General features: G+C 45.3%; 2 protein-coding genes across 4 annotated transcripts; both read left to right on the top strand.

Moving 5' to 3' along the window:
- Positions 1-2,707: 2,707 nt before the first annotated feature.
- On the top strand, positions 2,708-37,577 carry LOC141094896 (uncharacterized). Of its 2 annotated transcripts, XM_073580927.1 has the most exons (8): positions 2,708-2,829; positions 25,652-25,784; positions 27,494-27,574; positions 27,796-27,859; positions 28,471-28,549; positions 30,636-30,702; positions 34,483-34,631; positions 35,653-37,577. In XM_073580927.1, exons 2-8 carry the CDS (start codon positions 25,686-25,688, stop codon positions 37,247-37,249), a joined length of 2,136 nt encoding a protein of 711 aa, XP_073437028.1. In that variant the 5' UTR covers positions 2,708-2,829; positions 25,652-25,685; the 3' UTR covers positions 37,250-37,577. The 2 variants fall into 2 exon arrangements, with proteins under 2 accessions (XP_073437028.1, XP_073437029.1); XM_073580928.1 differs by lacking the exons at positions 2,708-2,829; positions 25,652-25,784; positions 27,494-27,574; positions 27,796-27,859; positions 28,471-28,549 and adding an exon at positions 29,892-29,960.
- Positions 37,578-48,355: 10,778 nt separating this feature from the next.
- Positions 48,356-56,373, top strand: OGFR (opioid growth factor receptor). Of its 2 annotated transcripts, none has more exons than XM_073580925.1 (7): positions 48,356-48,556; positions 49,717-49,809; positions 50,087-50,153; positions 51,735-51,813; positions 53,288-53,354; positions 53,447-53,595; positions 54,563-56,373. In XM_073580925.1, exons 1-7 carry the CDS (start codon positions 48,371-48,373, stop codon positions 55,662-55,664), a joined length of 1,743 nt encoding a protein of 580 aa, XP_073437026.1. In that variant the 5' UTR covers positions 48,356-48,370; the 3' UTR covers positions 55,665-56,373. The 2 variants fall into 2 exon arrangements, with proteins under 2 accessions (XP_073437026.1, XP_073437027.1); XM_073580926.1 differs by having other exon boundaries at positions 48,407-48,660.
- Positions 56,374-57,644: the final 1,271 nt, after the last annotated feature.

The raw sequence follows: 57,644 nt of genomic DNA, 5'->3' as shown, positions 1-57,644 counted from the left end.
AAAAGGAGGAAACCACTCTCAAGTCTATCGGAGAGTGCCTTGAGGCTACTCTGAAAGACCGAGCTCAATTCAATGAACTCGGGCATGAGAGGCCTGTCCAAGGTCCTCTGCCGCTGCTGGCGGGAAGTGCCCGCAAAACCAGTGGCAGAGACCTGGGACAGGGGAACACCTGAGCGACCAGCTTCCTGGTCTCCAGATGACTGTGGTGCAGACCTGCAAGGTGCTTCCTCGCTGATGGATGGCTGGGAGGGGTCCGGGGCAGCTTGATGAAGGACCGCTTCGGGACCAGGTTGCAGGGTGCTGCTCCAGGTGCTGTGAAAAGAAAAGAAAGAAATTACTACCATAAATTAACAATCGCCAACTCCTGTGGAATAGAAAAGCACAGAATAAAACACAATACAACTAGAAAATACTTACGTTCGGGAGGCAAGGACCGGTCTTAAAAATGCCAAGGCACGATGGTATCGGTACTTCGTGCCGGTCCTTGCCGCAGCACCACTGCGAACCTTATTCTCCTGACGGATATCCCTGTTGAAGCGGTCCTTCATCGAGCGCCAACGGGTTCTGACTTTGTTCACTGTGATGGAAAAAAAAAAAAAGAAAAAAAGTAAGACTATGCACTGGAGGCTGTGATCATCCAACTGTGTGTGATGATAGAAACTCCATGGAGTTAATAGCATCACACACAGTTGGGTGATCCCGGCCAAGATCACTGCTGCATCACACTGCATTTAAATACTTACGAAAATCCTTGCGGACCCGGGGAGAGGCGTTGTCCCAGCCATCCATCAGCGATGCGGCCACCTCGTTCCAGAGCCGCCGGATCACCACGTTGTCCGAGTGCAGTTGGTGACGGGTGTCCCACAACGGGACTCGCTCCTGGACTAGACGGATGAGCTCGTCGTTGTCCAGGGCGAGGTCCTCCTCCCGCTGTGGAGCCTAGAAAAGAAAGACAAACATTAATCTTTGAAAGATTTTAAAATAAAAAATATCGAAAACTAGCTGAAGAGCCCGGCGCTGCCCGGGCATAGTAACTACTGTGGTTAGTTATAGAAATTTAAAATTATCCTCCATCCCATAGTCCCGTGCCCATATTCCATCATACATATCCTCCATCCCATAGTCCTGTGCCCATATACCCATCATACATATTCGCCATCCCATATGCCTGTGCCCATATACCCATCATACATATTCGCCATCCCATAGTCCCGTGCCCATATACCATCATACATATCCTCCATCCCATGCCCATATACCCATCATATATATCCTCCATCCCATAGTCCCGTGCCCATATTCCATCATACATATCCTCCATCCCATAGTCCTGTGCCCATATACCCATCATACATATTCGCCATCTCATATGCCTGTGCCCATATACACATCATACATATTCGCCATCCCATAGTCCCGTGCCCATATACCATCATACATATCCTCTATCCCATGCCCATATACCCATCATATATATCCTCCATCCCATAGTCCCGTGCCCATATACCCAAACAAACAAACATACACACACACACACACAAACACACACACACACATACACACTTTGAGCTTTAGATATTGATAAACAAGCCATGAAAAAATTATTTGTTTTAAATGAAAATAAATGCAAAAAAAGCAACAAACATCGAAAAAAACAACCATGAAAATTTAAAAAAAAAAAAAAAAACCAAAAAAAAAATAAATAAATAAACCAGACTAGAAAATAAGTAAAAAAAAAAAAAAAAAAACAGTCCGTCTGTACTTACATCACGTCTACCCGCCCGCACTTGGCCTTGCTGCTCCTGCCGTTCCTCCGGTGGTGGTGGCGTGATGGAGGATGAGGTCTGAAAATTAAACAGAAAAAATTAATCACATGTGTTTATTTTTTCAAATCCATACGGAAGCATAGTACTCACTTCTTCTGCCTCTTGCCCTGTCCCGGGGACATATTCTTCACCAGATGAAGACATGCTGCAATAAAAAAAAAAAGAGACATAAGTACATAGAAATGTATTGAAATTTCAGCCAGACATTAGGTTTTTCATACTTACATTGGTGCAGCTTGTGCTGTGTGTCCACTAGTGAGCAATCCTTAAAGTATTGTGGAATCCCAGTGCCCACACCATTTTATCACCTTGGTTTTTTTTTTTTTTTTTACTGTCTAGACCAAATTTCAGTCATGTTTATTTAAAAAACGCATGCGCATAAAAACGCAAGCGTGCGCAAGACCATGCGCAAGTATTGCGCTCCCATAGGCTCCAATGTGGTGTTTTTGCGCATTCCGTGCGCATTCCGTGTGCATGCGTTGTTTTAACGAGACAGGGCGGAACCAAAAATGCAACATGTTGCGTCTGACGCGCCTGGCGCGAAAGACAAAAAAACGCATGCGCACGAAAGCGCAAATATGCGCAAGACCATGCGCACATCATGTAAAATATAGGTGCGCAGTGCGCATGCGCACTGGTGCGCCCGATGCGCTGCGCACAAAAGCGCTAATGTGAAACCAGCCTAAGTGTGACAGTACCTTTATTTCTATGTCTAATCTCTACATGACAGATGCACTAATGGACATTGCTGCAGGCATCAAATACAGTAAAGGGACTGGCGTTCCCCTGAACACTACACGTCCACCCTATATCATTTGTCTAGGCAGCACTGTGCCTTTAAAAGGTCGGGACTGAGGATTTCTTAGAAATAGAAAGTGAAACTCAAGGCTGAAGTTTTCACTTGTCAGTTGTCAGCAATCAGGATAAAAGTTTCATTTCACTTTGCGCCTTCATATCTTCAGTAAGACGCTCACCTGTGAGCCCCGATTGTCCTATAAGAGGGGTAAGTGTGTTTGTTTGGTGTCGATGTAGCTGAGCTGAGTTCTTAATTAGTAGGAGGACTCTATGCTACTATAGTAGATTTACCTGCAGTCCTATGTAAGACCACAGATCACACTGTAGGATATAACGTAAGCTATGACAAAGCATAAAAAAGATACAAAAGTAGAAAAATACTTGATTTAGGCTGAAGTATAGCGGAAACGCGGCATCTTGGCTCTAAGTACAATTGATTGCAACATTCTTTGAATTGCTGCTTCCGCAATTTCTCTGATTTCGGATGTTTTGATGGCTGCTTGGGACGAAGTTCACCTGGTGGCGTGCAGCCAACTATCACTGGTGTGCAGACCATACGGTTCCTATGGGGCATGAGTGTTGGAAGGGGCCAGGTGCCAAATGGCACTGCCACCTACCCTCGCCCAGTGTATGGATTTTCTTCCTCTAGGTGCAGATACAGAACAGCTGAATACAATGGTGGATGAAGGAACCATCGGCTGCCTGCTCCACTCTTCAGCCTGAGTCTCGAGCATCCAGTCCAAGTCTCGATGCAGCAAGTGCAATGATATTACAGATGGTGGCTGCACAGAATAGGGCGTTAGGGACTGGGGCTAGATAAAGGGGCTTCTGGTCAGATGCTGCTCCATCAGCAGTCATTTTATATCTAATAAGAGAGGACTATGTAATAAAAGGGCGCTGTGAATAACAAAAATAACAAGAATACACTATGTAAGGGACAGCACTGTATAAAACAGCAGAGAAAGCTATATAATAAGGGACGGTATCATATATACCTAGAGAGGATGGTACGTACCGTAATAAGGGTCGGTGTTATACACAATAAAAGAAGAAACTGTGTAACTAAGGTCGGCGCTTTACACAAAAAGTGAGCACACTATATACTAAGGGACTGTGCTATACACAGTAAGGCTACATTCCTGTATCCGTGTGCAGTGTCGGTGTGCTGTCTACTTTTAGAGAGGCATTGAGCATGTCCTATTCTGAGCCTCAAAATCGAATCAGAACAGAACATGCTCTGACCCTCATGGATCTCATTCTTAGAGCTGTGATTTTCAAGGATATGTGAGTGTGCCTATAAAACTCTACAAGTCCGTGTGCCTATAAAACTCTACAAGTCCGTGTGCCATCAGATACAAAAATCTGGCAGCACACGTGCATTTCACACAAATGTGAGAATGTAGCCTAAGGGATTTTACAAATAGCATTATCAGTCCAAGTCACACAGAGCAGATACAGAATAATATTTTCATCCAGGAACTTACCGCTAACGCCTCACCTGATTAGAGTCGTTTTCTGCTGTTTCTTCTCCATCTGGTCAGACCTTCATGTCAACATCTCCCAGCCACGACTCGTCTTGTCACAATGATCGTCGTAGCCCTAAAAATAACAAGGTCACATTCATTGTAAACATACATGTGTCTTCCCTGCACTGTGCCCTTGAATACAGGTATGTACCCCACCATTAATATGCTATTGGCCACGCACCAATCAAAATAAAGTGATAAGCAGCACTGTGCCCCCCATTAACTTTAATCGCCGCCACCCAATAATATATGCTATTCAGTCTGTGACTCTCCCCAATTAACCGTAAGGTTATTTGCACACGGAAAATATGCAAGGTTTTACAGTACAGGAAAAGTGAATGAGATCCCTGAAGTCTCATGCACAAGTTGCAGATTTTTTCCTTGCAGATTTGCAGCAGATTTAGGCCGGTTTCACATTAGCGCATTTTATGCGCACGCACGGCCGGGGGTAGCTCCGCCCCTGAGCCGGCTCTCTGCCCGGCGTGCCCGCCCCTTGCCTGTAGCGCCGCCTCCTAGCGGACGGCGGCGCCTGCGATCGGCGCACCGTATCTTTAGCATAGGGTGCGCCGATCGTGCGCAGGTCGTGCGCTAGTTGCGCTTTGACCTGCCCTGCGCACTTATGACGGTGCGCCGTGCGCGCCAAAATCCGAAAATCCGAAAAGTTCGGGCAGAGAGCCGGCTCGGGGGCGGAGCTACCCCCGGCCGTGCGCGCGCTGAAAATGCGCTAGTGTGAAACCGGCCTAACATCTGTATAATGTCAATTCTGGCAGCGTATTTCACCCGTACTAATGAGTGGGGGAAAATGAGCAATAAAAGCATGTGAAAAATGTCCCAAAAAATAAATGTATTTTACGCAGCGTTCTTCCTGCCAACACATTAGGATATGCAGCAGAATTTTTTCCTGCAAATCCTGAACTTGTCCACAAAGCCTTAGTCCGTGTCCCCCCCCATTCATTATAATTCCTTGATAGCATCATAATGAATTTGGGGATGGGAGAAGACATTATCAGGTACTGAGCGTCCTCCATCACCTCCTAATTCATTACAAACCAAGGACAGCGTCTTCTCCCGCCTTTCTATTCATTATAAAGTGTGTTATGCACCTTACCCCCTCCTCTCTCCAATAAATTTTAAATCCCTGATAGTGTCATAATGAATTGTGAGTTGGGGGAGAACAGTATCAGGGACTCAGCACCCTCTCCACCACACAATTCACTTCATACGGTATATCTAACGCCCTCCTCCCCCTCACCCTGTTCTTAAGTCCATTATACTGTAAGTCCCCCTTACTCCCATACCAATCCCCCACACCCTCCCATTGTCCTCTCCTCCACCCTCCTCATTGTCCGCTTCCCCACATCCCTCATTGTTCTCTCCCCACTCCCATCTTTGTCCTATATCCCGCATCCCATCATTGTCCTCTCCCCCACATCCCATCTTTATCCTCTCCCCCACCTCCAATCATTGTCCTCTTCCACACATCCATCATTGTTCTCTCCACCACATCATTATTTTGCTCTCCCAACTGCCATCATTGTCTTCTTCCCCATTATTGCTCTCCCCTACCTTCATCATTATCTTCTCCCCCACCCTATCATTGTTCTCCCCACCTCCATCATTGTCCTTTCCATCACCCAATCATTGTTCTCCTCCACCACACCTTGTGCACTGATGTAAAAAAAAAAAAAAAAACACCACCACTCAATTCTCAGTCCGTTCCCCAGCAGCATCGTCATCACCGGTAACTTTCTCTCTGACACAGGTTTGTGCTGCATACTTGCATCAAGCTGCGCTGCTGTGTCAGACACAAAGCGTCGGGCAGGATTCAGAGGACGGATTACATTTCCTGCAGCTCCGCTGCCATTCTCTCCTGTAGGCAGTGGAGCTGCATGTGAGGCGCCCCTGAAGGTTCAGTCGCCACAGAGGTACTGCACCTCCTACTGAGGTGTAGTATCCCACTCCTTAGGTAAGATGCTAGCAAGGAAAGAGAGAAAGGAAAGATCAGTTCTTCAGACGGAAGAAAGGAAAGGACAGAACATGAGGAGGAGAGAGCTGGGGACTAGGGCTAGAGCAGAGCCCTTCCCTAAGTTGAATGCGCCAAAGGCCGGGCATCGGTATCCGAGGCTGTGTGTGATACTAATGATCCTACAGCAGAAACCGGAGGAATAGAAGTTGTGACCACTTTATTCCCACCTAAGACTCGACGACACAGCAGCAAGGTGTGTGAGCCGGGACATGATTGTAAGGAGTCCCCGAAGTAGGCTACAGCTGCCTGCCATGCGAGTGGAGTTCTAAGGAACAGCAAGAAAGAGGAACTTGAGTGTAATTCATAACTATAAGTACTTCAGATTAGCGTTAGAAAGGAGACGTTCAGAAAAGGCACATTTGGAAGGGAGTGCTGGAAGGGTGTATTCCATCTGCCTGGGAGTTGGCTGAGCCCCTGACCTGGAGGACACAGCACAGAAGCGGGCACCTGTCTATGCCAGAAATGTGAGTAATGATTTATACTGTAGGAACAAGAGGAGCGCAAATAGGGTCTTATCCGATAATAAAATACATATAAATATATAGTATACACTCACCCCTTGCAGGAAAGATTGATCAGCTGCTGCACGTCCAAGGGCCAGACCAGTGACAACCGATATATAAAACCATATGGAACTTTTTTATGGACTTTGTGCGCTGCTGACACAATTCCAGTTATAATGAAGGATTATTGTTTTATTCCCAACGCGTTTCGAAGTAATAGTTACTTCTTCCTCAGGGAATGTCATCCGCTCAATGCCGACTTTTATTTCCCATTGACTTGCATTGGGGTCAGGTTTCGGACGAAACTCCGACTTTTTTTTGCCCTAGTCGGACCAGTTTCATCCGAATCAAATTTTGTTTCATTCGGGTTTCACGAAACCCGATCCGACCAAAGTCGTTCAACTCTACTTGTTACACGGTTTTTCGGGACTACAACATTGCTGTTCATACTGGCATATGGGTGTTGATAAAGGATTCTTTTTATCCACCTAAGGCTTCATTCAGACATTTGTTTTTACATATACATGTTCTATCCTTGCTCTTCACAGATAGAATGTACCCATACTAATCTATGGGGCTGTTCAAATGTCCATGTTTTTTTCCGGTCCAGCTGTCTGCAAAAAAAAATAAAAATGAAGATGTTTTGCAGGACAGACTCGCCAATGTATAGGAATGGGTTTGTGAAAAAAAAATTACGTGTGTCATCCAAGTGCTGTCTGTTTTTCTACTGTTCAAATCAATGTTTTTGTTTTTTTGCATCTGAAAACTACAGATGTCACACTGATGGTAAAAATGGGCGAATATTATGTCTATCACACTGATGAAAAACAATAAAATCATGATGGACGACTTAATGACGAATAAGGTCTATATTACAAATGGAGTAATTTTGTGCTGGATCAGATCGTCATCATTGTTTGATCTGCAAATTTTACTCTCAGTGTGGCATGTGTTTCTTGAATGCAAAACCCTCGCCCCCACCAAAAAAAAAAAATTTAATTTTTCTCTCGCTTCATTGGGGGACACAGGAAACCATGGGTGTATGCTGCTGCCACTAGAAGGTTGACACTATGCAAAAAAAGAGATAGCTCCTCCCCAGCAGTATTTACCCACCAACTGGCAGAAAGCTACTCAGTTTTAGCTTAGTGTCAGTAGGAGGTGGACACGGGCTGCTCTCAGCCTCGTTTCTACCTTTAGGTTTTGTTGTTTTTTATTAATGATGTCTATTTTTCAGATTCAGCTTGTGATTTGGGAGACGCAGTGTAATTGGTCACTCCGCTCTCCCCCCAGAGACCGGGAGCACAGTGTGGGAATGCGTCACTACTGTACCCTCTCGTGTCTACCAGGCAGGACCCCATGCCTCCTAACATTTCAAGTGTGTTTGGGGCATCCGCAAAACCAAAGATGCGGGCTGTTCCTTCCCACTACCCCCCCCTGTGTCGCCCGCCCTCCAGAGCCAGTCGGTCAGGGGAGGAAGACGGAATCGTACCCGACGGCTACCGGAGACGTCTTGTGGCCCAGAGGTCTGCATGCAAGTCCGTCTTCCAGCACCACTTCTGCGAAGATTGATACGGGGTCTTCAGGACAGGTATCAGGCGACAGTGCAGAGGGATCCAGAAAAAAAAAACGTATGATTTCCCTTAGAGTCTCTAGACCAGGGGGTAAAATAGGGGACTAGTGGCTCCCAGTCTTATCCCGGCTCTCTCTGCGCCATCCCCCTCTCTCCTGCGGCTTCTCGGCCCAAATTTAGTCCCTGGCTTCTACTGTGGCCTACTACAGGACTAGGCAACGCCCCCCTCGGGCGTCCAATCACACGTGCTGTAGCTCCTCTTTAGCTCCGACCACTCCGGCCGACTAATCTGCATGACCCTTTCTCCTGGACCCGACTTCATCGTGCGCCCCCCTCCCTCAGCTTCCTTCCGTCCATGCCTCACAGATCAGGAAATTGGCGCGCATCACAGGCTCTACCCACGAACCGACGCCATCTTCATGCTGTCTGTAGCCTCACACCCGCAGCTCCTGATACCCTGCGGCTCGGCCTAACTGTTTTCCAGCCTGTATTCAGGTTGGTAAGTTAACTGTCACTGGGGGGGTCAGCTTTCATTTCCAGCAGCGCTCCCCTGGCTCAGTCTCTTCCTATATCTCATCTATGTCTGTGGGGCAGCATTGTAGCTCAGTGGTTATCACTGTTGCTTTGCAGCGCAGGGGTCTTGCGTTCAGATCGCACTAAGGAAAGGCATTTTTATATTATCCCTCTGTTTGGCGCTATATAAGCAATTAATAATTTAACCTAGAGAGTTTCCCCAACCTCCCATAACAAGAAGTTGCCCTCTGGTCAGACCTCATCTCCCACTTTGGTCTCGTTTTTGGAACGGCTTCCTAATCCTACCCCTGTCAGCAGGTCACCATTGCCCCCTTGGATGCGTCAGCTGTTAACCCCTCGCACACCCAGAGAGATTCCCCTCGCAGGAAGGTCAGAAGTTCCAAAAGGCGCGCCCTCATTAGTTAACCGGCATCATCTCCGTCAGACGCTCTTGAGGCGCTGGAGTCTTGCCCACGTTCTGAGTCAGTTTCAGATCTGAACTCAGCACAGGTCTCCAAACTGCCTGACAACGTGGTTAGTTTATCATCACCGTTAATGAGACTCTTAACATAAAGGATTCAGAGATCTCTAACTTAGCAGACCGTGTTTTTCAGGGAAGTGAAGCGCCCTTTCCGTGCATTTGCCAACCACGACGAGTTTAACAGGATTTTCGCAGTGGAATGGCAGCATCCAGACAAGCGTTCCCAGAGAACAAAACGCAGGAGCATCCTGTATCCTTTTGAGCCTGACCTGCTTAACAAGTGTCTCCCTCGGTGGATCTACTGTCTCCCGCCTGGCCACAAATACTATACCCCCTCTGACGGTTCCTCCTTAAAGGAACCCTCCGACAGACACGATGAATCTCTGGCCCAGTACGCCTTTGAGGCCACGGGTTATACCCTCTGCCCGTCCTTCGAGGCTATCTTTGTAGCCAAGGTAGTCTCCACCTGGGCTAAACATCTTCGCCAGGGTATCATCTCTGGTGCCCCTGCGGACGAGCTGGGAGATCTACCAGCCTAGATCGGCCACGAAGGAAGATACCTCTTGTCCACGATGCCTCGATGCAGCTGCCTATTCAGCCATAGCAGCCGGCAACATCAGCACTATCCACAGGGTCCTTTGGCTTGCGGCCTGAAACGCAGACTCCGCTTCAAGAGGTCCCTCACAGGTCTTCCTTTCCACAGTTCTCAACTCTACAGTTCTCGACTCCTTGGAGAGGAGCTGGACAAGATTATCTCCAACACCATGGGAGGAAGGAATATGTCTCTACCCCAACAGAGAGCCAAATGTACACCACCGCGTACTGTTACCCTTTCACTCCTTTCGGAGGTTCCCACCATAGAGTTACCCCCGACAGGACAAATCCTTGGTGCGTCAACAAAGGAAAAGGCCCTCTCTTACACCAGCCCTGACCTGGTGCTCAAGACCTGCTCAAACCAGGTCAGGCTCCAACAGATTCTCCTCAGCATGATGGGTTGCCCCCACCCAGAAGGTCTCTCGGGCTGGGTGGTCGTCTCCTTCAGATCCAGGACAAACGGCTGTCTGTAGTCGATGACACCCTGGGTCCAAGACGTCGGCTCCTATGGTTACAGGATAGCGTTTTCCAATCTCCCTCGATTTCATGTCCTTTTTCGAGTCTTGTCCACTAAAGGCTGCCTCTCTCATTCCGTGTTTCTTCTAGGCTGACGACTCCCTCCCCAAGGCGTTGTTATTGTCTCCGTTCTCACATGAGAGCATTTCTCAGGTTTTTATTCAAACCTGTTTGTGGTCCCCAAGATGGACGGTTCAGTTCATCCATTCGGGACCTCAAATTACTAAACAAATATGTGCACCTGCGTCACTTCAAGATGGAGTCCCTTCGATCCGTAATAGCTTCCATGGAGACGGAACACTTCTTCTGCTCAATGGACATTCAACAAGGACTTCACTTCTGATTCACAGCGCTGCTGTTTGGCCTAACCTCCAACCCCAGAGTGTTTAGGAAAATAATGGCAACAGCGATGGCCATTCTACGCAACAGGGGCATCCTCATCATTCCTTATCTAGACGACATACTCATCAAGGTCGCAACACCCTTGGCGTGCAGGATAGTCTATGGATCACCCTACACACTCTGTCCTGTCTAGGCTGGATCGTCTATACTGTGAGGTCGTCTCTGATCCCGGTACAATGTCTTGTTTTCCTGGGAATGTTTTCCGACACCGCCCAGAAAAAGATTTTCCTACCCAAAGAAAAGTGTCTAGCCCTTATGCGAGGGGTTCGGTCTCAGAGGTCACTCTCCCTGCTCCCTCCGCCTCTGCATGAGTGACCTAGGCAAGATGGTTGCTTCAATGGAAGCAGTCCTGTTTGCTCAATTCTTCATGTGTCCTCTTCAACTCTTCCTTCTAGCTAGATGGGACAGATCGACCTGTTCCCTGGATTGGTGTCTCAATCCCCTCGTGGGTAAAACTGTCCCTTCAATGGTGGGAGTGTTCCCAATCGGTCCATCTCGGGAAGTCCTTTCTGCCCTTTCGTCGGAAGGTAGTAACGACGGACGCCAGTCTTCTCGGCTGGGGAGCAGTGTTCCAAGATTGGACGGTCCAGGTTCGATGTTCAGCTCAGGAGTCTTCTCTCCATATCTAAATCCTGGAACTTTTCCACGGATGTCCGACTCGAGTCCAGTTCGATAATGCCACGGCTGTGGTGTATGTCAATCATCAAGGGGGAACTCTAAGTCGGGCAGTAATGTCAGAGGTTGTTTGGATTCTGTTTTCGGCCGAACAGAATGTTCTAGCAATTTCCATGGTACACATCCTAGGAGTCAAAAATTGGGCGTCAGACTTCTCAGCCGAGAGGGTCTAGCCGCAGGAGAATGGTCGCTGAATCCGTCTGTTAGGGACGGTGGAACGCACTAAATATTAAATAACAGAAAGTCCGTTCGCCACCCGGGGTCCACCGTGCAGTGGTGTTAAACTGCTGCTATATAATGGCAGACGCACAGTATGGCGGTATGGCACACACGGGTTGAACGTTACCCGGCGAGTGCTGGCGAGCTCTGTTATAATCACAGAGGCGCCTAAGGCATAAACATAAATGCCGAGCCTGTTGACCTCACAGGTCTCAGCGGTGTGCACGCACGGTATATGGTCACAGGACTAGGCCCTAGACTCTGGGTCAAAGTCCGTCTAGACCTACCGTGCGTGCAGCGTCGCTACCGCAGACGCCAACAAATGCTGCTGACTGCAGCGCGGCAACTGATCCAGCCGCAATACGACAATGCCCAGTAGCAGGCGCACTGTCGGACGCTAGCCCTGTGGAGGATGCGTACTGTGGCCTGTAGCTTGCCACTGACTGGCGCTGACTCTATTACTAGATCCCTATACACACTCGTAATATCAGAGGGAGGGGAATCTTATTGAATCATTTGCAGTCCATACATCCATCAACATACACACAATAGCAATTAGAGTCTATACTAGCGCATGGCCGAGCGGCCATGCGACCCTTTTATAGCCGGGACCTTCCAGAAGCTTCCAGACCTCTGAGATGGACCAATCAGATCTGGAGAAGGACCTGAGCACGTGACTCCCGATCTCCAAAGGGAGATCGTCTCGTGAGCATGCCCAGTGGTGCGACAGTAGGACTTAGCCTCTGGAGTGGCTTGCTGCAGAGCAGGCTGCGCTACTATTGCTGGCCCAGAGGTGGCAGCAACAACCAGACCCACAAAGCTAGTATGAGCAGAGTGTCTGGAACATCGGGATTGCTGTGCAGGCTCCTGAGTGGTCGGTGAAGAATGGGAGACCACTGAATGCAAGGCTCTGGATTCCTGCTGTGCAGTTGCAGGAACCCCACACCTAACACTGTCGGTTTTTCACAAGATCTGTCTCAGACGGGGACCCCGGATGTCGATCTCATGGTGTCCAGACTCAACCACAAGGTTCCTCCGCTGGTGTCCCAATCTCATGACCTTCTAGCGATTGGATCCAATGCACTAGCAGTACCCTGGACACAGGTCTCCCTTCCATACCTGTTTCCACCCCTACCGCTGATTCCCTGAGTAATAAAAAGGATAAAGGCGGAAGGAATATCCGTCATATTCACCATTACGGATTGACCATGAAGACCCTGGTGCGCAGAGTTGATCAACCTTCTAGTGGATACGCCGTGGAGACATCCGGATCTTCCGACCCCTCTGTTGCATTGGCTCCTCTTTCATCAGTTTCTCAGTCGATCAATTTAACGGCATGGCTGTTGAAGCCGCAGTTTTGAAGTCGGCTGGGTTCTGTACGACCTGATAGAAGCTAGGAAGCCTTCATCCTTTCACATGTACTATAGCATCATCGTACATAAATGGCATTTTTTTGGCTGGTGTGAGACTCATCGGGTTGGGCCAATGTTTTTTTTTCCTCTTCACATCCAATTTGTCCTTTCTGCAATCTGGTCTGAATTATGAACTGTCCCTTACTTCTATTAGCAGACAAGTTTCTGCGCTTTCTATTCTTTTTCAAGGGAATCTGGCTGTTCGCTGACAGCTTAAGACACTTATCAAGGAGTCGCTCACTCCTTTTTCCCCTACTGACCCTTCTGGGATATTAATCTACTGTTCGAGGCCCTACAAGAGTCTCCGTTTGAACCTTTCATGTTACTCTCCTGGAAGGTCGTCTTCCTGGTCTATTATCTCCTCAATTAGTCGGGTTCCAGAGCTAGCAGAGCTTTCCTGTCGCTCTCCTTACCTGTTTTTTCACAAGGACAAGGGGGTCCTACGTATGTTCCCGTCCTTTCTTCCTAAGGTGGTTTTCCATTTTCAGGGACATCGTACTTACATCCTTTTGTCCGTCTCACTTTCACCGAGAGCTGTCTGTAAACAAACTCGACCTTGTGAGAGCCCTACGTGTTTACCTGACCAGGACTGAGCCTTTCTGGCAGTCAGATTCTCTGATCATCCCAGAGTGTCTACGGAAAGGTCTCCCTGTGTCCAGGTCTACCATTGCTCATTGGGCAGCACGGTGGCTCAGTGGTTAGCACTGCAGCCTTGCAGCGCTGGGGTTCTGGGTTCGAATCCCACCAAGGACAACATCTGCAAGGAGTTTGTATGTTCTCCCCGTGTTTGCGTGGGTTTCCTCCGGGTTCTCCGGTTTCCTCCCACACTCCAAAGACATACTGATAGGGAATTCAGATTGTGAGCCCCATCGGGGACAGTGATGAAAAATGTGTGCAAATTGTAAAGCGCTGCGGAATATGTTAGCGCTATATAAAAATAAAGATTATTTATTTATTATTTATTGCTCGATGAGTCCTTTCCACCATTCTGGAAGCTTACCTCCTCAGATGTAAAGCACACCCACGGGGGATTACGGCACACTCCATGTGTTCGGTGAGCTCCTCCTGGGCCGTTCGCCATCAGGCGTAGGCCTCGCAACTCTGCAAAGCCGTAACATGGATTTCCATTCATACATTTACCAAGTTCTACAATGTTCACACTCATGCTTCATCAGACGCGATCCTTGGCAGAATGGTCCCGCAACCTGCAGTGACCTAAGCTTGGCCATGTGATATGATACTTTTTACCACCCTTGGGACTGCTTTGGGACGTCCCATGGTTTCTTGTGTCCCCCAATGAAGCGAGAGAGAAAACATGATTTTGGGTATTCACCGTAAAATCTTTTTCTCGCAGCCTTCATTCGGGGACACAGCACCCGTTCTTGTTTTCTGTTATCTGTTAAATTTGTGTTATGTTCTGTACTTCTCCTACTGCTTTCTCACTAACTGAGTAGCCTGCTGTCAGTTGGTGGGTGTATACTGCTGAGGAAGAGTTAACTCATTGTTTGCATAGTGTCAACTTTCTAGTGGCAGCAGCATACACCCATGCTTTCCTGTGTCCCCCAATGAAGGCTCCGAGAAAAAGATTTTACGGTGAGTACTCAAAATCTTGGTTTTTTTTCCTACTCGTTAAAAGATAGACAGCACAGACTCATGTCAGTGAATATGTTACTTTTTTTAGGCCATGTTCATACATTCAGTAGTTCGTTAGTATTTTACCTCAGTATTTGTAAGCCAAAACCAGGAGTGGGGGAAAAATGCAGAAGTGGTGATGTTCCCTCTGGTTATTCCACTCCAGGTTTTGACTTACAAATATTGAGGTGAAAAACTCACCATATACTCAATGTGTGGTGTGCACGTGGCCTTAAAGGGAACCAGTCACCAGAAAAAATGCTATTAACCTGCAGATATTGGGTTAATCTGCAGGATAATAGCGTTATTAACTTTCCCAGCGTCCGCACCTAACTGAACACTTAAAACAAGATACTCATAAACACAATCAGACCAGGAGGACATATTCCTGGCATAATAAATTACACCTAGATGCCTCCTCTGTTGTGTAAGACCTAAATATAGATCAGTCGCTAAAGACACATATGAAAAGGGGGGAGTGGAAAACCACTGATATACGACCACAGATCCGGTATAAAAAATATATATCTTTATTAAAACAAGTATACAGAATTTAGACAAAAACAGTGCTCAGTAGTGCATTAGAACAACCCACGCAACATGGGAAACATAGCAGACCTCCCTAAAGAACTCAAATAATATAGTCCAAATGGACACCACAATCTCCTCACATTAATAGATGCACGGTATTATCACTATATCATCACTTATATGACATATCTTCAATATTACTTCATTAACACACCAGCCCTGATGACATATTGCACAAATATACATGACCAATAGATATATGTGAGTAAATGTATATATATACCCACCAAGATGGTTACACAATTGCCTCATTAAAACTGTTATTTCTATATAGAGGACCTTATCTGGCCCAAAGAGGCAATAGAGTGACAACAAATCATGGGACTAACGTCTCACCACACACAAGGCAAAATTGGAAAAATCTCAAAACATCCATCATCTTATGGCCGCTGTTCCATTGTTGCTTCTCTCTAACCCAAAGACGCATGCGGTGATCATAGCGGTAATTTCTTACCAGCAAAGGGCGGTTGTGAAGGAGTCCCAGGGGGGTCTGCGCGTGTACCCCGACGCCCGTTTCAGATGCTCGTCCTTCGTCAGGGGGCGTGAACTACAGCGGAGCCAGGGAGCTAAAAAGGCCGTGACCGGAAATGAGGCGGCGTGGACCGGAAATGACGCATCCGTCGTCATGACGACCAGGGACGCGAAGCGGCGCCGGCGTCAACCAGTGTGCGCCCCGGCGTCATGGACGCCACGGCAACACACCGGCTGGAGACGCCAGAAACCGCGTCGCAGCCCCAGACCATGACACGCATGTGTACTGGTCAGAACATCCTCTTTAAAGGGCCACACAGTACTCTAATATGAGCAATACAGAACACAATAATCGCATCACATAATCCCCATTACTCGCATGGAACATAGAGACGATATTGTTGCATATTCAGTTATCAATATAGAACCTAAGAGCATAATTACTACATATGTCATATAAGATAATAAATGTGTAGATTTGGCCATATATATAGAGCACTATAGCAAAGGTATAAATTTCAACAATAATATGATGATAATACGTACCTATTTACCTTATAAAAATAATACTATGCTACATATAAGTCGTTACAGGTCTCTGAGTAATTAACCCCAAAAAGCATCTCAAGGCCCATTGACTCTAAATTCCACATTTATCAAAAAAAAATTTAATTTTTTTTTTTAAAGATTATATATATATAATATGCAATAAATAACTGTATCCAGCAGGTATATAACTTCCATGGTTCCAGATGTTCACCCAATGTGGCTCCATGGTATACAATCCTGATATAGTAGTATGCGGTATACTGTGACTATTATGCAAATGCCTGGATCTCGTGGTTCAGATAAAGATGTTCTTCAACTGTGGCTCAATGCTGTAATTCAGTATAATAAACACGTGGCCTAAAGTATAAAATATATGATAGAAAAATAATGAATAATAATCAATAAAAACAACTGATTAAAAACAACCACGCAAACGTGGATAACTAAATGCACTTCACAATACAGCCGGTGTGTGATCATAGAAATGATGCAAAATTTAAACATTCGTTTAGCCCATTAGGATGGACCGTATTTAAGGTCCATATCCATCTTGCCTCAATTTGAGCCAAGCGTTGTGATAATCTGCCTCCCCTGATACCAGGATCCAAAGCGTCAATCCCTTTAACTCTAAAAGTCCTGCTATCACACTGGTGATATAATTTAAAGTGCTTTGGTATGGTCTTAAGCACAGATATGTCATTTTCACTTGCCGCAGCTTGTATACCTAGAACGTGCTCCCTGGCCCTGACTTTCAGCTGACGTGTGGTCAATCCAACCTAGATCAAGGAAAAAGGACAGGTGGCATAGTATATCACACATTTTGATAAGCAGGTAATCCTCTTTTTGATTTTAAATACTTTAGAACCTGATGAATCCGTGAACGTCTCGCTTCGATCGATGTTAATACAGGCCACACATTGTCCACAAGAGAAGCACCCCTGTCGTGGGGTACTACCACTCAGGAATGTCAATGGTGAATTAGTCTCATAGTGGCTCTTAATTAGGTGTCCCCGTAGGTTCTTTGCTCTTCGATACGCAATCCTAGGCTTACTTGGTAATATCTTAGCCATTATTGGATCAGCCAACAAGATGGGCCAGGACTTTTCCAATATCTTACTAACTCTATCTAATTGGGAATGGAAAGTTGTTACAAATCTTAATTGATCCGGTTTAGATGTGGGGTCCTTATTCTTATACAATAAAGAATTACGCGTACTGTGTTTTGCACGATTGTATGCTTTTTTAATGGATCTATGACTATAGCCCCTTTCTCTAAACCGCTGTTTCAAATCATCAGCCTTTTGTTCATATTCAATATCTGTCGAGCAGATATGCCTTAGGCGTAAAAATTGTCCTATCGGTACTGATCCAATCATATGATTAGGATGAGAGGAGGTGGCATGCAACAACGAGTTCGTAGAAGTTGGTTTTCTAAAAATATTTGTCTGGATCATATCCTGGCCATCCCTCCTCAAAATAACGTCCAAAAATTCAATTTTGTTCTCATTATGGACAAAAGTCAGCCTGATATTCAATGTATTGTCATTTAGCTGCTGAAAAAACTGTTCCAACAAACACCTAGAACCCTGCCAGATCAAGAACATGTCATCTACGTACCGCGTCCACAAGAGGACGCGATCCATAGATGCGTGTAGATCTGACTGGAAGAGGTCCCTTTCCCACAGACCCAGGAACAGATTCGCATAAGAGGGCGCATAGGCCGCTCCCATGGCTGTCCCCTGGGTCTGTAGGAAAAAGGACCCCTTGAACACAAAAAAATTATGCGTAAGCGCAAATTCCAAAATCTCCAATATAAATCGTTTCAGACCAGTAGACAAACTGGAGGTGTTTAGAAAAAATTCCACCGCTCTCAGACCATCAGTATGCCGTATACTAGTATACAGCGACTCAACGTCAGCCGTCACTAGTATCGCATCCTTATCCAGAGAAAGCCCATCCACCCTTCGCAATAACTGATTAGTGTCTTTAAGAAAAGATGGTAGTTCTTCCACCAAAGGCTGTAATACTGAATCGATCCAACGGCCCACATGTTCCAGATAATTGCCCCGGCCTGAAACTATCGGCCTTCCTGGTGGACATTGTGTATCCTTATGAATTTTAGGGAGCAGGTAGAAAGTTGATATTGTTGGCTCATTAACCACCAAAGCAGATCCCAACTCCCTAGTGATAATTTCTGCCTCAATAGCTCTTGATATGATCCCATTGAGTTGGGCATCATAGGCGGACAAGGGGTTAAACGTAAGTTTTTTATAGCAGATATTATTCAGTAACTGGCGAAACGCCTCCTTTTCATACATCGTGTTCGGCCATATAACTACGGTATGTTACCCCCCTTGTCCGCCGGTTTGATCACATCAGGGAGGTCACGCAGATATTTAAGTCTTGCTCGTTCTTCCCTATTCAAATTATCATTTCGGATAAACTGTGGAATCGCCGATAGTTCATTAGACACAACCTTAACAAGTAGATCTATAGGGCCACAGTTAGATAATGGAGGAAACCGTCTAGATCGTGGCCTAATCGAAGGAGGTATCTTACCTCCTTCAACTGTGGTATTCTCCTCAGATAATTCCTCCAAGATTCTTAACGCGGTCTGTTTGTCTTCTGTGGGGAAGAGTTTATGTGTATCATTATTAAAAAAAAATCGTTTAAATAACAGGGAACGTGCAAAGACATGTAGGTCTTTCACTATAGAAAAAACATCCAGGCCAGAAGATGGAGAAAAAGATAGACCCTTATAAAGTAATGAACAATCGAGATCCGAAAGTACATGTCGGCTTAGATTAATTACCTTATTCGTGTCACGGCCATTCTCATGGAACCGAGTCCTATATCTCTTATAGGGATGGTAATCATGGTTCCTAACCCGTTTATTAGTACTTCCTGATCGGGTTGTCATAGAAGAAACTGATGTATCGGATTGAGTACTCAGTGAAGATACAGATTGATTCGAAGCAGCCCGTTGTATCTGCTGTCCGTTCATAGATACTTTTCTCCAATGATATACACTATTAGACTGATAGTCCTTTGTGTCTCTGTTGATTTTGGAAGTCTGTGAATCACTGATTTTTTTGACTACACTATCAATCGTCTTCTCTAGTTCAGTCTCAAATGACTTGATAGGGTTCTTCAGAGCCATTTCCACGTAACTCCGACAATGTAGAATCAATATTTTTATCCAGCTCATTAATCAACCTTGTATTCAGCCCAATCAATAACTGCATCAAACTCCCAGAACAAGTGTTGCATGCCTCCTCCCACTCGTTAATGAATGTCTGATCCTCAACCACAAATGTAGGTGTTACTCTTATCCTGAGGCCTCTAGGGATCATTTTACGTGCAATATATTTTTGTAAAAATGCACGACTCCACCAGATCCTGGTACGTCGTAATAACAGGGTCTGTGCTGAATCACAGAGACTTTCAAATCCAAGATCACCAACCGGCTGACTGCACGCACCATCATTGCCAAAGACCTGGTCTACCTGCCCCAGCCGGCAACGATTAGGTAGCAATACACACAATATGCCAAGGAAGTAAAAAAACCAAAATACTTAAAATTAAAAATATGCTGTTGGAGATTCAACTATTAAAAGTCCAAAATGATTAATCACTTCAATAAAAAATCAGAATATATTCTGAGGTTATAACAATTTATTTAACATACACATAGGGGTAAAATACTCGTTTGGAAAAACAAAACCTCAGTGTAAAACTTATGAGATAATCAGCAATAAATACAAATGGATATAGCGCTATATCTCTAAATGAAAAAAGGGTCAAAAGATGTGTAAGTACCACCACTTGAAGTAAAAAATGTTACTAAACGTCATCCAACTAAAAAAAAAAATTTTTTTTAGACAGATAAATATTTTCAGATAAATGGCAAATTAATTGGAATCACATGGAGATTGCCCCGGCCGGTGGCTATATCTCCTACCAAATCATTTCCTATATAAAAAAGGTACCTTCAGTATCCCCAATGGAAATAGCAGGCTATTAATGAGCAGCTGTGGCACATGAGATCTGTACTTGCGGTTCCATTAGATACGGCAGCTCCGTTCTATGAAATAAAGGAAGCGGGACCTGAAGTAACACCGGTAACATATGTTCAGCAGCGGTCAGGCTGTGTAGTGTTTGTCTCCATTAGTTTCAGTGTCTCCGCTCTCTGAATTGAAAAGAACAGAACCTAGTGTGACGCTGGTGTCACGTGTTCAAATGCGGTCCACATGAAACACTGGCGCTAGAGACCGGTGCGGTACGCGCCTCCACAACAACCAAAGGATAGGAGACACTTGCCCCGATCAGTTGCAGAGAAAGTTCCAATAGTCCATGAGATCATTCGTGGCAAGTCTAGTTCGACTTCTACTTCGTCTAATAGCAGACCCGCAGCTGCTAATTTGGACTATTGGAACTTTCTCTGCAACTGATCGTTTTTTTTACTTCCTTGGCATATTGTGTGTATTGCTACCTAATAGTTTCTCATCTCAACCAATTCCTTATTAAGGTGAAGTGTTTTGTGTGCGCGAATTTATTATTTTTATTTATTTCTTTATGATTATACTGACAAAATAGTGTTTTCTTGTTTAATTCTGCAGCACCATTTACTCTGAGCACCACTGTAGATTCCTTTTGAACTGAATAATATCTGTTATAAAAAACTTAAGTTTAACCCCTTGTCCGCCTATGATGCCCAACTCGGGGATCATATCAAGAGCTATTGAGGCAGAAATTATCACTAGGGAGTTGGGATCTGCTTTGGTGGTTAATGAGCCAACAATATCAACTTTCTACCTGCTCCCTAAAATTCATAAGGATACACAATGTCCACCAGGAAGGCCGATAGTTTCAGGCCGGGGCAATTATCTGGAACATGTGGGCCGTTGGATCGATTCAGTATTACAGCCTTTGGTGGAAGAACTACCATCTTTTCTTAAAGACACTAATCAGTTATTGCGAAGGGTGGATGGGCTTTCTCTGGATAAGGATGCGATACTAGTGACGGCTGACGTTGAGTCGCTGTATACTAGTATACGGCATACTGATGGTCTGAGAGCGGTGGAATTTCTTCTAAACACCTCCAGTTTGTCTACTGGTCTGAAACGATTTATACTGGAGATTTTGGAATTTGCGCTTACGCATAATTTTTTTTGTGTTCAAGGGGTCCTTTTTCCTACAGATCCAGGGGACAGCCATGGGAGCGGCCTATGCGCCCTGTTCCTGGGTCTGTGGGAAAGGGATCTCTTCCAGTCAGATCTACACGCATCTATGGATCGCGTCCTCTTGTGATCTGGCAGGGTTCTAGGTGTTTGTTGGAACAGTTTTTTCAGCAGCTAAATGACAATACATTGAATATCAGGCTGACTTTTGTCCATAATGAGAACAAAATTGAATTTTTGGACGTTATTTTGAGGAGGGATGGCCAGGATATGATCCAGACAAATATTTTTAGAAAACCAACTTCTACGAACTCGTTGTTGCATGCCACCTCCTCTCATCCTAATCATATGATTGGATCAGTACCGATAGGACAATTTTTACGCCTAAGGCGTATCTGCTCGACAGATATTGAATATGAACAACAGGCTGATGATTTGAAACAGCGGTTTAGAGAAAGGGGCTATAGTCATAGATCCATTAAAAAAGCGTACAATCGTGCAAAACACAGTACGCGTAATTCTTTATTGTATAAGAATAAGGACCCCACATCTAAACCGGATCAATTAAGATTTGTAACAACTTTCTATTCCCAATCAGATAGAGTTAGTAAGATATTGGAAAAGTCCTGGCCCATCTTGTTGGCTGATCCAATAATGGCTAAGATATTACCAAGTAAGCCTAGAATTGCGTATCGAAGAGCAAAGAACATACGGGGACACCTAATTAAGAGCCACTATGAGACTAATCCACCATTGACATTCCTGAGTGGTAGTACCCCACGACAGGGGTGCTTCTCTTGTGGACAATGTGTGGCCTGTATTAACATCGATCGAAGCGAGACGTTCACGGATTCATCAGGTTCTAAAGTATTTAAAATCAAAAAGAGGATTACCTGCTTATCAAAATGTGTGATATACTATGCCACCTGTCCGTGCTCCCTGATCTATGTGGGATTGACCACACGTCAGCTGAAAGTCAGGGTCAGGGAGCACGTTCTAGGTATACAAGCTGCGGCAAGTGAAAATGACATATCTGCGCTTAAGACCATACCAAAGCACTTTAAATTATATCACCAGTGCGATAGCAGGACTTTTAGAGTTAAAGGGATTGACGCTTTGGATCCTGGTATCAGGGGAGGCAGATTATCACATCGCTTGGTTCAAATTGAGGCAAGATGGATATGGACCTTAAATACGGTCCATCCTAATGGGCTAAACGAATGTTTAAATTTTGCATCATTTCTATGATCACCCACCGGCTGTATTGTGAAGTGCATTTAGTTATCCACGTTTGCGTGGTTGTTTTTAATCAGTTGTTTTTATTGATTATTATTCATTATTTTTCTATCATATATTTTATACTTTAGGCCACGTGTTTAATACAGTCACAGTATACCGCATACTACTATATCAGGATTATATACCATGGAGCCACATTGGGTGAACATCTGGAACCATGAAAGTTATATACCTGCTGGATACAGTTATTTATTGCATATTATATATATATATAATCTTTAAAAAAAAATGTAAATTTTTTTTTGATAAATGTGGAATTTAGAGTCAATGGGCCTTGAGATGCTTTTTGGGGTTAATTACTCAGAGACCTGTAACGACTTATATGTAGCATAGTATTATTTTTATAAGGTAAATAGGTACGGTATTATCATCATATTATTGTTGTTGAAATTTATACCTTTGCTATAGTGCTCTATATATATGGCCAAATCTACACATTTATTATCTTATATGACATATGTAGTAATTATGCTCTTAGGTTCTATATTGATAACTGAATATGCAACAATATCGTCTCTATGCTCCATGCGAGTAATGGGGATTATGTGATGCGATTATTGTGTTCTGTATTGCTCATATTAGAGTACTGTGTGGCCGTTTAAAGAGGATGTTCTGACCAGTACGCATGCGCGTCATGGTCTCAGGCTGCGACGCGGTTTCTGGCGTCTCCAGCCGGTGTGTTGCCGTGGCGTCCATGACGCCGGGGCGCACACTGGTTGACACCAGCGCCGCTTCGCATCCCTGGTCGTCATGACGACGGATGCGTCATTTCCGGTCCACTCCGCCTCATTTCCGGTCACGGCCTTTTTAGCTCCCTGGCTCCGTTGTAGTTCACGCCCCCAGACGAAGGACGAGCATCTGAAACGCGCGTCGGGGTACACGCGCAGACCCCCCTGGGACTCCTTCACTACCGCCCTTTGCTGGTAAGAAATTACCGCTATGATCACCGCATGCGTCTTTGGGTTAGAGAGAAGCAACAATGGAACAGCGGCCATAAGATGATGGATGTTTTGGGATTTTTCCAATTTTGCCTTGTGTGTGGTGAGACGTTAGTCCCATGATTTGTTGTCACTCTATTGCCTCTTTGGGCCAGATAAGGTCCTCTATATAGAAATAACAGTTTTAATGAGGCAATTGTATAACCATCTTGGTGGGGTATGTTAACAGTGACACCCTCTGTCTACCTTTAGAGTTGCTCTTTGATAGTAACCACTAGATATATACTATTAGGTCGTACTATATTTTCATACAGTGCCCTATATATATACATTTACTCACATATATCTATTGGTCATGTATATTTGTGCAATATGTCATCAGGGCTGGTGTGTTAATGAAGTAATATTGAAGATATGTCATATAAGTGATGATATCATTAATGTGAGGAGATTGTGGTGTCCATTTGGACTATATTATTTGAGTTCTTTAGGGAGGTCTGCTATGTTTCCCATGTTGCGTGGGTTGTTCTAATGCACTACTGAGCACTGTTTTTGTCTAAATTCTGTATACTTGTCTTAATAAAGATATATATTTTTTATACCGGATCTGTGGTCGTATATCAGTGGTTTTCCACTCCCCCCTTTTCTAACTGAACACTGCAGGGAGAAAATGAACTTTATTACTCCCGGCAGCGTTCCGGTTTCATTCATGGGGGCGGCACCGCTGGTTCAGGTGCCACTCAGAGTATACAGAGTGGCGGCTGGGGGCGCAGTTACAGCCGCTGCTCTGTATACTGAAGCGGTGATTGAATCCACGCCACCCTCCATGACTGAAACCAGGACAGTGCCAGTTGGGGGGAATAAAGTTAATTTTCTCCCCGCAGCTTTTGGCTAAGCGTGGGCGCCGGGCACGTTAATCCCATATGTGCAGCTTAATAGCATTTTTTTCTGCTGACAGGTTCCCTTTAAGCCCTCCAAGAAGTAACAAAATAATGATCATGTGCACAGCAATGTTGTTTTGATCTTGCTTTGCATTATGTCCATTTTGAGGCAGTTTTTTGGTGCTTTTCAGGAGGATTCTGAACAAAATCACCTGAAAATCACACCGTTTACACATAGTGAATTTCTGCTGAAAAAAAAATCTTCAAAAATCTCAGTGTGCTCATAGCTGATGAATAAAAGCTCCAAGTTTTTGAGGAGTATTTGGAGAATTTCCTCTCAGTTTCTCCTTAAAAACCTCGTCAAAAACCTCCATGTGAACATAGACTGACAGATTTGGTGAGAATTCCAATCTGACTGAAAACCAATATGGTGGCACTGACCGGATATGTTCAGGGCACAGACATAAAGTAATTTTCATGTTTTCTGTCAGGATCTGCAAACTACAAGTAAAAGGTGCACCGTTTCTTTAAAAATGCCAGGCACAGATGGCCAAGGTGCCCACATCTATTTTTGCATTAGATGACAGGCTGGATACATTGGGCCACGGATATTGTTGTGTTTCACTTCATACAATAGTGCAGGCTCATCAAACACTATATTCTGTATATGTAATCACAAAGTCCGCACTGTGTGCCAAACAACAGTGTTGTCCTTCATATCTGCTAGCCGGGAAGGAACTACATGTGCCAGCATGTCCCACACACCCTGGTCGTGTGCAGGGTATGAACAACCCGTGACCTCTATCACTTCATGGTGAAGGTTTCAAGATTTAGTCAGTGCTTGCATTGTTCACACTGACCACTAGATGTCAGCACACAGATTACACTCCACCCTTTAAAGGACTGTCATCGCACTTTACAGCCTGTTGTAAAACTGAATATTACAGCAATCTAAGCAAGTTCTATTGCCTTATCTGACTTACTGCAACATTTTTAAACTACAAGGTGCTGGATTAATGGAAATGTACTGTATTTTCATGTTTTCTTTCAAGGTTGCAGGACTATAAGCATTTTCACATCTTCAACATGTTTGGATTCAACAAGGATGAATGCTGGAATTCAGAATATGACTCCACCTGGGAGGATGAGGAACCCCCTCAAAAAATGCCGAAACCACAGCATTGGGTAGGATCCTGCTTGCCATAATAAAATAATAATACCGTAATTATTAATTATAATAAAAGGGCCGGGACTAACAATTGGTGGCATCTGCTGAACCGTCGTAAAGTTCTGTCTTTACTTTTACTTCCTTATAAAATCTGCGCTTGCTGTGAGGAACAGATAAACATATCACCCATAGATCTGTATACGTCATTTTTCCTGGAGACACTGAATATCAATCCTGGAAATATTACTATAAACTCTTCGCTATTTTGCGTTTATCACAGAATTTCCCCTTTCACTGACAGCAAGCAGAGATCTTGGATCCTGAAACACAAAATAGTGCATGAGATTTTCCCATGGAAAAATCAAACGCTCTGAGTGGCACTCTTAGGCTATGTGCCCACGTAGCGTTTTAAAACGCTCACTAAAAACCGGACTCCTTCCCAGAAATCGCGCGGTTTTTTTCCGTGCGATTTCACCGCGATTTTACCGCGATTATGATCGTGATTTTGCCGCAGTTTTCGTGTGCGATATTCAAGCACTTTCCAAGCGATTTGAAGCATCACTTGGAAAGTGATGGACAGGTTGGTCACACTCGTCAAACATAGTGTTTGACAAGTGTGACCAGGTTTTTACTATTGAGGCCGCCTATGCAGCATCAATAGTAAAAGATAGGATGCTAAAAAAAAATAAAAAAATCGGGGTATATTTACCTTCCGGCGTCCCGCGCTGCAATCCCGGGCCTCAGCGTTCCCAGTAATGCCTTGCGAGACCTGTGATGACGTAGTCTCGCGTTGCTATAGCGATCTCACGAGACCGCTAGAGTCACGCGAGACTACGTCATTACAGGGCCTTGCCGCAAGGCATTACTGGGAACGCTTAGGCCGGGAATGCAGCGCGGACACCGGAAGGTAAATATACCCCGATTTTTTTATTTTTTATTCTTTTTTTACAGGGGTATGGTACCCAGGGCCTGGAGGACAGTCTCCTCTCCTCCACACCGTGGGTACCAACCGCACATGAGACGCTTAACTTCCCGCATGGTGGGCATAGCCACATGCGGGAAGTAAGCGATTCTCATGCATTCCTATGGGTGCGGAATCGCGGCAATTCTTTGCGATTCCGCACAAAAGAATGAGCATGCTGCGATTTTTTCCGCGATGCGATTCCGCCGCGGAAAAAAGCGCAGCATGAGGCTGTGTGCACACGCTGCGGATTTTGCTGCGGTGTACAGTACCATGATTCCCTATGGGAATCAAAAACCGCAATGCAGACGGTGCAGAATTTTCCGCGCGGATTATCTGCGGTTTTCAATCCGCAGAAAGAATTGACATGTCAATTCTTTCTGCGGATTCTCCTGCGGTTTGCCATCTCCTCCATTTGAGGAGATGAAAAACCGCAGGGCAAAACCGCAGAGCAATCCGCAGGTAAAACCGCAGGTCTTTTGACCTGCGGTTTCACCTGCGGATTTTACAAAATCCGCGCGGATGAATCCGCACCTAATCCGCAGCGTGTGCATACAGCCTTAGCACAACATGTGCGGAATGCCATAGGAATGCATGGGGGGCGTTCTGTACACGATTTTTAAACGTTTTCGCGCCGAAAATCACGGCAAAAACGCTTAAAAATCGCTACGTGGGCACACAGCCTTACACTAGGTAGGGACGGCCACATGACAGCCCACGTGCACCTATTTGGCGCTGAGCAGATTTTGGGTCTTTTTGTTTCAGCACAACTTTGGGAACAGATCGGCAAGAGACATGCAGAGGTACAGACATGGATACGACGACCTGGATACTGCCCATGACCTGGTAACTACCCCCAGCAAGCGCTAATGTCTCACATCTGCTATTATATGCCCCATCTGAAGATTCTTTAAGTCGCGCACACCTAATAATACCGTCAGTGGCGTGTGCTATCCGGGTTGTACAGATTTCCATTGAAACCAATACGTTTAGCACCAATTCCGGTCAGATCTTTGTGACCTCTAATGAATTTTCTCTGCGCATCAACTTACACAGTTTCTCCATAGGATTCTCCAGAAGAAATGATGAACCTGCAGTTCTACCAGAACCAGAGAGCGTTTCAGCCTCACGGTCAGTAGATCCAGAATGTGACAGGTGTTATCTATCTTCTCATACTTTCCCAGACTCCTGAATGGCGGCATGTAATACAGTAATATATCTCCTGTTCCTCTGTATTAGTATTAGGGCTCATACTCACTTGGGAGAGACTCGCAGGATTCTAGTGCGAGTCTCTCGCATGAAAACCCTGCACTGCCGCCGACACTGGGACCGAAGCGTACGGCTGCATAGAAATACATGTAGCTGCACGCTCCGGTCCGAGGGCCGGCGGCAGTGCCAGGTTTTCATGCGAGAGACTCGCACTAGAATCCTGCGAGTCTCTCCCAAGTGAGTATGAGCCCTTAGTCAGATTTACCATTCAGGACATTAGGAAATCTGAGTGACAAGCCCACATCTAATGACGACCATATTGGTTGTCACCCAGCTTTCCCAGAATACGTATGCTCCAGCTTTGCTGCTACATTATATTAAATAGAAATCCATTATCTGATGGCTCAGGCTGCTATTCCTTTTCCACCATGCTTTACACTGCAGCTCTGATTGTTTACATTTTCTTTGTCAGTTAATAATTAATACATTAATGATGAAAACCTTGACTGATCGAGTCTCTAAACCAAATGCAGGACAAAGAATAGAAGATATTCATGATCGCTGGTGGAACGACTATCAGGAACTTGAAGCCAATCACTCCTACATCCAGTGGTGAGTCTAAAGCTGGAGTCACACACAACCATTAAAAAAAGGTCCCATTTTAACGGTCCGAAATCGCACAAAGGTATCTTAACCAGTGATCCGTTTTTGATGCGATTTTTCTTAATTGATGCGATTTTAATCGCATGTAAGGATCCGTTTGACATCCGTCTGGCGAGATTTTTTCGCAGGAAAGCAAAATGGACATATAATGGAGCCCAATGACAGGTTTCCCCACACAAAGAATGAATAGATCTATACACATATATATATATATATATATGGAAAAAAAATAGGCAGCACTCAAATTAAATGTGAAAAAAGTGGATACTTTACTGATCCTCAGATGGCAACGTTTCAACGGTGACCCGTCTTTGTCAAGCCTGTACTTTGGACTTGTAGGGATTAATTTAAGGGGTTAATTCGTTGTATGAAATTGCAGGGACTCCTGCTGACGTCACTGAGGCTGCAGGGAGTCCCCGTAATTTCATACAACGAATTAACCCCTTAAATTAACCCCTACAAGTCCAAAATTTTACCCACAAACCCTCATCTAATTAATTGCGATAGACATAACAAAAAAAAAACATGAAATGAAATGGTTAACTATATGTAAACCATGTGTCATTTCATGTCGGCCAGGAGAATAATTAGGCCAGGGTCACAATGGCGAGGAATACAGCCGAGTGAGAGGCGCTAAAAGCACGCATTACACACGGACCAATGATTCTCTATGAGGTCCCTCGCACCAGCCGTATATTTCTCATCCGTATTCTACGCTCCGTGGCAATCGCAGCATGCTGCGATTGTCTCGGTCCGAGGATCCGATCTGATCAAAAATCGCATGATGGGAGCTGCCCCATAGAATAACATTGGGACGAATGCAATGCGATTTTTTTTATCGCATTGCATTCGTCCGATTTAATCGCCAGTGTGACCCCGGCCTAAGGGATGTGAATGTTGGAGGGTGGGGATTCCTTCCAGGGGTCCATATCACTATATAAGGCTTTATTCACACATCAGTATTTTTGACCGTATTTATATGCCAAAGGCAGGAGTGTCTCCAAAACACAGAACAGGTGTCAGTATTTCAATTATTTTTTCCCTGTCAGTTCCACTCCTGGTTTTCAATCATAAACACTGATGCAAAATACTGAATGTGTGAACGTGGCCAAATACAAACTCCTGCAACTTTCCAATATATGTTACATTTCAAGTCTCCATCATTTTCAAGACCTCAGGTTGCTGTCAATGAATGGGATCGTTGTTTACACCCTGAATCTACAACCCCAATACTTGTCACAGCTGAGGGTTTGTTATAATTATATCTTGATTCTTAAGCCCCCGTCACACACAGCGAGATCACTGAGTCACTGTGGCAGGCGGGAGACCAGCGATCAGCAAGCTGGAGCTGGTAACCAAGGTAAACATTGGGTTTCTAAGCGCCGTGTGGCGCTTACAAATCCGATATGTACGTTAGATACCAGCGCGCTGGTAACCAAGGTAAACATTGGGTTTCTAAGCGCCACGCAGCGCTTAGAAACCCGATGTTTACCTTGGTTACCAGATCCCTGCACCAGCGCGCTGGTATCTTAACGTACACTGCGGGTAACTAAGCGACGTGCGTCGCTTGTTACCCACGTGTCGCTGTCCTGATCGCTGCTGACATCTGCCTGTTTGGCAGCTCACCAGCGATCATGTAGTGACACACCAGCGATCATGACAAGTTCATATCGTTGTCGGGATCGCTGGTGAGCCCCTATGTGTGACAGGGCCCTTAGGCCAGGTTCACACTATGAGTATTTGGCCAGTATTTTACCTCAGTATCTGTAAGCCAAAACCAGGAGTGGGTGATAAATCCAGAAGTGGTGACGTGTTTCTATTACACTTTTCCTCTGATTGTTCCTCTCCTGGTTTTGGCTTACAAATACCGACATAAAAAAACTGACCAAATACTGAACGTGTGAACATGGCCTTATAATTGTAGGCAGTAATACAGACTTGTTGTCGGAGGGGTAACTGTCCTGGAATGACCCTGGGTTGGAGCAATTAATTTCTATTTTTATAAGCTGCTTTGTAAAACAGAATATTATTACAGGTTGTTTCCGCTGCGAGAGCCCGGGGTGAACCCATACGCCACGCCGCTGACCCCCGAAGAAATTAAGGTAAATGAGGATATAAAGTCAATCATTGCATAACACAATGTAATGTATGGAGAGTGCATCTTATGTATATGCAGCAGGTATAATGTACAAAATGGTTATTTAAAGAAGATGCTTTAAAGGAAAATTACTTGTTTAACCCCTCAACAATCAGAGGTATTTTTGGTTTTGCATTTTCATTTGTTGCTCCCCTTCTTCCCAGAGCCATAACTTTTTTATTTTTCTGTCAATATGGCCATGTGAGGGCTTTTTTTTTTTTGCGGGACGTGTTGTAGTTTTGAACGACACCATTGGTTTTACCTTGTCGTGTACTCGAAAATGGGAAAAAAATTCCAAGTGTGTTGAAATTGCAAAAAAAAGTGCAATCCCACACTTGTTTTGTGTTTGGCTTTTTTATTAGGTTCGCCAAATGCTAAAGCTGACCTGCCATTATGATTCTACAGGTCATTACGAGTTCATAGACACCAAACATGTCTAGGTTCTTTTTTAGGCTAGTTTCACAAACTTTTTTATCTAAGTGGTGAAAAAAAATTCCAAAGTTTGTTAAAAAAAAAAAAAAAATTGCCTTTTTCCCATACACGTAGCGTCTCCGTTTTTCGTGATCTCGGTTTGGGTGAGGGCTTAATTTTTTTGCGTGCCGAGCTGACGTTTTTATTGATGCCATTTTGTTGCACATACGTTCTTTTGATCACACATTATTGCATTTTATTGCAAGGTAGCGTCAACCAAAAAATCTTAATTCTGGCGTTTTGACTTTTTTTCTCGCTAATTTTTTATATTGATAGATCGGTCAATTCTGAATGCGGCAATAGCAAATATGTGTATGTTTGATTTTGTTATTGTTATATTTTGAATGGTCCAAAAGGGGGGTGATTTGAACTTTTAGATTTTTAAAAACATTTTTTCTTTACTTTTGGCATGCTTCAATAGTCTCCATAGGAGACTAGAAGATGCACTTGTCCAATCGGCTATGCTACACACAGGTGATGATCAGATCGCCTGTATGTAGCAGAATTACTCTCGAGCGGCGCTCATAGCAATCCGGCAGTGACAACCATAGAGGTCTGCATAAGACCTGAAAACCTCAAAAAGAGGAAAAAATCCTCCAAAAAATTCTGAAACAAACCAGACAGGCCTAAATGCATCTGCACTAATCCAGGGTGCAGCGGACCCAAGTAAAATGGCAGCTGCACAGGTGCAATAATACCAAGCGAAACAGCCAGCCTACAATCAGGGATTGGCCGTGTGGTACACCAGTGCAGAAAAAATAATCCGCATGTGGCAGTGTTCACACAGGGAATGCAGATGCATTTGGGCCTGTCTGGTTTGTTTTAGAATTTTTTGGAGGATTTTTTCCTCTTTTTGAGGTTTTCATGTTAGAGTAGGACTGGCAAGTGTAAAGAACTTTGACGTTAGTTTGCCAGCTTCCGTATTAAGGCCTTAATATCAACCAATGCCTTACATATATTGATATGTTTTTTGTGCACTTTTTATATTTCTTTCAGGGTGCAGTTGGGCCCAAATGGTTCTGCAAACTTGTGGCCTCTGTTCACACGGGATGCACTCTAGTTGGCACTGGGCAGCCCCCCTATATGGTGTTACTAAGAGGTTGTGAGCCAGAAGCCCTGCATTCCCTGTGTGAACACTGCCACATGCGGATTATTTTCTCTGCACTGGTGTACCACACGGCCAATCCCTGATTGTAGGCTGGCTGTTTCATTTGGTATTATTGCACCTGTGCAGCTGCCATTTTACTTGGGTCCGCTGCACCCTGTATTAGTGCAGATGCATTTAGGCCTGTCTGGTTTGTTTTTGAGGTCTGCATAAGACCTCTGGTTATCATGCCAACACATCGGTGACCCGGATCACGTGACAGGGGTCACCGATGGGCAGGATTTCCGGCACCCTTGCCAGAAGCGCGAGTTAAATGCCGCTGTCAGAGTTTGACAGTGGCATTTAACGGGTCAACAACCGTGGGTGGATCTCGATTCCACCTGCAGCTGTTGCAGGCGTGTGTGTGTGTGTGTGTGTGTATGACATATGGGCAAAATATAGAGTTAGCGAAATAATTATTGAACACATCACAAATTTTCTAAGTAAATATCTTTCTAAAGGTGCTATTAACATGAAGTTTTCACCGGATGTTGGTAACAACCCATCCAATACACACAGGCAAAGAAATCAAAGTATAGGTGTCCATAACTTATGTGTAATAATGAGAAATGACACAGGGAAAAAGTATTGAACACGCTAACTAAAATGTATTTAATACTTTGTACAAAAGTTTCAAGATGCCTCCTGGAGGTGTGATTTTGGCCCACTCTTCCACACATTCATCAAATGCTAAAGGTTCCATGAGCTCTTTCTATGAACTCTGAGCTTTACTTCCTTCCATATATTTTTTTATTCAGGTCCGGTGACTGGCTGCTTTATTTTATCTCTGTCACCAATTGAGAGTTTCCTTCTGTAGCTCTCCACAGGTGGTACTTGACGTTTGGACAAATCTACTGATAATTCTTTTCACTCCTCTGTCTGAAATCTTGTGGAGAGCATCTGGACTGGTCGGTTTATGGTGAAATTATGTTTTTCCCACTTCCGTATTATGGCCCCAACAGTGCTTACTACAACCTTCAGTAGTTTGGAAACTCCTTTGTAACTAAAGCCACCAGTATGTTTTTCAACAATAAGGTTGTGAAGGTCCTGGGACACTTCCCTGGTTTTAACCATCATGAGATGTTTCTTCTGTGGCACCTTAGTCATGAGACACATTTTTATATTCCATCAGTTGACCCAGCTGATATTATTATTCATTAAGTGACAGGATTGCTTTCTAATTACTGATAGATTTCACCTGCTATCATGACTTTCTATGGCTTTTTGCACCTCTCTTTCTTCATGTGTTCAATACTTTTGCCCTCTGACATGTCTCATTATTACACATAACTTAATTTGTGGACATTTATGGATGGTTTATTTGCCTGTGTGGATTAGTTGGGTTGTTGCCGACATCTGGCGAGAATTTCATGTCAATAGCACCTTTAGAAGTATATTTACTGTATTTTTCGGATTATAAGACACACTTTTTCCCCCAAATTTGGGGGGAAAATGGGTGTGTCTAATAATGCGAATATACCTTTCCTTCTGTGGTGGAGCAGGGTCTCAGGGTCACTGCTGGAGGAGGAAAGAGTGGAGCGTTTTTGCAGGCTGTGATGAGGGGGTGTTCGCATGTGTGACGCTGCGGGTGTTCGGCACCAAGATCTCCATCTGCGCATGCACCGCCCCCGGAAGCCATTTTTCTGGAATCCAACGCATAGTAAACCATGAAAGTGCGGGGGCTCCTGCACCACCGAACACCTGCAGCGTCGCACATCCGAACACCCCTTTCTCCCAGTCTGGGGTCGGCAGCATCACCCCACTCCTGCCTCCGCCAGCAGTGACCCTGGGACCCCGCTTCCCCGCAGCCGCCACCCCCAGTAAGCAATAAGACGCATGGACTATAAGAAGCACCACCATTTTATTTAAAAAAAAAAGTTTTTTCCTCAAAATTTGGGGTGCGTCTTATAAACTGCAAAATACGGAACGTAGAAAATTGGTGATGTGGTCAATCAATACTTATTTTAACTTCTCTCTCTCTATACAGTGTGTGTGTGTAAAATATATATATATAATATACATATACACTGCTTTTACATTGTACGGACTGTTTGTAATATACGAAGCAGGTTTCTAATGAATGTACGGACAGTGTATATCTTGTACTGACCATATATACATAATCTTTAGAGGATGAGGGCAGATGAAGGCGTCATGTGGAGGCTCCTCCAGTCTTACAAGATGATGCTGGAGTTTTATGGCATTCAACTGCTGAACGAGAAAACCGGAGAAGTGTCCCGGGCCACGAACTGGGAGGAGAGATATCACAATCTAAACCGGTGAGACTGAGATTGGAGAAAGTCTCACCCAGCTTTCCCAGTCACCTGAATGACAACATAGACAGATGTAATAAGATGGCCTTACTGTCACTCAGTTTCCCAGACGTGTGGCTGCAATGAGGCCATATTTGTTGCCTTATAGCCTTAGTTTATGTCTATGATAAAGCTGGGTAACAACGAAATCATGTTATATGTCTGTGTACCCTGGTATGGCTGGGAAAGCTGGATGACAACCAATATAGCAGCCCTTAAAGCTTGCATAAGTTGTCAGCCTAGACTTCTGAATCAGTCTAGCTCTGACAAATGGCAGATTTACCTGTAAGGCGACGTACAAATCTCCATTTTTCTAAACCGTTTGAAGAAATAACAGGTTCAGTTCCAGGACAGGTTCATGTCAATTAAGTTTATGGGAAACGGATCATAACATACGATCATCGATTTAACATGCATGCCCTGGAGTCTGTAGATGTACAGCGACACCCAGAACTGTCCAAAATGGATACAAAAGTTTTACATTTTTAACATCAGCAAATTTTGGTTTTCCATAACGTTTTGCTGACATACCCGGATGAGGGTTCGATTTTTGCTTGATGAGTTGTAGTTGTGAATAACATCACTGCTGGTTTAAGTGGTTACCCAACGGCGTTTAGAGGCAGAAGTTGGAAGCAGGTGCCAGCTGTATAACACAGCCTGCATATACACTGGGTGGAACGGGCATCGCTCCTGATACCGCTCCATGCACCTACATCCTCCCCATTATGTACTATTACACCCTGGGCAAGAAGTGTAAGTTAAAAAGGATCTATCAAATTAATTAGTTTAAAAAATGGAAACTTTGGTTTTCATCCATTTTTTTTTTCCAGCTTTATATTCAACTGGATCTGTTATAAGCAGCAACATAACCCCACGACTGTCTAAAAAGGTGCATTTACCATGCAGGGTTCCCAGAAAGTCCAAGGTCCCAGCTTTTCTAAACCCTAAAACTATAGTATTTTAACCTTTTCCATTTCCTTTTACACAGTCGCAGCCACAACAACCTGCGGATCACCCGGATCCTGAAGTGTTTGGGGGAGATGGGTTACGATCACCTCCAGGCCCCTCTGGTCCAGTTTTTCCTGGAGGAGACCTTGTGTGACAAGCAGCTATCAAACGTAAAAAGAAGTGTCCTGGATTATTTCATGTTCACGGTGAAGGACAAGCAGCAGCGCAGGAGGCTGGTGCACTTTGCCTGGGAGAACTACAAATCCCAGGGACCATTTATCTGGGGGCCAGTGGAGATACTCCAAAATCTCACAGCTAAGAAAGAGAAGGAAAATGATGTAACTAGAGAAGAAATGAAGAGGAGAGAGGAGCTCAGGAACTCAGGAACTGAGCAGCTGATAACAGAATACAGTAGCTCAGAAAATGAGCAACAGACCACAGAGGACAGTAGCTCAGAAAGTAAGCGGCTGATAACAGAGGACAGTAGCTCAGAAAGTAAGCGGCTGATAACAGAGGACAGTAGCTCAGAAAGTAAGCGGCTGATAACAGAGGACAGTAGCTCAGAAAGTAAGCGGCTGATAACAGAGGACAGTAGCTCAGAAAGTAGGCGGCTGATAACAGAGGACAGTAGCTCAGAAAGTAGGCGGCTGATAACAGAGGACAGTAGCTCAGAAAGTAAGCGGCTGATAACAGAGGACAGTAGCTCAGAAAGTAAGCGGCTGATAACAGAGGACAGTAGCTCACAGAACAATAGCTTGGAAAATGACAAGATAACAGTGGGCAATAGTTCAGGAAAAGACCAGCTGATAACACAGGACAATAGCTCAGAGAATGAACTGCTGATTCCAGAGGATGACAGGCTGGCAAATAAGATACCAGAGAGCAGTAACTCAGGAAATGAGGTGCTGGTAATAGAGGACAATAGCTTAAGCCATGAGAAGGGGATAACAGTGCTCCATAGCTCAGGGTATGAGCAGATGATAGCAGAGAACAATAGTTCAGAAAAAGAACCGCTGGTAAAAGAGGAGAGTAGTTCCAGAAACGAGCAGGTGATAACAGAGAGCAATAGATCAGGAAATGAGAATTCAATAACGGGCAATGGCTCAGGGAATGGGCAGCTGATAAAAAAGGACAATAGCTCAGGGAGTGAGCAGCTGATAACAGTGGACAATAGCTTTAATACTGAGATGCCTATAAAAAACGACAATAGTTTGACAAATGAGAAGCCGAAAACAGAGGACAATAGCTTAAGGAGCGAGAGACCAATAACAGAGGCCAATAGTATGAGGCGTGAGCAGGTAATAACAGAGGACAATAACTCGGCGAAGGCTACAGAGCGCACTAGCCTCATAAACCATAAAGAGACGCTAGATGGAGCTAAAAAGCTATTAGCACAGGGCACTAGAGAGGAGAATGAGGGGCTGACAACAGCGGAAACTAGCGATGTCAATAAAAACATGACCACACTGACCACAAAACATGGGGCACATCAGGTTGAAGGCACCAAAAATGAGGAGAAGGAAACGTTGATGTCGCATCAAGATGACAGAAGTGGGAATAAGAGCTTTTGGGATTATTTTTTTTCTTGTGGTGGCTTATGCTGGGTTACATGTTATAAGTCCTCCAAATCTCCTTAAAGGGACTGTTGATGTTGAAGATCCCCCCCACTATTTACTCATAGACGCAATCAGCACCTAGGTATAAATGTAATCTCGGGGCAATTTCTCCCACTACTGCCCCCTGACTGCCTTTCTATATGGTGAATACGGCGGCTATGGGAGGTGACTACTGCCCTGAGCGTACAGAAGTGGTTGTCACATTTCTGTACATCCCCCTAGTGGAGAAGAAGAATACTACTAGTCTCAGACTCCAGATTCCAGTCGCTTTGATGACTTGAAATTTTTCATCTCAGCAGTCGTCGTCTTGTCGATTATACAGTAGATTACTAATAAAGCTTTGACATTACCTTTACTAGTCATTTAATTGATTCTTAAAAGAAATCTAGACACATCAGTACAGGGCCACAGACGCCCCCCCAGCCTCGCACGCACCTACCCTCTGTATATTTATGTGCAGCCGTGCCCTGAAAAACTGGGCGACTGTGTGGCTATAAAGGTCTCATATAAGGCACATATCAGCATCTACAGTCGGGAAAATAAGTATTTGATCCCGTGCTGATTTTGTAAGTTTGCCCACTGACAAAGACATGAACAGTCTATAATTTTAAGGGTCAGTTAATTTTAACATTGAGAGATAGAATATCAAAAATAAAATCCAGAAAATCACATTGTATAAATGATATAAATTTATTTGCATTTTGCAGTGAGAAATAAATATTTGATCCCTCTGGCAAACAAGACTTAATACTTGGTGGCAAAACCCTTGTTGGGAAGCACAGCAGTCAGACGGTTTTTGTAGTTGATGAGGAGGAATTTTGGTCCACTCCTCTTTGCAGATCATCTTTAAATCATTAAGATTTTGAGACTGTCGCTTGGTAACTCGGAGCTTCATCTCCCTCCATAAGTTTCCTATGGGATTAAGGTCTGGAGACTGGCTAGGCCAGTATGGCCAGAGCTGTATGTAAAAGCTCATATTAAAATTGCATTGCATACGGATGCCATACAGAGAACATTTGTGCGATTCTTGGCCGCATAGTAGTACATGGAGCCTCACACTCCGCTCCCAAGTGCCGGCGGCAGTGCCGGGTATTAGCATGTGAGACTCGGCCGTATTCCTCACATGTGTGATCCCGGCCTTAGAGTAAGTGGTGGCTATGCGGAGTGGGCGGAGCTCTACACTCAGCTTTATATATATATATATACATATATATATATATATATATATATATATATATTCATTATAATTTGTTATAACTAACTGTAGTTAGTTACTATGTCCAGGCAGAGCCGGGCTCTTCAGCTAGTGAAATATAAATACATATATATGTCTGTGTGTCTCTGACGTGTGTATATATATACATATTGTGGGGATGTGGCTCGCTTAGGTGCAGCGGGAGACAAATATGAGACAGGTTCTTCAACAGTGCTTGCGGTTTATTCACGGCATAAACGCACAAGGCAACGTAACACCAAACAAATAGCCTTTTAGCTCAGGCAAAATAACACAAAATGTCCGTAGTTGTAGACTCAGAGCAGGAGTCTCGGCACACATGGGAGGCTTAGTCCTCCCCACACACAACTCCCTGGTTCAGGAGCAGGCCACATTATAAGGCTGTAGCCACACCCACAAACTCAGCAGCTGACTGGTCACCTGACTGTGACCTCACCACAGGTCCTTCAAACAACCACAATAATAATATCTGGTACGCTTTACTTATGCCTTACATTATAGAGACAAGCCATTTATGAGGCACATATCTCCCATCAATTACACGACCCTTAGCCCTGCCACATACCTCCCCCCTCTGCCTAAAGCCGTGGGGCTTGGCACTTTCACCTACCAGGCAAGGGATTCTGGAGAGGGCATCGGCATTCCCATGTAGCTTCCCGGCCCTATGCTCTACATGGAAGCTGAAGTCTTGTAGGGCTAAGAACCAGCGGGTGACCCTAGCATTCTTGCCCTTTGTTTCCCTCATCCACCTGAGTGGGGCATGGTCGGATATTAATCTAAACTTCCGTCCCACCAGGTAGTACCGTAATGTGTCCACTGCCCATTTTATGGCCAAACACTCCTTCTCTACAACTGAGTAATTTCTCTCACAAGGAGTCAACTTCCTACTCAAGTAGAGAACAGGATGCTCCTCCCCACGTATCTCTTGGGAGAGGACTGCTCCTATCCCGACATCTGAGGCATCTGTCTGGAGGACAAATTCACGTTTAAAGTCTGGGGCCACCAAAACGGGTTGCTTGCAAAGAGCTCCCTTCATTTCTTGGAAGGCTGACTCTGCTTCTTCCGACCAGCTGACCATCACTGACTTCGTCCCCTTAAGCAGATCAGTTAGAGGTGCAGCCATTGTGGCGAAGTTTGGGATGAACCTCCTGTAATATCCCACAATCCCCAGGAAAGCTTTAACTTGCTTCTTTGACAGAGGTCTCGGCCATGTCTGAATTGCTTCCACTTTATTGATTTGGGGTTTGATCTCGCCACGCCCCACTACATATCCGAGGTACTTGGCTTCTTCTCTCCCCAAGGCACACTTCTTCGGGTTTATTGTAAACCCCGCCTCTCTTAGAGCATCAAACACTGCTTGGACCTTCTCCAGGTGAGTCTCCCAGTCCGGGGTAAAGATGACGATATCATCTAGATATGCGGCAGCATATAGCTTATGAGGCGCAAGGATTCTATCCATCGCCCTCTGGAAGGTTGCTGGAGCTCCCTGTAGGCCAAACGGCATCCGGACATACTGGAAGCACCCGTCTGGTGTGGAGAATGCCGTCTTCTCCTTGGCTTCCTGTGCCATGGGAATCTGCCAATATCCCTTTGTCAGATCCAAAGTGGTTATGTATCTGGCCGGTCCAAGCCTCTCGATGAGCTCATCAACGCGTGGCATGGGATAAGCGTCGAACTTGGAGGCCTCATTCAGCTTTCGGTAATCGTTGCAGAACCTCCATTCACCATCAGGTTTTGGGACCAGGACAATCGGGCTCGACCAGCCGCTCTTGGATTCCTCAATGACCCCGAGCTTCAACATACGCTGCACCTCCTTGGAGATTACCTCTCGCCGGGCCTCAGGAATACGATAGGGTTTCACGTTCACCCGCACATGTGGCTCGGTCAGAATTTCGTGCTCCACCACCTTCGTGCTCCCCGGCAACTCTGAGAACAGGTCGCGGTTTTTCTGGAGTAACTCCCGGCACTGCTGTTTCTGGGCCTTCGACAGAGTCTCCGCTATGGTAACGGCTCCAACCTCCCCTTCTAGGTTGCCCAGCAAGCACGGAGTTACCCCTGGCTCTCTATCTTGCCATGGCTTGATAAGGTTAATATGGTAAACCTGGTATGGCTTCCGTCTTCCGGGTTGGTGGATCTTGTAGTTTACGTCTCCCAGCTTCTCCACCACCTCATATGGCCCTTGCCACTTGGCCAAGAACTTACTTTCCACCGTCGGGATTAGCACGAGGACTCGGTCTCCCGGATTGAACTGCCTCACTCTGGCTGACCGGTTGTAGACCCTGGCCTGAGCCTCTTGTGCCTGGCGGAGATGTTCTTTAACAATGGGCATCACCTTCGCAACCCTCTGCTGCATCAGTGCCACATGCTCAATGACGCTTCTGTGGGGCGTGACTTCGGCTTCCCAGGTTTCCTTGGCTATATCTAGGAGACCTCGTGGATGCCGGCCGTACAGAAGCTCGAAGGGGGAGAACCCCGTGGAGGCCTGGGGAACTTCACGGATAGAAAACAGTAAATACGGTAGGAGACAATCCCAGTCTCTACCATCTTCCTCTATGACTTTTCTCAGCATGCTCTTCAGTGTCTTGTTAAACCTCTCAACAAGGCCATCTGACTGCGGATGGTACACTGAAGTCCTTAACTGGGAAATTTGCAAGACTCTGCACAATTCTCTCATCACTTTGCTCATAAAAGGTGTCCCCTGGTCGGTCAGGATCTCCTTCGGCAAACCCGTCCGGGAAAACACATGGACCAGCTCACGGGCTATACTCTTCGCGGAGGAGTTTCTCAGGGGAATGGCCTCAGGATAGCGTGTGGCATAGTCCAGGATGACTAATATATACTGATGCCCCCGAGCTGATTTAACTAAGGGACCGACCAAGTCCATGGCAATTCTCTCAAATGGCACCTCAATAATGGGCAGTGGCACAAGAGGGTTCCGAAAATGAGATGTGGGGGCAGTTAACTGACATGTCGGGCAGGACCTGCAATAGTTTACTATTTCCCGTGACACCCAGGCCAATAGAACCTCTGTACAACCCGTTCCTGGGTTTTTTCCACCCCCAGGTGTCCCCCCAAGATGTGTGAATGGGCCATGTCCAACACTTTTCGTCTATAGGGGCCTGGTACTATTAACTGCTCTGACACCTCCTCCCTTATTTTCGAGACCCGGTACAACAATTCCCCACTCAACATAAAATGGGGAAACCTTGTGTCTGCTCCTGGCTCTTGTGCAACCCCATTAATGACGGTGACATTGTTAAAGGCTTCCCTTAGTGTGGGGTCCCTATGTTGGGCAGTCCCAAAATTCTCCCCGGCCACCCCTAACTCCGGGATGTCAGGTACAGGGGACCCTTCCTCTTCATCCCCAACAAGGACACATAAAGGAAAGTCGTCTGCCTCTGGTGGTGGCGATACCTCAGTGGGTTGGATTGGTTCCCTGCTCTTGCTAGCACACTCAGAACCCCTCCCCCACAGATCCCAAAACAGACAGAAATCCCGGCCAATAATTATGGGATGCAACAAGTCTCGAACAACACCAACTTCATGCGACTCGGTGCCATGCGCCGTTTCAATCTTCACCCTAGCCATAGGGTAGTCCTTTGCATCGCCATGTATGCACCGAACACCAATCTTTTTACCCGGGAGTATGTTTAGAGGAAAACTGGCCCTCACAAGGGTCACCAAGCTCCCGGAGTCCAGAAGCGCCATTGCTGCTCGACCGTTCACCTTCACGGGACACGCTTGTGGCCCCTTGTTAGGTAGCGAGTTCACACTGCAAGCTGGATATGCGTAGTATGAACTACGGCGTCCCATGCTGCAGTCCATCTGCTCGGTGGTCTGGGGACAACGGGCCGCTATATGTCCTGGCTCATGACATTTCCAGCAAATAACACCCGAGAGGACCTTGGGCACCGCCTCCCCCACCCCTTTTGACCTTGGACGCACCACGCCTTTTTGTGACTCCGCCCCCTGCTGGGACCCCCAATACGGAATGGGCTGCTTCCCCAGGGAACCTTCCATCCCCTGGTATCTCTCGACCAGCCCAACCAGTTCATCAGCATTTTGGGGATCACCCTGGGCAACCCAAGTCTGTAGAGGTCTCGGCAGAGAATGCACAAACCGATCCATCACAACTCGCTCTACCATCTGTGCCGGGGAAGCCGACTCTGGCTGCAGCCATTTCTGGACCAGGTGCAACAGGTCAAACATTTGGGAGCGCGGGGGTTTGTCCCGGTGATAGGCCCAACGATGCACTCTCTGTGCCCTGGTAGTCATTGTTACCCCCAAGCGGGCGAGAATTTCCGCTTTTAATTTGGGATACTCTCTGGCATCTTGTACCGTCAGGTCAAAGTACGCCTTCTGGGGCTCCCCCGTTAGGTATGGGGCCAGTACCTCCGCCCACCGCTCTGGCTGAAGTTTTTCCCTCTCAGCCACCCTTTCAAACACCGTCAGGAAGGCCTCAACATCATCCTCAGGGGTCATTTTCTGTAATGCGCGTCTTACCACCTTCTCGGCGTCGGTGGCATCAGCCCGACCTGGGGTTGGGGCGCTCGTCCTGCCCTCCTGGATGGCGGTTGCCAGAAGCTGCATCTGCTGCCGTTGTTCCTGCTGGCTCTGCTGGAACTGCTGCCGCTGCTCCTGCTGGCCTTGCTGGATCTGCTGTAACAACAGCTTGTTGGTTTCCTGCTGCAGTGCCTGGGACTGGACCAGGTGTTTCAGCAGGTCCTCCATGATTCCCGGCAGTACTTGTTGCCCCGCTGCAAACTTCACCCAGGACATGCAGCAACTGTCTCAAGTCTCTGCTGGGACCGCTGCCCGCACGTGTACCACCAATTGTGGGGATGTGGCTCGCTTAGGTGCAGCGGGAGACAAATGTGAGACAGGTTCTTCAACAGTGCTTGCGGTTTATTCACGGCATAAACGCACAAGGCAACGTAACACCAAACAAATAGCCTTTTAGCTCAGGCAAAATAACACAAAATGTCCGTAGTTGTAGACTCAGAGCAGGAGTCTCGGCACACATGGGAGGCTTAGTCCTCCCCACACACAACTCCCTGGTTCAGGAGCAGGCCACATTATAAGGCTGTAGCCACACCCACAAACTCAGCAGCTGACTGGTCACCTGACTGTGACCTCACCACAGGTCCTTCAAACAACCACAATAATAATATCTGGTACGCTTTACTTATGCCTTACATTATAGAGACAAGCCATTTATGAGGCACATATCTCCCATCAATTACACGACCCTTAGCCCTGCCACAATATATATACCCAGCTCTCCTGCTGTCTGTCTATGAAGTGCACATAGTACATCACCCAGCTTTGCACATAGACTTGCCTCTGCACCTAGCATTCACATGGTATGCCTTTCAGCTAACCCCAGCTTACCCCAGTGTTATTTATGACCATGTTTACTCTGGATTGATCATATGCATCTGGTCCACTCTTAATTGTCTGACCAAGATGAGCAGAGACCACTCCTCTCTGCTTCACACCTGACTGCACTTAGTTGTACATATATTGCATAGCTCAAGTCTGCATAGACTTCAGTCTGCAGTGTGATTCCTATAAGTGTGTCCTAGAAGTGTGAAGATAAATTTTAGAATTAAAACCAGAATTGGAACTGAAGGGAACTGTACACAGTCACTGTAAACAATGTTTCTGTTTGTTTTCACTTTCACCCCTATAATCCTTCACTTTCTGCTAATTCCCCTAATCCCTACTCCTAGTAAGGAACTGTTCATCTCTTCTTCAATCCTCCCCATCCACCTCACCTCCTCCTCAAAACTGTTCCTTAACATACAATCCTCTGTCTCCAAACACAGACAGCCCCCTCATGCCCTCTCCTGCTCCCACCTGCTAACACTTTCTCTGCTCCTTCTCACTGCTGGTGATATCTCTCCAAATCCTGGTCCTCCTCACCACATTCCCACAGTCATTTCTACCTCCCATCCACACTCTATCACAACCTTCCGTAACCACTCCAACCTTAGACCCATTCACCCAGCCCCCGCTTCCCTAGTCCCACTAACAGGAGCTCTGTGGAACGCTCGCTCTGTCTGCAACAAGCTTTCCTACATCCATGATCTTTTTGTTACTACCAAACTTTCCTTCCTCGCCATCACCGAAACCTGGCTCACCCCTTCTGACACAGCCTCTCCTGCTGCACTTTCATATGGTGGCTTCCAACTTTCTCACATCCCCGCCCCAGCAGCAAACATGGCGGAGGAGTTGGTTTTCTCCTGTCAGATAACTGCTCCTTCACCCCAATCCCACTGCCACCCTCTGTTACCCTCCCTTCCTTTGAGGTGCACTCTGTGCGCATCTACTCCCCCTCCAACCTCCAACTGGCTGTCATCTACCGCCCCCCAGGGCCAGCCACCACCTTCTTTGACCACTTCACCACCTGGCTACTACATTTCCTTTCGCGGACATCCCTACTATCATCATGGGCGACTTCAACATCCCCATTGACACTTCCATCTCAGCTTCCACTAAACTTCTATCTCTCACTTCCTCCTTTGGCCTCACTCAATGGTCTTCTACAGCCACCCACAAAGATGGCCACACACTGGACCTCATCTTCACCCGCCTCTGCTCCCTATCTAAACTAGCTCACCTCTTCCTCTCTCTGACCACAACCTTCTCACATTCTCTTCCCTCTCCACTCCATGTCTACAATCCCCACCCCACAAACTTTCACACCCTCGCAGAAATCTTAAACACCTTGACCTACACTCATTCTCTGAGTCCCTTCTCCCTCTCACAGATATAAGTTCCTTACACAATGCGGATGACGCTGCTGCTCTATATAACACCACAATAGCTGTAGCTTTGGAATCTGCTGCCCCACTTACACATACCAAAGCTCGCAAAATCAACAGACAGCCCTGGCACACCAGCCTGACCAAAGAACTGAGGCGAGCTTCCAGGGCTGCTGAGCGCAGATGGAAAAGATCCCACTACAACGAACACTTCATCTCATTCAAACAGTCCCTCACTACTTTCAAGACCACACTCGCCACAGCTAAACAAACCTACTTCTCATCTCTCATATCCTCCCTGTCTCACAACCCTAAACAGTTATTCAACACCTTCAATTCTCTCCTCCGTCCCCCAGCACCTCCTCCCTCCCCACTCATCTCAGCTGAAGACTTTGCCTCATTTTTCAAGCAGAAGATTGATAACATCAGAGACAGTTTTGGTCAACAACCCCCAGAGCCCCTCCTCCCGACTTCCCAGCCCTCCACCTCCAAAACCAACTTCTCCACCATTACAGAAGGTCGACTCTCCACTCTACTCACAAGATCACATCTCACCACCTGTGCACTTGACCCGATCCCATCCCACTTCATCCCAAACCTCACCACAGTCTTCATCCCAACCCTAACCCATCTCTTCAACCTATCACTAACAACTGGTGTTTTCCCCTCAAGCTTTAAACATGCCTCCATCACACCTATCCTCAAAAAGCCCTCTCTTGACCCATCCTCTGTATCTAGCTATCGCCCTATATCACTTCTCCCCTATGCCTCCAAGCTACTGGAACAACACATCTACCTTGAACTGTCCTCCCATCTCTCTTCTTGCTCCCTCTTCGACCGCTTACAATCTGGCTTCCGGTCACACCACTCCACTGAAACTGCCCTTACTAAGGTCACCAATGACCTCTTAACCACCAAGAGCAAGCGACACTACTCTGTCCTCCTCCTCCTGGACCTGTCGGCTGCCTTTGACACAGTGGACCATTCCCTATTATTACAGACCCTCTCATCCCTTGGCATCACAGACTTGGCCCTATCCTGGATCTCATCATACCTAACAGACCGGACATTCAGCGTCTCCCACTCACACACCACCTCCTCACCTCGCCCCCTATCTGTCGGAGTCCCACAAGGTTCAGTCCTAGGACCCCTGCTCTTCTCCATTTACACCTTTGGCCTGGGACAGCTCATAGAATCTCATGGCTTTCAGTATCATCTCTATGCTGATGACACACAGATCTACATCTCTGGACCAGATATCACCTCCCTATTAACCAGAATCCCTCAATGTCTGTCCACTATTTCATCCTTCTTCTCCGCTAGATTTCTGAAACTTAACATGGACAAAACAGAATTCATCATCTTTCCCCCATCTCACGTGACCCCCACAACGAACCTATCCATTACAGTAAATGGCTGCCCACTCTCCCCAGTTCCACAAGCTCGCTGCCTCGGGGTAATCCTTGACGCTGATCTCTCCTTCAAACCACATCCAAGCCCTTTCCACTTCCTGCCGACTTCAACTCAAAAATATTTCACGAATCCGTTCATTCCTCAACCAAAAATCTGCAAAAACCCTAGTCCATGCCCTCATCATCTCTCGCCTTGACTACTGCAACCTCCTGCTCTGTGGTCTCCCCTCGAACACTCTCAAACCCCTCCAATCTATTCTAAACTCTGCTGCCCGACTAATCCACCTGTCCCCCCGCTATTCCCCAGCTTCTCCCCTCTGTCAATCCCTTCACTGGCTCCCCATTGCCCAGAGACTCCAGTACAAAACCCTAACCATGACATACAAAGCCATCCACAACCTGTGTCCTCCATACATCTGTGACCTCGTCTCCCGGTACTTTCCTGCACGCAACCTCCGATCCTCAAAAGATCTCCTTCTCTACTCCCCTCTTATCTCCTCTTCCCACAATCGCATATAAGATTTCTCTCGCGCATCACCCCTGCTCTGGAACTCTCTACCACAACATATCAGACTCTCACCTACCATCGAAACCTTCAAAAAGAGCCTGAAGACCCACCTCTTCCGACAAGCCTATAACCTGCAGTAACCACCGATCGACCAAACCGCTGCACGACCAGCTCTACCCTCGCCTACTGTATTATCACCCATCCCTTGTAGATTGTGAGCCTTCGCGGGCAGGGTCCTCTCTCCTCCTGTACCAGTTATGACTTGTATTGTTTAACATTATTGTACTTGTTTTTATGTATACCCCTCCTCACATGTAAAGTGCCATGGAATAAATGGCGCTATAATAATAAATAATAATAATAACATATATATACCTATTCTATCTATTCTTTTCTGAGCTGTCTGTATGATTTTACTTTACACTGCACATATGAATTGCCGGCTTTTCAAAGGACACCGGTGCGTATAAATCAGACAGAACTCGCATGGTGCGAGTTTTTTTTATCTCATACCCAGTGACTTGCATAGGCGAGTCTTGTCCGAGATACGCAGCATGCTGCAATTTTTTTCTCAGTCCGATTTCAGCTGAGAAAAAATATCACAAATGAGCTGTCACCCACTGAATAACATTGGTCCGAGTGCAATCCGATTTTTTATCGGATTGCACTCGTCCGTATTTCTCGCAAGTGGGTATGAGCCCTAACCTGGAGAATTACGTGCCGGGGTCATCTTTACCCCGCGATGAACATGGTAATCATTTTATGTGGCAGAATAAAGTTTGTTTTTTTATCAAGTCACCGCACTTGGAATTTTTATTCTGTTTTGCAACACATTATGAATAATGTTTAAAAATACAAATCATCTTGTAAAAAAATAAGAGCTATATGACGATGTCCTGATAAAAATAAAAAATGTTCTGTTTTTTAAAACAATAGGATAAAAAAGCGAAAGCGCACAAATTACAAATTATACACTGATGGAATATCCTAGGAACACCCCTTTAAATTTCTAAGAACTCGCCCCACTTTACCATCTTATTGAGCGATCCTTCCTCTGTGCCCCATGGTTACAGCAGGGCTCGGTGACGCCTCTCTGGGGGCCATGAGAATGGATTTTGCCTTATTGATTATACTTTTCAGCATCAGCGTCAATTACAGAATCTAGGTGTTAAACTACAACTCCCATCACCCCCTGCGGGCTACCTGCATGACGCGCGTAATATGAGCCGCCAATGGCCTGACGTCATTGCCCGGCGCCGGGTTTCAGTTTCGTTTCCCAGCTGTCAGGTAGCGGAGGCTCCAGACTTGTGGCCTCCAGAACGTCAGCCGGCACCGTGCTCCCCTGCCTGGTGCTGCCCGGGCCCTGGCTCCGCGGCCCCGCTACCAGCAGCATGTCCCGGGACGGTGGTGAGGACGGGTGGACGTCCGAGTATGACTCTACCTGGGAGGAGGATGGAGAGGAGGTCGGGAGGAAGCAGGAGAGAGCTCGGGAGCGGAGGACACACGGCGGGGTACTGAGCGTGGAGGCTGGTGATGGGGAGGCCTGTAGGGCTGCAGATAAGACCCTTAGGCCTGTATGACTGGAGTTCTGAGCACAGGCAGGGAGGTGGGCAGGGACAGACCACAAGACCCCACAGACAGTGCTTGGAGACCCTGCTGCCGCTTATCTGTGGTTTTCAGGAGACTTTAAAATGCTAAGTTAAAAAATGACTGTCTTTTTTGTACCCATCCAGTGCACCCCTAACTAGGGGGGGGCTAAGGTAGCTCCCAGAGGTGATAGTGGCCGGAGCAATCACCTCTAGTCTGTAGGAGCAGGATCTACTCCCCTGTGATGGCTGCCAGCGCTAGATCTGGTGCAGGATGAGTTCGGTACATACATGATTGGGGTGTGCAGCATGGACGGCGCTTTGACTGACTGCAGTGCAAGGATACTCTCTGATGTGATTATGCCCCTGTGTGATATGGACAGACAGGCTCTGACCTATAGATGGCGCCCTTCTGTGGGTCCTTATAAAGGCCCCAGGCAGGGTGGTCTCAATCTATCAGCCATTGCTGATAGATTGAAGAAATGGACTTTAACCTAGGCATCAAGTAGTAAACTAAAGGGTTAAAAAATCTCCATCCTTCCAACATGGGAAGTGGAAAATTGCAAGTTGCCTGTTTTAACAAGCACTTTAACTTTATCTTTGAGACAGCCCCTTTAATAATTTAAATCAGACCTTGCCTCCCTCCACCCGCCAATGTTATCAAATTAATGAAGGCTTGGTATTGCCTCTTTTCTTCATTCTGCACTGCTGCTCATCCCACTCATGTGAGAGCTTGTGCCAGTGTGGAGTGTTGTAGTGGATCGCGCCCAGACACTTGTGCCCTACAGACAAACTTTAAAATTAGGATTTGGCCATCTTGTACTATTTCATGACTGAGATGTCCGGGAGTGACCTAGAGAAGAAACTTCTTCTTTATAACCTGCTAACATTTCATCGCAGCATCTAATTTACATTTAGGTTTTGGACACGTACTGTATTGTTGCAATGTGTAGCAATCATTGTACTTCCTTTTCCTTATAGTGTAGGCATAATTATTCTCAGCGATGGAGGAACAAGGCGGCCAGAGACATGCAGCGCTACAGACATGGATACAGAGGGGATCAGTCGTGCACGGTAATTCTTTTACTCTATCAAATTCTGCCCACAGCCTGAGGCTGCACTACTGATCACTGGGACCACATGGGAATTCAGCTATTCAGGGGTTAAAATGAAATAGTTGTGTGCCTCTGCAGAAGTATGATGCAAGCCCAGTACTGTCTGTATGTCACAGTAATTCTAATTCGGCATGACTTGTTGGTGAGCTTGTGCTGATATACAGTAGCCACTATGAACAAGCAGAGCTACAGTCTAAAGTATGCATGCAGTTACATCAAATCTCTCTTTCCACCAGAGAGAAAATTCTGAAACAATGTACAATCTGGAGTTCTACCAGAACAAGAGATGTTTTGAGCCAAATGGTGAGACAAATAGGGTTTGTGATGAACGTGATGTTATTGTTTGCCTTTGTTAGAAATCATGAGTGTGTAGCTGGCCCTGCTATAAAGGGGTTTTCCACAGACTTTTATAACACATCTGCTCTATGTCCCCTGAAAATAAGACATCTGTTCTGGAGATGAGGTGTACCTTGTCACTGTTCCTGAAGGCGCAATCTCCTAAAGCCAATAGGTTATACAGAAACAGCCTATGGAAGAGTCAGACGTCTGTATAACTAGGACGGGGATCGCAATGCTCTGACTGCTTCTATGCAGCTGTCACTTTTTGTTTGGTAGAGCCGCCAGTCAGTCCAAGCATTACATTGTGATCCCCATTCGAGTTATACAGTTTTCTGACTCTTCCCTAATCAGCAGTCATCTGTTTTAAAGTGAACCTGTCACCAGGTTTGGCCGATATAAGATGCGTCCATCACCTTTCAGGGCTTGTGTACAGCATTCTATAATGCTGTAGATAAGCCCCCAATCCAACCTGGAAGGACTGTAAAATAAGTTTAATTATACTCACCTGCGGGGCGGTCCAGTCCGATGGGTGTTGTTGGTCTTGGTCCGGCGGCTCCCATCTTCTTACGATCGCCGTCCTTTTGCTTTCTTCTTGTGGATGACTCAATCCTGCATCATCCACACAGTCTCCCCGGCATCACGCTCCTGCGCAGGCATACTTCTCTGCCCTATAGAGGTAAGAGCAAAGTACTGCAGTGCGCAGGTGCCGGAAAAGGTAAAAGAGCCCCGGCACCTGCGAACTGCAGTACTTTGCCTGCACTAGTTACTTGAGAACATTTAAAAGGGCAATTCAGCTCTACTCATTTCCACATCTCTCAGTGAGTAGGGCTGGTGATGTTACGTCTATGGATATGTCGGCATACCTTTGCAAGTGGCAGGTGTCAAGCATCTATCCTATTCTGATAAATAGGACGGGTGTGCAATACCTGCCATTTACTTTCATTAGCTGGCGGATATCTGTAGACATGGCGTGGTTGACTGCACTCACCGACAAGTGGGGAAGTGAGTGAAACAAATTACCATTTTCATTCCTTCTGATATAGGGCAGACTGGTATATCCTTTATTGGGTTGCAGATGTATGGAGAAGGCTCTGGAGCTGAGCCTACACCATACATCGCATGATGTGCCTGCTGTTATGCAGTCTGCTTTTGCCTTTACCAGGAGCAAATGGGGCAAGCTCTGTTTGCTGCTGTTTAACCACTTAAATGTTGCGGTCAGGCTCATTTAAGTAGTGCAGTCTAGGTGGTTTATCTATTCAGGCGCCCATTGCTTCATTAATTCTTCTCCCATACGACGCAACAAGTTTACTGAAGGCTCTCATTGCCATCATCTTGGTACTGATAAAAAAAAATAAAAATATTTGATATTGCTGTGTTTGCAAAAGTTATAGCTCTTGGAAGCAGGGAAGAAAAGTACAACAGTTGATTTGGTGCTAGGAAACGGTTCTCACTTTTGGCATAGGTTTTGGTGCACGATAGATGCAGGGATGTGTTGTGTAACTTGCGTTATATTTGTCACTGACTAGATGATTCTTTCACATGCAGGATTGTACATTGAAGAGTTGCTCAAGGACTGGAAGGATGATTACAACACACTGGAGCGGAACCATTCCTACATCCAGTGGTGAGTGCAGCAGAGCCTCTTCCTGTGCTGCAGAAAACACACATTTTCGAAAGGCTACCATAGGAAAAAAACTTCAGAGATGCAGGGATTGAGTGAAGTCACTCCCATTAAGGACCTACAGCAGGCCAAGCTGTAGATCCGCTGCTGTGGTTTCCAGAGCACATACACTTTGGATTTTTTCCATTATGTATTACACTGTGGGAATATACGCTAAGGCCCCGACTCATCAAAGCTTTTACGCCAGACACTTTTGCTTTAAGAAAATATTTTTCGACTTGGCGTTTTTACACCATTTTTGCCCAGCTCTGGCAAAGTGAGCAGGGAGTTGGTGATACCCCGCCTATCAAATTATTAACGCCGACAACTACCAATGGAAAGAGTCTCTTGTTTCCTGGTGGACTTGTAGTGACTGTTCTGGCCCCTAATCTTAATGACCTTCAAATCTACACTTTAGCCCGTTCTCGGCATTATGTACAGCTCACGTCGGAAGCGGGACTTGCCTCTAATAGTCACTTGCCTCTAGCGATTGTTAACTTAAATGCTGTTGTCAATCTCTGACAGCGGCATTTAACTCTCTCTGGCACAGAGGCGCATCATTTCATGTTCCCTTTGGCGTGCTTGTTACATGATCACGGGTCACCGATGAGTTGATCTGAAAGTCGGGAGTCTATTGAAGACCTCCCTGTTTGTCATTACAGAACTCCTTTGAAACCCTGCCTGTGACCAGGCTTCAAAGGAGTCTGTGATTTCTGCTACATACTAGATGATTGCAGCTTCAGGTCCCCTAAGGGGACTATCAAAAACAATGAAAAATAGAAAAAAAAGTTAAAACAAAAATGTTCAAATCACACCCCTTATCAAATATAAAGATTTTGGAAAATTAAAAAAATACATACATGTGGTTACCACCATGATCAGAAAGCTCTGATCTATCGAAATATAAAAACAACCCAATTGGTGATCACCATAAACGAAAGAAAAAATTCAAGAATGCCAAAACTTTTTTTTTTTTTTTTGCCGCTGTAACAGGTGATTAAAAATGTCACATTTATCTCAAAATGGTATTGATAAACACGTCGTTTCTTCCCGTAAAAAATTAAGCCATCACACAGCTCCATCTAATGAAAAATGAAAACATTACGGGTCTTGGAAAATGGTCCTCTTGGAATTTTTTTCCCGTTTTCCAGTATACTGGGTGGTAAAATGAATGGTGTCACTCAAAAGTAAAATTCGTCCCTCAAAATAACAAGCCCTCGTGTCTATGTGGACAGAAAAAGAAGAGTTATGGCTCTGGGAAGAAGTGGAGGAAAAGTCAGAAACGCAAAAACAAAAAATTGGTCCTGTTGTGAAGGGGTTAATAAAAATCTTTTTACTAGAGTTTCCCTTTAGACCTGTTACCTCCCATAAGCTCTTAGACATAGAGGTGTGACATATCAGGCAGCAAGCTGACATGTAATTATATCTTCTTTTCCAGGTTGTTTCCATTGCGAGAATACGGGATGAACTCGTGCGCCAAACCTCTGACCCAGAGTGAGATTAAGGTAGCAGGAACGTGACACATCACTTATGGAATGGTCTACTGATAACCACTCTGTTATGTGACCTGACTTTGTTATTTTTCTGCTTGTTTTAGTTAATGAAGGAGGATAACGAGGTGAAGACCAGGTTCCTGAAAGCATACAAACTTATGCTTCAGTTTTACGGCATCACACTCTTCAATGAGCAGACGGGAGAATTGCGTCGGGCAGGAAACTGTGAAGAGAGATTTAAGAATTTGAATTGGTAAGTCTTATGGTTCTTTTGTCGTCTTTATTTCTGACAGTAGCATTAAAATTAACTGATTGTCATTGTGCATGTGCATTGGTACCTTTTTGCCCCTCGCATTTCACAATAGTAGTTTTTTCATGGGTTGGGGATCCACAAAGCACAGAGATCGGTGTTTAAGGGGTCGTCCACTACTTTTTCATTGACGGCCAAGCCTTAGGATAGGTCGTCAATATCAGATCTGTTCTGGGTGGCACATCCCCACCATTATGATATTGATGACCTATCCTAAGGCTTGTCCATCTATATAAACTTAACAGTGCCAGCGGCTCCTGAATGTGATCAGTGGTGGAGCAGAACAACACAGCTTCTTCAACTCTCTAGTAGCCATGTTGAGGTACTACACATATGCCCATATTTATTGAATAGGGGCGGATCTGCAATCCCCTGCTGCACCCATTATATGTTTGAAAGCTGTGCTATTTCGCTCTCCAACTGATCACGTCCAGACGCCGCCGGAACTGGGAACCACTAATCGATGGGGGTTCCTGATGTCGCATCCTCACAGATCTGATATTATTGACCTAACCTAAAGATAGGCCATCAATATAAAAGTACTGGACAACCTCTTTAACATAATTTTTGGTTATCAGGGCATATGTAAAGGGAAAGTCTAAAAACAACAGCCCCACTAAGCAGTAGAATATGTCAGTAGGATGTATTGCTTTATAAGCAAACAAACTCCATTCAAAAATCTGGAAATTTTGGCGGCCATATTGGTTGATTTCCAGCTTTCCTCTCTCATGGCGCTGTAATCGGAAATCTTCTCTGTGGTACCCTCAAACACCAAATAACTGCATAGGTAAGACCTACAACCTTGGGCTGTGAAAAGCAGGCAGATTAATGTAAAAAAAAAAAAAAAATTCTCTGAATGGGTAATTGGTGAATCCGCACCTACTAATCTAGGTCTCCATCTTCCTAACAGTCACAGCCACAACAACCTGCGGATCACCCGGATTCTGAAGTGTTTGGGGGAGATGGGCTATGAACGCTTCCAGGCCCCTTTGGTCATGTTTTTCCTGGAGGCAACTTTGTGTAACAACCAGTTACCCAATGTGAAAAGGAGCGTGTTAGAGTATTTCATGTTCGCGGTGAAAGACAAGCAGCAGCGCAGGAAACTGGTGCACTTCGCCTGGGAAAAATACAAACAAAACAATCAACAAGACAGGTTTATCTGGGGTCCCGTGGATAAGCTCAGGCATTATCGCATCCCAGATGAGAATTATGTGAACGTGAGCTCAGGGGGATTTCACAGTGACACAGAAAAGAATCTACATTCAAAGACTTACAAGAACCAGAATATGGGACAAAAGCTTATCAAGGTCCATGAGTCTGGTAGATCCAGAAGTAACGAGGCTTTGGTAAATCAGTGTGACTCCAAGATAAAGAGAGACATCACTGAGTTGATACCTATGAAAGACAAGGGCGGCTTGCCAGACAATGATTCAAACCATAACAAAAAGGCCAGTCCTGATCAAAGCCATCCACTTATCAAGGATCCCAATTCCTTCACGGGTCTAGTAGAAGACCAGATAGAGAAGAATGACGTAAAGAAAGAAGAGAACATTGACTGTGAGGATGCTAAAGTAGACCCGAGTAAGGAGAACATAATCGAGAAAGTGCAGGAGGAAGAGGTCAAAGGGTCTGAGCATGACCAAGTTGGTGGAGTGGAGGTCAATGGACTTTCTAATTGTGTCCAAAACACTGAAAATAAATTTAACCAAGGAGAACATAACCGGAAAAGAAAGATGCCAGACTGTAACCCCATGAACTCTCAAACCGACAGCTTTGCTGCTGCAGACACTACCTTGTCAAGTCACAATATCTGTCCGTGTCAAGCTGAAGGAGCTCAAGTAATCGGAGTAGAAGAAGACGTTAAGAAGCTCAAACTGGATGAAAGACTAGCCAATGATTATGCTAACGGGTTTGATGAAGAGAATATCGACCATGACGTCTTCAATCCCAGAGAGTTGGGTAATATTCCAGCAATGTCAGGCATTAACTGTAATATAAGAGAACATTCCTAGGATCTCCACACAGATGAGTAGTGCGTGGCATCTTCAATAGGTTCTAGAATAGAATGAGTACAGTACAAGGCTGGGTGGTGGCACAGGGGCGGGTAAGTGCCAGGCGGGACTGCCGAAATTACCAACCCTTACGTAGACCATAAATTATCTAGGGTCGTGGAAGATGTTCAGGATCAGCTGTGATGTAATCCATAGTACTGTCCTGTTACCTGATGGAAGTGCTAGGAAAGTCGGGCTTCTGCCTGTCTTCTCTGCAGCCCTAATTGCACAGCCCGGCAGGACATCATGTTTTTTTTTTTTTCCCAATATAATCCATGTTTCTTGACTGAAGAGAGATCAACTTTTATGACCCTCTCGCTCTTTGCTTTTTTTTTCTTACAGAAACAATGTGGAATTGTTTTTTTTCTCTATATCGGTGCTAGTAGGTAATTTTTCAGTCTTTTTCAGTGACTTGCTGATCAATGAAATGTTTAATTTATTGGCAAAAATTTCCAAGAATTCTTTCTAGCAAGATATACAGTACATCTATAGTATTGTGACAGCCGATCGTTTTTGTTTGTTTTGTTTTCTTATGAGAAGCCTTTTAGTTTTGCAAATGTGGATAGTAGGAACTAGAGCATTCTGCATTTCATTTGACAGTGGCCATATTTTTTTTTTCTTCATCTTTTAAAAAACAAAACATATAAATGAAAGTCTCTGATTTGTTTAATGGTTTGACTTATTTAAGGCACACCTAGGTGGAAACCATAATAGAGATTGTTAGCTGTCACTCAGCTTTGCCAATACCAGGAAAAAAATCAGTGGCTTTTATTAAAGTTCTTAAGCAAATTTCTCTTTGATAACCAGAACCATGCAAAACTTTTAAGCAGGTGTAAATAAATAAAAAATGCTGCAAAATGAGAAGTGTTAATGGTTTATTTTAATCCACTGAAAAAAATGCAAAGTGAATGAACAAAAAAGAAATCCTAAATCAAATCAATATCTGGTGCGACCATCCTTTTTGTCTTCAGAACAGCTCGATTCTTCTCGGTACGCGTGTCACTTGTATACCTTTGAAGGATCTCAGCAGGGAGGTGGTTCCAAACATCCTGGAGAACGAACCGCAGATCTTCTGTGAATGTCGCTTGTGCAAATCCTTCTGTCTCCTCATGTAATCCCAGACAGACTGGATAATGGGAGATCAGGGCTCTGCGGGGCCATATCATCACTTCCAGGACTGCTTGCTCTTTACATTGAAGATAGTTCTTATTGACATTGGCTGTATGTTTGTGGTAGTTGTTCTGCTGCAGAATAAATTAGGAACCAATCAGATGCCTTCCTGATGGTATTACATGATGGTTAAATATCTGCCTGTATTTCTTAACATTGAGGACAACTTTGGCCAAATCCCCAACTTAATTTGCTAGAATGCAGCCCCAAACTTGCAAGGAGCCTCCACCATGTTTCACTGTTGCCTGCAGATACTCATTATTGTACCACTCTCCAGTCTTTTGGCTAACAAACTGCCTTCTGTTACATCCAACTATTTCACATCTTGACTCCTCAGTCCAGAGCACCTGCTGCCAGTTTTCTGCACCCCAGTTCCTATGTTTTTGTGCATAGTTCAGTCGCTTGGCCTTGTTTCCATTTCAAAGGTTTAACTTTTAGCAGTAGTTCTTCCAAAAAGACCACTTTTTGACTAGACTTCTCCAAGCAATAGATGGGTGTAGCTGGATCCCACTGGTTGCTAAGCTGATGGTACGGGTAGACATCTTTCAGTTTTGAAGGGAAGTAAGCATTTTGTCTTTCATCTGCTGCACTAAGTTCTCCTGGCAGACCACTGGTCCTCAACATTGCCCATTTTTTGGTGTCATTAATGTTGAGAAATACAGGCAGATACTTATACATCATGCAATACTATCAGGGAAGCTGCAGCTGTTGAAAACAGATGATTACTGGACATGTGAACTGAGATTTAGAATATGATCTCTCAGGTTTTAT

This window comes from Dendrobates tinctorius, unplaced genomic scaffold, assembly GCF_039654945.1.
Source record: "Dendrobates tinctorius isolate UK_male_01 unplaced genomic scaffold, ASM3965494v1 ptg000065l, whole genome shotgun sequence".
Classification (NCBI taxonomy): Eukaryota; Metazoa; Chordata; class Amphibia; order Anura; family Dendrobatidae; genus Dendrobates; species Dendrobates tinctorius.
This window is presented reverse-complemented; position numbering and strand designations above follow the sequence as displayed.

What these genes read in the sequence shown, in the direction of transcription:
- LOC141094896 (XM_073580927.1), top strand. Translation starts at nt 25,686, where the DNA reads ATGTTTGGATTCAACAAGGATGAATGCTGGAATTCAGAATATGACTCC. An exon ending in AATCACTCCTACATCCAGTG is followed by an intron (nt 28,550 to 30,635) that starts GTGAGTCTAAAG and finishes ATATTATTACAG; the next exon opens with GTTGTTTCCGCTGCGAGAGC. An exon ending in TGACCCCCGAAGAAATTAAG is followed by an intron (nt 30,703 to 34,482) that starts GTAAATGAGGAT and finishes CATAATCTTTAG; the next exon opens with AGGATGAGGGCAGATGAAGG.
- OGFR (XM_073580925.1), top strand. Translation starts at nt 48,371, where the DNA reads ATGAGCCGCCAATGGCCTGACGTCATTGCCCGGCGCCGGGTTTCAGTT. An exon ending in CAGCATGTCCCGGGACGGTG is followed by an intron (nt 48,557 to 49,716) that starts GTGAGGACGGGT and finishes TTTTCCTTATAG; the next exon opens with TGTAGGCATAATTATTCTCA. An exon ending in AACCATTCCTACATCCAGTG is followed by an intron (nt 51,814 to 53,287) that starts GTGAGTGCAGCA and finishes CTTCTTTTCCAG; the next exon opens with GTTGTTTCCATTGCGAGAAT.